A 72,089-nucleotide genomic window follows, 5' to 3' on the forward strand; every position below is an offset into this window, starting at 1 on the left:
CCAGACTGATTCCCGGGATGGCTGGACTGACATATGAGGAGAGACTGGATCGACTGGGCCTGTATTCACTGGAGTTTAGAAGGGCGAGTGGATCGCATTGAAACATATAAAATTCTGACGGGACTGGACAGGTTAGATGCAGGAAGAATGTTCCCGATGTTGGGGAAGTCCATAACTAGGAGACACAGTCTAAGGATAAGGGGTAAGCCATTTATAAGAACATAAGAATTAGGAACAGGAGTAGGCCATCTAGCCCCTCGAGCCGGCTCCGCCATCCAAAAAGATCATGGCTGATCTGGCCGTGGACTCAGCTCCACTTACCCGCCCGCTCCCCATAACCCTTAATTCCCTTATTGATTAAAAATCTATCTGTGATTTGAATACATTCAATGAGCTAGCCTCAACTGCTTCCTTGGGCAGAAAATGCCACAGATTCACAACCCTCTGGGAGAAGAAATTCCTTCTCAACTCTTTTTAAATTGGCTCCCCCGTATTTTGAGGCTGTGCCCCCTAGTTCTAGTCTCCCCAACCAGTGGAAACAACCTCTCTGCCTCTATCTTGTCTATCCCTTTCATTATTTTAAATGTTTCTAAAAGATCACCCCTCATCCTTCTGAACTCCAACGAGTAAAGACCAAGTCTACTCAATCTATCATCATAAGGTAACCCCCTCATCTCCGGAATCAGCCTAGTGAATCGTCTCTGTACCCCCTCCAAGGCTAGTATATCCTTCCTTAAGTAAAGTGACCAAAACTGCATGCAGTACTCCAGGTGTGGCCTCACCAATACCCTGTACAGTTGCAGCAGGACCTCCCTGCTTTTGTACTCCATCCCTCTCGCAATGAAGGCTAACATTCCATTCGCCTTCCTGATTACCTGCTGCACTTGCAAACTAACTTTTTGGGATTCATGCACAAGGACCCCCAGGTCCCTCTGCACCGCAACATGTTGTAATTTCTCCCCATTCAAATAATATTCCCTTTTACTGTTTGTTTTTTCCCCAAGGTGGATGACCTCACATTTTCCGACATTATATTCCATCTGCCAAACCTTAGCCCATTCGATTAACCTATCTAAATCTCTGCAGCCTCTCTGTGTCCTCTACGCAACCCGCTTTCCCACTAATCTTTGTGTCATCTGCAAATTTTGTTACACTACACTCTGTCCCCTCTTCCAGGTCATCTATGTATATTGTAAACAGTTGTGGTCCCAGCACCGATCCCTGTGGCACACCACTAACCACCGATTTCCAACCCGAAAAGGACCCATTTATCCCGACTCTCTGCTTTCTGTTCGCCAGCCAATTCTCTATCCATGCCAATACATTTCCACTGACTCCGTATACCTTTAACTTCTGCAGTAACCTTTTGTGTAGCACCTTATCGAGTGCCTTTTGGAAATCTAAATACACCACATCCATCGGTACACCTCTATCCACCATGCTCGTTATATCCTCAAAGAATTCCAGTAAATTAGTTAAACATGATTTCCCCTTCATGAATCCATGTTGCGTCTGCTTGATTGCACTATTCCTATCTAGATGTCCCGCTATTTCTTCCTTAATGATAGCTTCAAGCATTTTCCCCACTACAGATGTTAAACTAACAGGCCTATCGTTAACTGCCTTTTGTCTGCCCCCTTTTTTTAAACAGAGGCGTTACATTAGCTGCTTTCCAATCCGCTGGTACCTCCCCAGAGTCCAGAGAATTTTGGTAGATTATAACGAATGCATCTGCTATAACTTCCGCCATCTCTTTTAATACCCTGGGATGCATTTCATCAGGGCCAGGGGACTTGTCTACCTTGAGTCCCATTAGCCTGTCCAGCACTACACCCCTAGTGATAGTGATTGTCTCAAGGTCCTCCCTTCCCACATTCCCGTGACCAGCAATTTTTGGCATGGTTTTTGTGTCTTCCACTGTGAAGACCGAAGCAAAATAATTGTTTCAGGTCTCAGCCATTTCCACATTTCCCATTATTAAATCCCCCTTCTCATCTTCTAAGGGACCAACATTTACTTTAGTCACTCTTTTCCGTTTTATATATCGGTAAAAGCTTTTACTATCTCTTTTTATGTTTTGCGCAAGTTTACTTTCGTAATCTATCTTTCCTTTCTTTGTTGCTTTCTTAGTCATTCTTTGCTGTCATTTAAAATGTTCCCAATCTTCTAGTTTCCCACTAACTTTGGCCACCTTATATGCATTGGTTTTTAATTTGATACTCTCCTTTATTTCCTTGGTTATCCATGGTTGGTTATCCCTTCTCTTTCCGCCCTTCTTTTTCATTGGAATATATTTTTGTTGAGCACTATGAAAGAGCTCCTTAAAAGTCCTCCACTGTTCCTCAATTGTGCCACCGTTTAGTCTGTGTTCCCAGTCTACTTTAGCCAACTCTGCCCTCATCCCACTGTAGTCCCCTTTGTTTAAGCATAGTATGCTCGTTTGAGACACTACTTCCTCACCCTCAATCTGTTTACAATTCAACCATACTGTGATCACTCATTCCGAGAGGATCTTTTACTAGGAGATCGTTTATTATTCCTGTCTCATTACACAGGACCAGATCTAAGATAGCTTGCTCCCTTGTAGGTTCTGTAACATACTGTTCTAAGAAACAATCCCGTATGCATTCTATGAATTCCTTCTCCAGGCTACTCCATGCGATTTGATCCATCGATATGGAGGTTAAAATCCCCCATGATTACTGCATTCCTTTTTCACATGCCTCCATTATTCCCTTGATTATTGTCCGCCCCACCGTGAAGTTATTATTTGGGGGCCTATAAACTAATGAGATGAGGAGAAACTTCTTCAGTCAGAGAGTTGTTAACCTGTGGAATTCCCTACTGCAGAGAGTTGTTGATGCCAGTTCATTGGATATATTCAAGAGGGAGTTAGATATGGCTCATAAGGCTAAAGGGATCAAGTGGTATGGAAAGAAAGCAGGAAAGGGGTACTGAGGTGGATGATCAGCCATGATCTTATTGAATGGTGGTGCAGGCTCTAAGGGCCGAATGGCCTACTCCTGCACCTATTTTCTATGTTTCTATGTTACTGTAAACATTCTGGCAAAACTTGAAGGTTAGGTGAAGTTTGTGAAGGGATCTGTGATCAAATCCCACTGAATACCATTCTGAAAACTGGTTTGAAACAGGTTGCCAAATCAGGAATAAATATTTAATAAAAGTAATGTTCTGCAATTAACAACTTGTAAGTGTTAACATAAAAGGCATAACTATTGCTTTAAACTATAGCAAAAAATGAACTAATTACTAAATACACCCTAAGTGCCATATGCAATGCTGAACTTCAGGATGAAAAAAAATCGTAACTGAACTACAAAATGGTGCCTAAAAATAAACATAATCTGGGGAATTTTAACCCCCAAAAATGTTTTAAATCTCAAACCCAAACCTAACCTGTCTTGAACCCGCCCACTTTGTTTTAACTGAGCAGGATGGGGGGGGGGACAGGGGGCGGCAGGCGGGCAACCACCCCGCGGGTTGGTCATTTAAATATTTTAATGACTTGATCTCTCTTTCAGGTTTAACCCTGGCCAGCCGGTAAACCCTGCAGCTAAAAGGGAGGAGGACTGCTGCGTGGAAGATGCAAGTACCTTTTCCAGCACGCCATCCCCACACCCCACCCCAACGACTGCACGAGCGAGCGATTGGACCATCTCCTCTCCTCCCCGCCCCCACAATCACTGAACCCCTCCTCATGATCACCGACAACCCCCGCCGCCCTTCCATCTCTACCAGCGATCCACCCCCCCCCCCCCCGCACTGCCTGACGGGGAGACAAGCCTGTCAATCAGGCTGGCATGCAGGCAAGGAGCCTGCTGAAAATAAACCACGCACAAAACTCCACAGCGTTCAGGGAAATCCAGGTTTCCTGGCCAGACCTCTTCCACTCCCCGCATCCTCTTGGAAATCCCATCCAGTAAATATCATATCTCAAATTAATTTGGAAAGTGTGAACCGTAAAATAACTCCTCGTCTACATGCTAAAAATTATGGCCCAGAAATTTCTATGGAGGACTTCCCGCAGGCAAAGCACTGTAGAATAGAAATAAAATGCGCACTTATCTTAAGCTGCCTTCCCGGGTCCGTAAAAACTTCGTATGGGCCCGGGATGTCGGAATTTCTGCCACAATTTCAGGACACATCAAAACCAGCATATGAAGTAGACAATTAGCAAGATTTATATAAAACACTTGCTTAGTATTATGACAAAGCTTTCCTACCAGAACTCGCAAGAAACTACCTAAATTGTTTAAAAAACCTTAAAAGTTAATTAAAACTAGATTTAAAATATAACCAGAAGGAACGAGAGAGCATATCAATTCCACTTGATGGCATTATGAGTATTATTTTGTGGAGAATCACTGATCTAGAATTTTTTGCTACCATGTTATCTGAACTCTTCAGAAAAAAAGAAATGACACAAATTCATAAATAATCTACTTAAAACACAAGAGTTCAGTAAACATACAGCTAAGTATATTTTATTGTCTCCAACTTTGGAAGTAAATTATCCTTGCTCATTTAATCATCTTTTGAAGCAGTATTAATTATATATAAAAACATTGTCATTTCATTTGCACACATGACAACAAAATTTAAAATGCACATCCTCTCAAGGGTAGAATAAAGCACTATTACGGGTTAGAACAGAGGTGGCCAAAATCCAGCCCGCCAAGTAATTCTATCCAGCCCACTGGATGGGACAGAAATAGAACTCGAGCCGGAGATCGAGCCGCACATTAGTGTATCCACTTTCACTTCTCGTGGGTCAGAGACGGACCCAAACTGCAGCCAGGGAACATACAGTAATATTTAATTTCATTTATCAATTCGCAAAAGCGAATCTCCTTGGTCCAATCTTGAAAGCATCTATGCTAATGATATCATGGGCACAAAGGTATTTCTGGTGACATCATTGCCCGATAGGGGCAGCATCTCTTGTTTTTTGCCTCTTGATGGAAGTGTGCAATTCTGAAAGTCAGTCATACGAGAAATGAAATCCACTTTTATCCCCACTGCTTATTTAACCGCAACCAATTCCGACCATCCCTTCGGAACAAATCGAGTGCATTCCCAGGCCGAGTAAGAGCTGAGGCATCAGCTCACAGGCATAAAAAAATATTTTTCTTGTCAGTGGTGGTTGAAATTTATTTGATATGTATAAAAAGTATCAGAAGATGAAACAATTGCAACAACAGCAACTTGTATTTGTATAGCGCCTTTAATATAGTAAAATGTCCCACGGCGCTTCACAGGAGTGTTATGACAAAAAAAATTACACCGAGCTACATAAGGAGAAATTAGGGCAGGTGTCCAAAAGCTTGGTCAAAGAGATAGATTTTAAGGAGCGTCTTAAAGTAGGAGAGAGAGGTAGGGAGGCGGAGAGGATTAGGGAATTCCAGACCTCAGGGCCTAGGCAACAAAAGGCATGGCCATCAATGGTTGAGCAATTATAATCAGGGATGCTCAAGAGATCCATCCCTCTATTTTTTTCCATTTAAAAAAAAAGAAAAGGTAATTTCTCCCCTTCCACTTTTGGTCTTTTCAGTCTATACTATTTGTTCAAGTTAAAAAGCAAAGTATTCACAAATAACCCACCCACGCATCAGAAAGAGCAATAATTCCTCATCAAACTTTGTGGATATGGTGACTTGGTCAAAAAGAGCGCAGATTGTCATTTGCAGTCAAATTAAGCACCTGTTGACACAATAAATAAACCCATCCCTTTAAGCTAACACTGCTCCACAGTTAAACTGAGTCCAGTTTGAACCTTTTATGCACCCCGCTTCCCAAAAACAAATATGTACACTCATTCTCTCCCTACCACACAAAGAGATGCCCAACTTCTTCACACTTAGGATTCTGGTGTTTTTTTAAAAAATAGATGAGTGAGGAGCCCTTGATACTGAGAAAAATTGCAAAAAAGGAGATTTTTTTTTTTTTTAAATCGACATGCTCTAAGAAAATATACACCAAAATATTACATACTTTGCAATGATAACAGGAAAAAAGGTGAACAATTAAAGTTTTAAATGGGATAATGTATTCCAGACAAATGTAGTTGTGCTATTCAGTAACTGGTCGGTATTGCTGCTAGACTTCAAAAATGAGAGTCGTGAGCTCTCTGCAAATAATTTGGGAAAGCAAAAATCTCTTCCAGTGGCAGGAGCTGGCGAATGGCCTGCACGGGACCTCGCGGTTGGTGCGCGACCATGCACCTTAGGGGGAACATTGGTGTGCAGCCCTCAACAGCTCACCAAAACTGGTTAAGTGGCCCTCCAGCCCAAATAATTGCCCACCCCATACAGAAGTGAGGTATACTTTGGCATATTAAAATTATAAGGCAGCAAGTCAGTTCTTCTGATTACACTCATATGTCACAATAAGTGATAATTATGCATAAACTCAGCAGGAAACTATTAACAAAAACTGCAACTTTATATTGGTGAACGTAATTAAGAAACGGCAAGATTTATTTACTTTCGAAGTAGGCAAAAGGGCCTGCACTGGCCTTCTCTTGGACTAAAAATTATTCTGTTGTTAGGAGAGAGAAAAATCATAGCAGGACATCTATATTATGGGACAATATTTGAGAAATTACTTATTTTATAAGATGATGAAACTGTATAATTGATTTTTCTTGTTCACTGGTTTCTATAGAACCATGACGAACTCTTCGTATTTCTTCAATTGCATCAACTCCTGTTATTTTCTTACTTTTTACAAGATAACAGGCAAGCATTGTTCCAGTTCTCCCAAAACCGTGGAGACAGTGGACTCCAACTCCCTAGAAACAGATGGAAAAAAAGTCAGTTAGCACTGCATTCCCTTTTGACTAGTTCACTACTTTGTTGCTAAATTACTATCCTTTGTAACCGTCAGTATACATTTCACTACTTTAAAAAAATAACAAGTGTGTACAAACCTCTTTGAAAACTTGAGGTTCATTGCCGATGTTATACACACTCCAACTTACTCTGAACCATCTTTACAGGCTCAAGCAAGTAAATGTTAATTCATTCAAGGACTCTCTCACAGTACATGGTCAACATTATAATTTTCATAATTAGTAGAATATGATGAAACTCAAAAAACCCCAAACAAAATTCTTAAAAGTGATTTATGGGGCACTGGCACCAGTACTGGGATAAGAGGGAGCTGTTCCGTCAGGATGGGCTTCATTTGAACCAGGCTGGGACCAGTGTCCTGGCCAATCAAATAACTAGGGCTGTAGATAGGGCTTTAAAGGAAATAGTGGGGGGGGGAGGGATCAGGTGAACGGAAATTTAAAAAGTCAAACAGAAAGGAGAAAGCAATAGTGCAGGGTAGCGATAGGGGTAATGATAACCAGAGTGTGACAGTAAGGGACTGAGCATATAAACATAAAAGAGTACATCAGAAAGTGGGGTCAGAGTAGGGGAAAAATGGTAAAAAGACAAAATTAAAAGTTCTTTATCTAAATACACACAGCATTTATAACAAGATAGATGAGTTGGCGGCACAAATAGAAATAAATGGGTATGATCTGACAGCCATTATAGTGACGTGGTTGCAAGGTGACCAAGGCTGAAATATTCAGGGGTATGCGCCATTTCGAAAGGAAAGGCAGAAAGGAAAAGAAGGTGGGGTAAGCTCTGTTAATAAAGGAGGAGATCAGTGCAGTAGAGAAACATGTTATTGGCTCAGAAGATCAAGACGTAAAATCAGTTTGGGTGGAGATAAGAAATAATAAGGGAAAGAAGTCATTGGTGGGACTAGTCCATAGGCCCCCTAACAGTAGCTACACTGTAGGACAGAGTATAACTCAAGAAATAATGGAGGCTTGTAAGAAAGGTAAGGCAATAATCATGGGCGATTTGGCAAAGGTAGCTGTTATGTATGCAAACCTGTAATTACCATGTCTAACCATCAGAGGGCTTATCCTCTGGAGTCCCAAGGGATCCCACAATCCCTTGGGAGCACCTGTACATAAGGAGGCCTCACAGGCTGGAGAGGCATTCTGAGATCTGTAATAAAGGAATACGGTTTACTTTGAGCTTGCAGTATCTAGTCTGACTCTTTATTCAAGACATAATAACTGGCGACGAGATACAGATGACGAACCCCAACGCAACAATGCAGAGAACTGTGGGCATCCTGGAGAAATTTTCAGAGGGAGATGATTGGGAAACCTTCGTGGAGCGACTTGACCAATACTTCGTGGCCAACAAGCTTGAAGGAGAAGTGAATGCTGCCAAATGAAGGGCGATCCTCTTCACCGTTTGCAGGGCATCAACGTATGGCCTCATTAAAAAACCTGCTCGTTCCAGTGAAACCCACTGACAAGTCATACGATGAATTGTGCACACTGGTCCGGGAGCATCTAAACACGAAGGAAAGCGTTCTAATGGCGAGGTATCGGTTCTACACGTACAAGAGGTCTGAAGGCCAGGAAGTGGCGAGCTACGTCGCCGAGCTAAGACATCTTGCAGGATATTGCAAATTTGAAGGACATTTGGAGCATATGCTCAGGGACTTCTTTGTACTTGGCAATGACCATGAAGTAATACTTCGCAAACTTCTGACTGTAGAGACCCCAACCTTGAGTAAAGCCATAGCGATAGCCCAGATGTTTATCTCCACCAGTGACAATACCAAACAAATTTCCCAGCACACTAGTGCTGCTGTAAGTACTGTGAACAAAGTAACATTGTTTTTGAATCAAAATGTACATGGCAGGACTTACACGCCTGTAGCTGCACGTCCGCAGGTGACTCAGAGTCCACCATCAAGGGTGGTGAGTACAAGGTCATTAACACCTTGTTGGCGCTGCGGAGGTGATCATCGATTCCATTCATGCCACTTCAAAGGATACGTTTGCAAGGGCTGTGAAACAATGGGACAGCTCCAACGCATGGGCAGGCGAGCTGCAAACCCTGCTAATCCTGCAAACCATGTTGCAGTGGAGGACAGATCCATGGTGGATCATGACGAACCACAGCCTCAGACCGAGGAGGCAGAGGTATATGGAGTGCACAAAGTGTCCCCCGATAATGCTGAAGGTTGAATTAAATGGACTCCCAGTGTCCATGGAGCTGGATATGGGTGCAAGCCAGTCCATAATGAGCAAAAAGACTTTCGATAAGTTGTGGTTCAACAAGGCTTCAAGACCAGTCCTGACTCCCATTCGTACCAAACTTAGAACGTACACAAAGGAACTGATTCCCGTAATTGTCAGTGCTACCGTAAAGATCTCCTACGATGGAGCGCTACACGATTTAACACTCTGGGTGGTACCGGGCGATGGCACCATGCTGTTCGGCAGGAGCTAGCTGGGAAAGATACGCTGGAACTGGGACGACGTCCGAGCGTTTTTGTCCGTCGATGACACCTCATGTGCTCAGGTCCTAAGCAAGTTCCCCTCGCTGTTCGAACCAGGCATCGAGAAGTTCCAAGGAGCAAAATTGCAGATCCATTTGATTCCGGGGGTGCGACCCATCCATCACAAGGCGAGAGCGGTACCTTACATGATGAGACAGAGGGTGGAGATCGATCTGGACAGGCTGCAAAGAGAGGGCATAATTTCGCCGATCGAATTCAATGAGTGGGCCAGTTCGATTGTTCCAGTCCTCAAGGGAGAAGGCACCATCAGAATCTGTGGTGATTACAAAGTAACTATCAATCATTTCCCACTACAGAATCAATACCCGCTACCAAAGGCAGACAACTTATTTGCAATGCCGGCGGGAGGGAAAACATTCACGAAGCTGGTCTTGACCTCGGCCTACATGATGCAGGAGCTGGAGGAATCTTCGAAGGGTCTCACCTGCATCAACACGCACAAAGGTATCTTCGTTTACAACAGATGCCCGTTTGGGATTCGATCGGCCGCAGCGATATTCCAGAGTAACATGGAAAGCTTGCTGAAGTCAGTCTCGCGCACCGTGGTCTTCCAGGATGACATCTTGGTTACAGGTCGGGACACCGTCGAGAACCTGCAGAACCTAGAGGAGGTTCTTAATCGGCTTAATCTGTGAGGCTTAGGCTAAAACGCTTGAAGTGCGTTTTCCTGGCACCTGAAGTGAAGTTCCTGGGGAGAAGAATCGCGGCGGACGACATCAGGCCCACCGATTCGAAGCCAGAGGCAATCAAGAACGCACCGAGACCACAGAACGTGATGGAGCTGTGGTCATTTCTAGGACTCCTGAACTATTTTGGTAACTTCTTACCAGGTCTTAGCACATTGTTAGAACCCCTGCATTCTTTATTGTGTAAAGGAGATGAACGGGTATGGGGTAAAAGCCAAGAAAATGCCTTTGAGAAAGCTAGGAAGCTGTTATGTTCAAACAAATTGCTTGTGTTGTACGATCCATGTAAACGTTTGGTACTAGCATGTGATGTGTCGTCGAACGGGGTCGGGTGTGTATGACAACAAGCTAATGAATTTGGGAAATTGCAACCGGTTGCTTATGCATCCAGAAGTCTATCTAAGGCCGAGCGGGCCTACAGTATGATCGAAAAAGAAGCGTTAGCTTGTGTTTACGGGGTAAAGTAAATGCATCAATATCTGTTCAGGCTCAAATTTGAATTGGAAACCGACCATAAGCCATTTATATTCCTCTTTTCTGAAAATAAGGGGATAGATACGAATGCATTGGCCCTCATCCAGAGATGGGCGCTCACATTGTCTGCATACAACTACGCCATCCGCCACAGAAAACTGTGCCGATGCTCTCAGTAGGCTACCATTGCTCACCACCGGGGTGGAGATGGCACAGCCTGCCGATTTAGTTATGGTAATGGAAGCATTCGAGAGTGAGCAATCACCTGTTACCGTCTGACAGATTTGAACCTGGACGAGCCAGGACCTCTTACTGTCCTTAGTAAAAAAACTGTGCGCTCCACGGGAGTTGGTCTAGTGTCCCGTTAGAGATGCAGGAAGAAATAAAGCCGTTCCAGCGGCGCAAAGATGAAATGTCTTTACAGGCAGACTGCCTCCTATGGCTTATCGGGTAGTTGTGCCAAAAAAGGACAGGGACATTTTCATTAGTGATCTCCACAGTACCCTCCCAGACATTGCAATAATGAAAGCGATAGCCAGATCCCACGTGTGGTGGCCCGGTATCGATGCAGGCTTAGAGTCCTGTGTGCACAAATGCAACACATGTTCTCAATTAAGCAATGCACCCAGGGAGGCGCCACTAAGTTTATGGTCCTGGCCCTCCAAACCATGGTCTAGGGTTCATGTCGACTATGCAGGCCCATTCTTGGGAAAAATGTTTTTAGTAGTTGTAGATGCGTACTCCAAATGGATTGAATGTGTGATAATGTCGGCAAGCATGTCCGCTGCCACCACTGAAAGCCTACGGGCCACGTTTGCCACGCATGGCCTGCCTGATGTCCTTGTAAGTGACAATGGGCCGTGCTTTACCAGTGCCAAATTCAAGGCGTTCATGACCCGCAAGGGGGCAAACATGTCACGTCTGCCCCATTTAAGCCAGCGTCCAACGGTCAGGCAGAACGAGCAGTTGAAACAATCAAGCAGAGCTTGAAAAGGGTAACTGAAGGCTCACTGCAGACTCGCTTATCCCGAGTCCTGCTTAGTTACCGCACAAGACCCCATTCGCTCACCGGGGTCCCTCCCGCTGAACTGCTCAAGAAAAGGGCACTTAAGGCAAGGCTTTTGTTAGTCCACCCTGATCTACACGAACAGGTAGAGAGCAGGTGGCTTCAACAGAATACATATCATGATCGCGCAAATGTGTCACGCGAAATTGAAGTAAATGATTCTGTATTTGTGTTGAACTATGGACAAGGTCCCAAGTGGATTGCTGGAACTGTTTTGGCCAAAGAGGGGAGTAAGGTGTTTGTGGTCAAACTCGCAAATGGACTCACCTGCAGAAAACACTTGGACCAAACCAAACTCAGATTTACGGACTATCTAGAACAACCCAAAATATACTCTACCTTTTTTGATCCTCCAACACACACACACAAGTGGCAACCGACCCAGTGGTTGACCACGAAGCAGAACCCATCACCCGCAGCAACCCAGCAAGACTCACCACCCGCAGCAGTCAAGCAAGGCCAGCTGCACAGCAGCCCAGCGAAGGCCCAACAAACGACTCAGCAACACCAGCATTTGCACCGAGATGATCAACCAGGGAAAGGAAAGCCCCAGATCGACTCACATTGTAAATAGTTACACTACTGACTTTGGGGGGGGCGGGGGAGTGTTGTTATGTGTGTAAACCTGTAATTACCATGGCTAACCACCAGAGAGCTTATCCCCTGGAGTCCCAAGGGATCGTGGGCACCTGTATATAAGGAGGCCTCACAGGCTGGAGAGGCACTCTGAGATCTGTAATAAAAGGACTACGGTCACACTTACTTTGAGCTTGCAGTATCTAGTCTAACTCTTTATTCAAGACATAACAGTAGCCTTGAGGAAGAGTTCATAGAGTGTATTCGGGATTGTTTCTCAGAACAATACGTTGTGGAACCAACCAGGGAGCAGGCTATTTTAGATCTGGTAATGTGTAATGAGACTGGATTAATTAATGATCTCATAGTAAAGGATCCTCTTGGGAAGAGGGAAGAGGGATCACAGCATGGTAAAATTTCAAATTCAGTTTGAGGCTGAGAAAATTAGGCCTCAAGCTAGTGCTCTGAACTTAAATAAAGGCAATTACAAAGGTATGAAATCCGAGTTGGCTAAAGTGGATTGGGAAAATTTAAAGGGTAAGACGATAGAAAAGCAGTGGTAAACATTTAAGGAGATATTTCATAATTCTCAGAAAAGATATATTCCAGTGAGGAAAAAAAGACTGAGAAGGATGAATCATCTGTGGCTAACTAAGGAAGTAAAGGATAGTATCAAATTGAAAACAAAGACATACAATGCTGCAAAGAATAGTGGAAGGCAAGAGCATTGGGAAGTTTTTAGAAACCAACAAAGGATGACTAAAAGAGAGAAGATAGTTTGAGTAAACTAGCAAGTAAAATAAAAACAGGCAGTAAGAGTTTCTACAGGTAAATAAAAATGGAAAAAAAGTGGCTAAAGTAAATGTTGGTCCTTTAGAGGATGAGACTAGGGAATTAATCATGGGAAACAGGGAAATGGCAGAGATTGAGAGCAAATATTTTGTATCGGTCTTCATTGTAGAAGACACTAAAAGCATCCCAATAATAATAGATAATCAAGGGGCTATTAGGAGGGGGGAACGTAAAACAATGATAAAAGTACTAGGCAAACTAATGGGACTAAAGTTGGACAAGTCCACTGGATCTGATTTCTTTTAAGACCTTAGGACGCAGGCAATGACTGCAGAGATAATGGATGCATTGGTTGTAATCTATCAAAATTCCCAGGATTCTGAAAAGGAAAACCACAAATGTAACACCCCTATTTAAGAAAGGAGGGAGTCAGAAAGCAGGAAACTATAGACCAGTTAGCCTAACATCTGTCATTTGGAAAATGCTGGAGTCCATTATTAAGGAAGTAGTACCAGGACATTTAGAAAATCATAATGCAGTCAAGCAGAGTCAACATGATTTTATGAAAGGGAAATCATGTTTGACAAAATTGCTGGAGTTCTTTGAGGATTTAATGAGCAGAGTGGATAAGGGGAACCAGTGGATGTAGTGTTTTTGGATTTCCAGAAGTCATTCGATAAGGTGCCTCATAAAAAGGTTACTGCACAAGTGTAAGGGGATAAAATACGGTCACTAGAGTGGAGACAGACCGATGGTCACGAAAGTGGATACTGAAGGTAGTGAATTGATCTGACACGTAAAATGGTCCAGATTAAAAGGGATTATCAGTATTAGGAGGTTCTAAGCAATCAGGAGTTCCTCTGTATTCCGGTAGAGATTGTGATTGACCGATTATATGTAAAACTCGCTTATGTGTGTAAAGCATGCTTATACACTCGCTTGCATTGGGTTAAGAAGGAGGAAGCAGCAAATCCTGATGGTTAATGAACCATCCGTTGTATTAACCTTAGTACAGACTCATGGGGCTAGAACCTCCACTTTTGAGCTTAGCGCCCAAAAATGGGCATTATTTCCGGTGTGGGTGTTAAAAAAAGGGTTTTCAGATCTTTGGCTTCTCTCCCATTCTCAAAACACCTAGTTTACATTTTTGAAATGAGCATTACCGCGAGCGATATCAAATGGGCGGCAGTGTTAAATTTTTCTGATCTTCTGCCGTAAAGCATGGCTGTCCTTAGCAACGGCATGGCAATGCTCGATTCCGGCGATTCTGGAGGTCAAGGGTCACCATGATATGCGCAGAAGAGGAGAAAGAGAGAGGGAGGGAGCTCAGAGGCACTGAAAGCGTGTGTGGGTGTGCTATGTGCTCGTTTGGCTGTTGTGGGAGGTTCGAGGAAGATTCATCAGCAGCATAAAGCCCACTAAGCACCAAGAACATAGTTGGCAATGAGTTTTTGTCCAACAAATAACATAAAATGGAAGGGATGGAGGAAGCCCTGGAGCTGGTAGCCAGGAACATTGGTGGCAGAGGGCTCCCAGTGATCCCGGATCGCCACACTGCACCCCAAGGGTGACGCACCCCCATTGCCAACCACACACGAGAGCCAGCAGCAACATCTTGCTTCTGGCTTGGAGCACGTTCCTACCTCGGGACCATCCTCTCCCGTATCTATCCAAGCAGCGCTTCGGCCGTCCCCCCGATCCCCCAATGAAACATCGGGGACGTCCTCGGCCAGGCGGCTTGGAATCAGGAGGATAAGGGGAAGGGGTAGAGGTGAGGAGGACAACTTAAACTTTAAAGGTCACCAAGGTGATGCCCACCATTGATGAAAACAGTGTGTCAGCCATGGAAATAACGCCAACGTTCTTTCAGGCAAAGCGATCATTGATGAGCTCCTGACATAAGGCTCTTGCAGCTATCATGCCACCATGAGCCCTTTCATGCAGTGGCATGGCTTCAGCGTCAGCCTGATTGTCTAGCCCGATGTCAGCATCCAACTCCAGGTTCTCCTCTACCTCTCTCTGGTGAGGTGGACTGTCAGACTCTTCAGGCAATTCTTGTCCCCACCTGATAGCCAAGTTGTGTAGCCTGGAGCAGACCACCATGAATTGAGCTATCTGCTCAGGATGGTATTGGAGCTCGCCTCCTGAGTGGTCCAGGCATCTGAAGCCTCAGCACTCCAATGGTTTTCTCCACAATATTGCGAGTTGCTCTGTGGCTCTCGTTGTATCACCTCTCAGTCTCGTGTGAGCGTCACGCAGGGGGGGGGGGGGGGTCATCAGCCAGGTGGTGAGGCCATATCCTTTGTCCCCAAGCATCCAGCATTGACCTAGTGGCTCATTGTTAAACAAGGCAGATACAGTGCTCTCACGCAGGATGTACACATCATGGACGCTGCCCGGAAATTGAGCATTCACTGCCACTATAATTTGCTGGTGGTCGATAACCAGCTGGACATTCAGGGAGTGGAATCCCTTGCAGTTCTTGAAAACCTCAGCATCCTGAAAAGGTGCCCACATTGCGATGTGCGTACAGTCTATTGCTCCCTGCACCTTAGGGAAGTTTGCAATTCTGGAGAAACCTAGAGCCCTCTCACTCTGTGCCTCCCTGATCATAGGGAAGCTGATCAAGTCCCTCCTGCACGTGACCTATCTAATGCAGCAATGTGTGGCATGCTGAGAAAGTCCGCAAATGTCACCAGCTGTGGCCTGAAAAGAACCCGAGGCATAGAACGACAGTGCCTTTGACCTCGACGGACAGTGCAGTTCTGATAGTGCTGGCAGGCTGCAGGTCTGCCCTTATCAGTTGGCATACCTCAGTGATAACCTCTTTGTGGAAGGCAGGTGGTGTCGGGCAAGTCGAGGTAAGAATGCTTCTCCTTGTACTTGCAGGGGGTGTAACGTCTAGTCCTCCTCATCTGTCTGTCACTTCGTACATTGGGCACATAATGCAATGCAGCATTCCTTCGGCGATGTAGAGTCCGTTGCATGTATTTGGTCACCAAGAGAGGGCAAGAAAGGACAGGCCCTATTGCAGTAGCTCTGTCTGTGACCGATTGCACACAAACAAGGAATGTCCCGACGAGCATACCTCTTCAATTCCAATCTGTCACAGTGTGGTCAAGATGTTTTCAGAGATGTTCACATCAAAACCAACGACCTGCAGAGTACATCCGAACCCCGCCAAAGTTGAAGCACAGCAGCCTTTTAAAGGACGCGACATGTGATCTACAACATGACATCCATAACGCTGTGATTTGTTCCAGTTAGTTCCACTTTTTGTGGCCGTTTTTTTTAGCGAACGATATTGTGGGCGACGTGTTCGAGGTGGTGAAATTGACGGTGGGCGATCTCCATGGCCGCTAATTTGGGTAAATATGCTCTTTACGACAAAAAACAGTCGCCGAGCGTTAATAATGAATCTCGGCGTTAATTCCATGAGGAAAGTAATGCTGGACAATAATATGGGCATTGAATTCACCCATTCTGCTGATACCGTCCAAAAAGTGGGCGGGCGGGAATATTTTTTCTCGGTGTTAAGCCCATTGGGGAAATAACGCTTGGCGATAATCTAAAAAAGCCCATCAGTTTCCATTTTGTGCCAAAATGGGCGAAATCTGGTCATTATACGTCATTTCAGCGGTAAAATGAGCGTTAAGTGAGCGTTAGGCATGCAAAAAAAGAGGAGGTTTTAGCCCTTGGAAGCTTATATATTCAGTACAGAACAAGGACAGTAAAATGTTTGGGAACATAGATTATAGCAGTATGGGAACAGGATGGTATTGACTGGTAGTTTTGACTAGAGTTCTTGGGAGAGGGAGCAGGAGGCACCATCTTGGAAAACAAAGTTAATCAACACGTCATGAGGAACTGAGGCAAAGTTGACACCATTGAATAATACATTCCAGAAGGGTGACATGTGATGGGAGATGGACAGGTGGGGAAGAACCACTCAGAGCCAGTCTGATAAGAGTCAACTTTGCTGATAGCAGTAGGCCAATCGGTGGTTTTGTAGGAGGTTGGGGTTAATATATTGGCATGCATAGAGGATTGGCTAACTAACAGAAAACAGAGTCAGGATAAATGGGTTATTTTCCAGTTGGCAAACAGTGACTAGTGGGGTGCCGCAGGGATCAGTGTTGGGTCCTCAACTATTTACAATCTATATTAATGACTTGGATGAAGGGACCGAGTGTAATGTAGCCAAGTTTACTGATGATACAAAGATGGTTGAGAAAGCAAAATGTGAGGACACTAAAAATTTGCAAAGGGAGTATAATGTGGGAAAATGTGAGGTTATGCACTTTGGCAGAAAAAAAAGTAGAAAAGCAAATTATAATTTAAATAGAGAAAAATTGCAAAGTGCTCCAGTACAGCGGGACCTGGGTGTCCTTGTGCATAAAACACAAAAAGTTAGTATGCAGGTACAGGAAATAATCAGGAAGGCTGGCCTTTATTGCAAGGGAGATACAGTATAAAAGCAGAGAAGACCTGCTACAACTGCACAGGGTATTGGTGAGGCCACACCTAGATTAATGTGTACAGTTTTGGTCTCCGTATTTAAGGAAGGATAAGCATTGGAGGCTGTTCAGAGAAGGTTCACTAGGTTAATTCTGGAAATGAGGGGGTTGACTTATGAAGATAGGTTGAGTAGGTTGGGCCTATACTCCTTGGAGTTCAGAAGAATGAGAGGTGATTTTATCGAAACATACAAGATAATGAAGGGGCTCAACAAGGTGAACGCAGAGAGGATATTTCCAGTCATAGGGGAAACTAAAACTAGGGGACATAGTCTCAGAATAAGGGGCTGACCAGTTAAAACTGAGATAAGGAGGAATTTCTTCTCTGAGGGTTGTAAATCTATGGAATTCTATGCCCCAGAGAGCTGTGGAGGCTGGGTCACTGAATATATTTAAGGCAGAGATAGACAGACTTTTGAGCGATAAGGGAATAAAGGGTTATGGGGAATGGGCAGGGAAGTGGCACTGAGTTCATGATTATACTTTTCCAAATGTTCCGCTACTGCTTACTTAATAATGGACTCCTGCCTTTTCCCAATGACAGATGTTAGGTTAACTGGTCTATAGTTTCCTGCTTTTTGTCTGCCTCCTTTTTTAAATAGGAGCGTTACATTTGCAGTTGTGAAAAAGAATGTTGTAGTGGTAGGGGATAGTATAGTCAGGGGGTTATATGCTGTTCTCTGCAGCCACGATCGGCAGTTCCGAAGACTGTTTTGCCTTAACGGCATCATGGTTAAGGATATCTCCTCGCGGCTGGTAAAGAATTTGGAGTGGGAGGGGAAGGATCCTGTTGTCGTGGTCCATGTAGAAACCAATGCCATAGGCAGAACTAGGAATGAGATTCTACTGAGAGAGTTTGAGGGGCTAGGGTCCAAATTAAAATGCAGAACCTCAAAAGTAATAATCTCTGGATTGTTACCTGAGCCACACAGAAATTGGCATAGGGACAAGCAGATGAGAGAGTTAAATGCTTGGCTGAAAGAGTGGTGTGTGAGGAAAGGGTGTCGATTCATGGGGCATTGACGCCGGTACTGGGGAAAGAGGGAGCTGATCCGTTGGGACTGGCTCAGACCAGTGTCCTGGTGAATCGAATCATGTTTTTTTGAGGATGTGGCTAGCAGGGTAGATAAAGGAGAACCAGTGGATGTAGTATATTGGGGTTTCAAAAAAGGTATTCGATAAGATGCCTCATAAAAGTTTGTTATGCAAGATAAGGGCTCATGTGGTTGGGGGCAATGTTTCCTGTAACTATTTTTTGGTGCATGGACACTTTAACTGTATGACCCATTCAATTTTCCACACATTCACAGCTATTTCCATGGAAAAGTCAGTGAGCAGCCTGTGCGTGATCTTCAGACTGCTGAGCAGCTTAACGGGAACATTGGCTGGGGGTAATATATTAGCATTGACAGAAGATTGGTTAACGGACAAAAAAGAGTGTACAGATAAACGGGTCATTTTCAGGTTTGCAAGCTGTAACTAGTGGGATGCTGCCAGGATTAATGCTTGGGCCTCAGCTATTTATAGAACCATAGAATGGTTACAGCATAGAAGGAGACCATTCGCTCCGTCGAGCCCGTGGCAGCTCTCTGCAAGAGCACTTCACATCATCCCACTCCCCTGAATATTTTGTTCCTTCAGCTACTTATCCAATTCCCTTTTGTAAGCCATGATTGAATCTGCCTCCAGCACCCTTTCAGGCAGTGCATTCCAGATCCTAACCACTCACTGCGTAAAAAAGATTTTCCTCATGTTGCCTTTGGTTCTGTTGCCAATCACCTTAAATCTGTGTCCTCTGGTTCTCGACCCTTCCACCAATGGGAACAGTTTCTCTCTATCTACTTTATCATGACCCCTGGGGAATACCTTCCTCCAAATCAAAACCAACCGTGCACCACTAATCTGTTTCCTGTCACTCAGCCAATTTCATATTCATTCATGATGCCGTTGACCCTTGCATTCCATGAGCTTCAACTTTGCTGGCAAGCCTATTATGTTGCACGTTATCAAATGCCTTTTGAAGTCCGTGTACACTACATCAACTGCATTGCCCTCATTAACCTTGTTACCTCATCAAAAAACTCAATTGTCAGTTAAACATGATTTGCCTTTAACAAATCCTTGCTGGTTTTCCTTAATTAATCTATACTTGTCCAAGTGACAGTATCGTTTCTAAAAGCTTCCCCACTACCAAGGTTAAACTGACTGGCCTGTAATTGTTGGGTTTATCCTTACACCCTTTTTGTGTAACATTTGCAATTCTCCAGTCCTCTGGCACCGCCCCTGTATCTATGGAGATTATGGCCAGTACTTCCACAATTTCCATCCTTACTTCCCTCAACATCCTAGGATGCATCCCATCCGGTCCGGTCCTGGTGACTTATCTACTTTAAGTACAGCCAGCCTTTCTAGTACCTCCTCATCAATTTTTATCCCATCCAGTATCGCAACCACCTCTTCTTTCACTATGACTTTGGCAGCATCTTCTTCCTTGATAAAGACAGATGCAAAGTATTCATTTAGTACCTCAGCCATGTCCTCTGCCTCCATGTGGAGATCTCCATTTTGGTCCCTAATCGGCCCCACCCTTCATTTTACTACCCATTTACTATTTATATGCTTCTAGCAGATTTGGGGATTTTCTTTTATGTTAGCTGCCAATCTATTCCCATACTCTCTTTGCCCCTCTTATTTCCTTTTTCACTTCCCCTCTGAACTTTCTATATCTGTAACATTGCCTGCGTCCACTCCTGCCTCAGCTCTTCTGCTGCTGAAACCCTCATTCATGCCTTTGTTACCTCTAGATTGGACTACTCCAACTCACTCCTGGCTGGCCTTCTACGTAAACTTGAGGTCATCCAAAACTCAGCAGCCCGTATCCTTACTCGCACCAAGTCACGATCACCCATCACCCCTGTGCTTTCTGACCTATATTGGCTCCCAGTTAAACAATGCCTTGGTTTCAAAATTCTCATCCTTGTTCACAAATCAGTCCATGGCCTTGCCCCTCCCTATCTCTGTAATCTTTTTCAGCCTCACAACCCCACAAGATGTCTGCACTCCTCAAATTCTGGCCTCTTGAGCATCCCTGATTATAACTGCTCAACCATCGGTGGCCGTGCCTTCAGCTGTTTGGGCCCTAATGTCTGGAACTCCCTAAACCTCTCTGCCTCTCTTTCCTCCTTTAAGACACTCCTTAAAACTTACATCTTTAAACTGATCTTATCAAAACGTATAAGATTATGAGGGGGCTTGACAAGGTGGATGCAGAGAGGCTGTTTCCGCTGATAGGGGAGACTAGAACTAGAGGGCATAATCTTAGAATAAGGGGCCGCCCATTTAAAACTGAGATGAGGAGAAATTTCTTCTCTCAAGAGGGTTGTGGATCTGTAGAATTCTCTGCCTCAGAGAGCTGTGGAAGCTGGCACATTGAATAAATTTAAGACAGAAATACACAGTTTCTTAAATGATAAGGTGATAAAGGGTAATGGAGAGCGGGCTGGGAAGTGGACCTGAGTCCATGATCGGATCAACCATGATCGTATTAAATGGCAGAGCAGGCTTGAGGGGCCGTATGGCCTTCTCCCGCTCCTATTTCTTATGTTCTTATATAAACAAGCTTTTGGTCATCTGCCTTAATTTCTTCTTTTGTGGCTCGTTGTCAAATGTATCTGTTTTGTCTTGTAACACTTATGAAACGCGTTGGGATATTTTACTACGTTAAAGGCACTGTATAAATAAAAGTTATAATTTCATCATCATCATCATCATCATCATAGGCGGCCCCTCGAACGAGGATGACTTGCTTCCACAAGAGTTCACAGATGTTTCAATGAAAGAGCCGAACTCCAATTGAGGGGGTGGAAGATGCCTGGGTGTGGATTTTTTTTAACGTGTGGTGACCGCTGCACATCAGCCACCACACGGGCTCGCCAGAGCTAGGCCTTTCTCCAATGGCAAGGGTTGAACCAGGATGACTGGAGACCTGCTCTGCTGCACGGACCTTGTGCGCACACATATCGCAATGTGGGCTGGCCGGCGCTGCCCCTGGTCCCTCCGAACCTCTGGGCCCCGTATTCTAATTCGCCGCACCTTCGCCCACAATGTTCCAGGGCCCGGCGCTCCAGCTCTATTTATAGCCCCGACCTGCGGTGGTGTTCTCACAGGAGCTCCCGTAACAAATCCATGCTGACTGTCCCAGATTTAATCTGTGTCTTTCTAAATGAAGATCATCTAACTCTATCAGCATAACCATCTATTCCCTTCTCCCTTGTATGCTTATCTAGCCTCTCCTTAATTGCGTCTATCTTACTCGCCTCAACCACTCCCTGCGGTAGTGAGTTCCACATTCTCTCCACTCTCTGTGTAAAGAAAACTTTATATAGCTATCATCATTTAGCCTGGTTCTCACTTGTATACTCAACCTGACATCAGCATCAACTTACTCTCTATCTTACTTTCGGCATCCAGGGAACTCTGGCTTTAGTTGTTCTACCTTTCCTCCTCGTGAGAATGTACCCGAACCATAAAGGCAACCCATTGTTCCATTACAGTTTTGCCTGCCAATCTTTGATTCTAATTTAACCGGGCCAGATCCATTCTGAACCCACTGAAATTGGCCTTCCTCATATGAAGTATTTTTACTCTAGACTGCTCCCTGTTCTTTTCCATAGCTAATCTAAACCTTGTGATACTGTGATCACAGTTCCCTAAATGTTCCCCTACTGACACTTGCTCTATTTGACCCACCTCATTCCCCAGAAACAGATACAGCAATGTCTCCTTCCTTGTTGGGCCGGAAATGTACTGATCAAGAAAGTTCTCCTAAACACACTTCAGAAATTCTTTCCTCCCTCTGTCCTTTACACTATCCCAGTCTATATTAGGATAGTTGAAGTCCCCCATTATCACTACTCTATAGTTCTTGCATCTCTCTAAGTTCCCTGCAAATTTGCTCCTCTATATCCTGCCCACTAGTTCGCAACCGAAAGAATACATCGAGTAGTGTAATGACACCTCCATTGTTTCTCAACTCTAACCAAATAGATTCTGTTCTTGGCCCCTCCAGGACATCCTCTCTCTCCAGCATTGTAATATTCTCCTTAATCAATACTATCACCCCACATTTTTTTCCTTCCCTATCTTTCCTGAACACCTTATATCCAGGAATATTTAGTACATAATCCTGCCCTTTTTTGAGCCAGTTATCACCATGACATCATATTCTCATTTGAGCCTGCAGCTCACCAACCTTATTTACCACACATGCACTGTAAACCTATCTTGGACCTTTTTGTATTCTCTCTTAGTCTGACCCCACCTAATACCGTACTATTTCTTACTCTATTGCTATGTCTCTCCCAATCCTTTGTACAGCATATTCTTCCTTTCTACAGCATATTCTTCCTTTCTAATGCTATATCTATAATCTACATTAATGACTTAGAGTGTAATGTATCCAAATTTGCTGATGATACAAAACTAGGTGGGAAAGTAAGCTGTGAGGAGGACATAAAGAGCCTGCAAAGGGATATAGACAGGTTCAGTGAGTGGACAATAAGGTGGCAGATGGAGTATAATGTGGGTAATTGAGAGGTTATTGGCTTTGGTCTAGAACTAGGGGGCACTGTCCCAAGAGAAGGGTTTGGTCATTTACTGAGATGAGGAGGAATTTCTTCACTCAGGGCTGTGAATCTTTGGAATTCTCTACCCAAAGGGCTGTGGGTGCTGAATTGTTGAGTATATTCAAGTCTGAGAAAGCTATATTTTTGAACTCTAGGGAATATTAAGGGATATGGGGATCGGGCAGGAAAGTAGAGTTGAGGTCGAAGATCTGCCATGATCTTATTAAATGGCAGGGCGGGCTCAAGGGGCCTGCTCCTGCTCCTGCTCCTAATTCTTACGTTCTTTTGCAACTCAGAAATGTAGTAAACAATGAGGAGGGTAGTAAAAGACTTCAGGAGGACATACAGACTGGTAAAATGGGCAGATACATTACAAATGAAATTTAACACACAGAAGTGTGAAATGATACATTTTGGTAGGGCGAATGAGAGGCAATATAAACAATATGGTATCATTTTTAAGGAGGTGCAGGAAGAGAGAGATCTTGGGGTGTATGTACACAAATCTTTGAAGGTGACAGGACAGGTTGAGAAGGCTATTTAAAAAGCATATATGGTCCATGGCTTTATTAACAGAGGTTTAGAGTACAAAAGCAAGGAAGTTATGCTAAACCTTTATAAATACTGGTCAGGCCCTATCCAGATTAGTGTGTTCAATTCTGGGCACCACAATTTAGGAAAGATGTCAAGGCCTTGGAAAGGGTGCAGAAGAGATTTACTAGAATGGTACCAGGGATGAGGGACTTCAGTTGCAAGGAGAGACATGAGAAACTGGGGTTGTTCTCCTTGGAGCAGAGAAGGTTAATAGAAGATTTGATAGGTGTTTAAAATCATGAAGGGTTTTGACAGAGAAAACAAGGAGAAACTGTTTCCAGGAGCAGAAGGGTCAGTAACCAAAGGACACAAATTTAAGTTGATTGGCAAAAGAACCAGAGGCGATACGAGGAGAAAAATTATTACACAGCGTGTTTCTGCGATCTGGAATACAGTGCCTGAAAGGGTAGAAGAAGCACATTCAATAATAACTTTCTAAAGGGAATTGGATATATACTTGAAGGGAATTTATTTTTTAAAACAGGGCTATGGAGAAAGAGCAGGGGAGAGATATTAATTAGATCACTCTACCAAAGAACCGGCATAGGCATGATGGGCTGTATCATTCTATGATATCTCAGCAAGAATAGCATTAGGTTAGGGGTTCAAAGAGTTTTAAAAAAAAAAGAATATATGGCTACCAATTAATCAAAAATATGTATTTAAAATTTAAAATAGTTCAGCTTACATTGTGATCACCTTTGAATAAGGTTGCTAATTTAGTGCAAATCGATAGTTTTGTGGTGTTGAAGTATTCCATTTTGGGCAAAAGAATTATTAAAGATACTGCGCCCTGTACAGCATTTGAAGGCAGTAATACAGAAGTCTCCATTTCTGACCATCTTAATTCAAAGATGATAGGATGAAGGAAAGCAGCAAAAAAAGAGAAAAGGTTGCAACCACATGATTGCAGTAGCCTCTCTGTGGCTTTGTGGATTCTTAAGTCACAACCGTTATAGTCAGGATAGAAATGCCAAGCTATTTGAGGGAGACTATTACAGCTGGCAGAGATATTTTCTTCCCATTAGTCAAGGCTAAATTTAAATCCAAGTCCCAGAGTTAAAAATACTGTGTATTATCCAATCCCTCAGTGTACTGCATTTAAAGGTTCTGCTGAATCAACAGAATGGGAGTAAGTTTATTCAACACAATATGAGGGAATGGAATATTGTTTGTTACCCAATTTCATCTCAATTGTCTGCAATGGGAAAATTTCACCAATTTTTCAGCAGGCAATTATTTCCTGACAATGGATTCTTTACCTTGTATGCAAAGGAATAGTCGCACCAAAATCTCTCATTTGCAAACTGATCCAAAATTGATATTGATAGTAGATGTAGAGAACATGTCAACTATACTGTCCCATCTTCCAGATTCAGTAGGAAGTTGACGGCTGCTGACAATAGTGAAAAAGTAAAATCAAGAGAAAAAAAGTGCACCACATTTATAAAGCCATGGTCATGAGTTTGAGATCAGGGTTACAAGAACTTGATGCGTTAACAGCAATGGTATTGAAAAAAATGACGTAAGGGGGAAGACCTACGGTACACAGAATTAGCTGAGTTGAACAAAGCAACATGTACAGTAAGTTATGAAGAGGCTCCTTGCTTTCCCCCCAACCTTATGTCAAAGCAAATATGAACCCATAAAGCAGTAGACAGCTTTGGCAGTTACAGAAATGAGTCTTTGTATTATTCCTCTCCCATTTCAGCTTCTTCTGTCCATGCCATCCTCCCAGTCGAGCGAGATGGTCAGAGATGAAATCTTTTCCACGAGTACCTTCAACCATAATAGGAAGTGATTTTCCTGGCCCAACTATACCATGGTACTGGACAGTTGAAGCATACCTAAATTGCACTGTCCAAGGTTCACCCGACTTTGCTGTACCGGGCCGTTAACATAGCCCAGCCTCATCTGCCACAGTCCCGATTCCAGGGAGCGCTTTGTGCTGGCAAATGGGAGTGGGAAGAGGAGTGTAGCAGCAAGCCCGAGACATACAATTGCAGTCTTGACTGCCAGCCTCAGAGCCTCAGGGTGCTGTTGAGTCATGGCTGCGAGGCAGCCTGGGGGGGCCAAAAAGTGCTGTAATGTAGAGCAAAAATAAATTTCCCAGTTACCTGCTATACCTGTTCCACTTGTGCTAGGCCCCCTCAGACTCTCTGGTGCAAGGCCCGCTTACTAGTTTCGTGGGAAACCTTGCGCTGAAATCCAAGGAAATAGAGCTTGGAGGTCGAAGACATCTGTGATCCCCCCCCACACCTCATTTGGTAAGCTAGGCCTACATCTACTGCTGGCAAAGGCCTTATTCTACTCTTTGGCAGAAGCCCCAGAAATCTCAGCAACATAAAAGGGAGTGGAACCCAAAAACTGGCCGATATTCTTCAGGTGCAACATTTTTTTTCCCTCTAACTGGAACACCTCATGACTGCATGCACTTCACGAAGGTAGCTGGCTGAAAGCAAGAATACCCCTGCAATCTGAACTGGTTTACTAGAGGAGAGATTGGTGCTTAGATCCTGCAAAGTGCCATTGTAATTTATATTCGGATTCTTAGAATGTCAATAATTTCAAAACTGCACCAATTCAAAGAACAACAACTTTGGCTGAGAGTTTCCAGGGGTTCAGCGGGCGCGATCGGTGGCAGGTCGGGTGGGAAAGCGTTGTTTCCCTAGTAACTTGGGACCCCGCCACCACGCACTTTCCCCGATGTCGGGTCTGTTAGCACTGAGCAGGCCTGACACGCAACGGCAGGGAACCCAATTCAGGTACTTTTGAACTTGTTTAGAGATTATTAAGAATATATTTGACCATTTGATTTTACGTTCTCGGGGTCCATGCTGCTTGGGGCTCATGTCTGTTAAGCTGAGACGGGAGTTCAGTGGCCATTGAATCAGCTGTTGAGTTGACAGCTTCAAATGTAAAGTAAAAGCTCCCACCTTACTGAGATATCTTCCCTCAACAATAAACTCTTCCTCACTGTATTTTCACAACAGATTCACCATGCTACAATCTTTACACGTCTCCATCCAGTCCGATCTTATTACCTCACTCATCATTGACAGATTACTTGTGTCATCTCTGCTTCACCTGCCATCTATTCTTTCAGCATTGGTGCCTTTATACTCTCTCACCTTGATCAGCCATAACACCAGCAGCATTAACAACGCCAACCTTCTCTGCAATCACCTGATGCTGCACAGGACACAGGGCATCAGCACCTGACCACATTGCTGCCCGGGAGGCCAGGGATGTCCTTGCCATGGCCAGATTTACTTCACTTGACACTGGACACCCTGGCTGCCACATGAAGGGCCAGTTTGGCATCACCAAACACCATAATGCATCCCTACAATGCCCAAGCCATTCCTTTCCCACTCATCACCATTGCGGGGGATACCTTATGTCTCACCATTTACTGCACTCATTAAGCCACTTCCAAAGATGCACACAAATCTGCCCAAGAACAGAGTCTTGAAAATAAAAGGTTTCCATGTTTGACACCACATTAACATAAATGTTACATGAACATTGGATAAAATACCCAAATGTGTTGTTAGTTGGTATGACTGCAGTATGATGAGGGTGTGAGGAATGGCGAATAAGATGGGAATTTGATAATATAGATAGGAGAGGGATGAGCCGAAGCTAAGTTGGTGTCAGTAAGGATGTGCAGGAGTAGGGTAGGGAAGGCAGGACGATGGGAATGTGATGAAAGGGACAGCAGGATGAGGTCGAGTGTGGCTTTGTACTAACATTTTGTGATTTATTGAGATCATTGAAACCTAGCTCTGCACCTAGGTCCTCCCTGCTTATGCCCTCCTCTGCATTGTGCAACCAAGCTGTAATGATTACCTGGGGAGGTCTCTCCCACCCACTGGAAGGGAAGAGGGCTTCCCTGTGTGCTGTTACTCCCTCCATAAGCATACAGAGGGAGCCATGGGAGAGTCTGAGTGCAGCCCTGTGCTTCTGTGCAGTGATTGTCAGTGTTTGCAGCTCTCAATACAGTAGAGCACTGAAAGCACAAATGTCAAAATACATTTGGACTTGGTCCCTTTAAGGAAACCAGCCAATGACACTTCATTAAATGAAGTCACCAGACCCACTTCCTATAATTGGACTGGAAACGCGGTGGGCGGACTTAACTAGTCCCATCAAGGTAAATTTATTTCAGATAGTGGGATGGAGCCAGCAGCGGGATCGGGTCACGCCACCGACGTCGCCTGCCGCAGACCCGCTGTGGTCAGCAAAATCATGGATTTTGTTTCAGGTTGTTAAAATTTTATAAATTTACTCTTACAAATTTTGGTCTTGATCTTGGCTGTGATAGAGCACTGTAAAGGTGCTTAATGGAACCAGGGAAGCTATAATCAACACATTTTAATACAGGGCTGAGCTAATTTAATTGTGATGGTTTTGAATTAGAATGTATTATACTTGGATACTTTTAAAACAACATTCAATGAAAAAAAAATCACACGCTTAATCAATTTAGAAAGGCAATCGATGCCTATACCTACTTCACCCTTTGCATTGGCTTCCTCAACAATAGCAAGAAATCTCTTGATTTGTTCAGTAGAGGGCGGGCAAAAATCTGAGATCTTTATGTGGTGAATCTTCACTCCTGGACAAGTATCATGGTATGGCGGCTTTTTCTCACAAAGCGTGACTAGATGTTGGATGCCATTATCGTACAAATACTGATAGTGTGCAGGTAATCGTGGCAAGGCCATACCAGCAAGTTTATTTGGTTCAATCCAGGAAAAGTTGTGTGGAGCAGATGCCATTTTTCATTCACCTGTTTAAAAAACAATGTTCAATATCATATAAATTGCTATCATGGAATCGGTTAAGAAGGTAGCTACTAAATACATACTTTTTAATGTCAAGTGGGTTTGTTTCACCATGTTGGAATGTTCCCCCAAGGGTTTCATAATATCGACTGAAGGCTATAAAGGCAAGATAAAGTCTCCAAAATATGATCCAAAAATCCACTCCCATTTTTGTCTCATTGTACCTTTAGTTACAAATACTTAATTACCAGCAGTTCTCCTTGCTGGTTTGCTACCAATGATGAGTAGTATTCCACAGCAGTTAGGATTTCTGCAATAAAGATGCAAGTCCAACAAGAAGAAGATACTGCCATCTGATACAGGTGCAGTGTCAAGAATCCGAACCCTTGGGACCAAGGCCATTCCAGATTCCAGACTTTTGTCTTTGATGTCATGAATCTGGAAACACCCGAGCCCAGGTTCGAGCATTTCCGGATTTCGAAACGTCAGAAAGGGGGGGTCTCACCGAGGAGCTGTTCAGGCTGTCGGCCCTGTCAATGAGATTGGCGGGCGGGGCCCCACCCCCAAGATGGTGTTTGAGCGGGCCCCACCGTGGAGCTATTCAGGCGGGCCCTGTCGCGGAGGTGGTGTTCGGGCAGGACCCTGCTGTGCAGGAGGTGTTAGGGCGGGCTAGCGAGGAGGCCCCGAGGTAAGGGCAGCGGCGGCGAGCAGGGAGAGGCCCGAGATCGGGCAGTGGCGGCCCCCAAGATCGGCAGGTCCGGATTATCTTACGGATTCCAGATGACCCTGCCACCGATCGCTCTGGATTCCAGAACATTCCAGATTTTCAATGCTGCACCTGTAGTTAGAAACAGAGCACAGAAGGGACCATTTGGCCCATCGTGCCAGTGCCAACTCTCTGAAGGAGCCAACAGTTAATACCACTCCCCTGCTCTTTCCCCCATAGCCCTGCACATTTTCCATTTTAAGTATATTTCCAATTCCCTTTTGAATGTTTATGTTGAAGCTGTTTCCACCGTGTGCATTCCAGATCATAATTCATTGTGTAAAATAATTTCTCCTCATTTCCCCTTGGCTTTTTTGCAATTATCTTAAATTGGAGTCCAGTGGTTACTGACCCTTATGCCAGTGGAAAGTTTCTCTTATTTACTTTATCAAAACTTGATATAATTTTGAACACCTCTATTAAACCTTTCCAGTCTTTCCACATAACTGAAATTCCTCTACCATTCTAGTAAATCTCCTCTGCACCCTCTCCAAGGCCTTGGTGTCCTTTCTAAAATGTGGTGCCCAGAATTTGACACAATACTCAAGCTGAGATCTAACCAGTGGTTTATATCGGTTTAGTTTTAAGGGGCTTAGTAGCTTTGAAAGTGGTTAAATCCCCAGGCCCAGATGAAATGTATCCCAGGCTGTTAAGAGAAGCAAAAGAAGAAACAGCAGAGGCTCTGACCATCATTTTCCAATCCTCTCTGGCTATAAGTGTGGTGCCAGAGGACTGGAGGACTGCTAATGTTGTACCTTTGTTTAAAAAAGGAGAAAGGGATAGACTGAGTGGTGGGAAAATTAGTGGAAAAAATCCTGAGGGACAGGATAAATCTTCATTTGGAAAGACATGGATTCATTAAGGACAGTCAGCATGGATTTGTTAAGGGAAGGTCATGTCTGACAAACTTGATTGAATTTTTCGAGGAGGTAACCAGGAGGGTCGATGAGGGCAGTGCATATGATGTCGTGTATGTGGATTTTAGCAAAGCTTTTGATTAGGTGCCACATGGCAGATTGGTCACGAATTAAAAACCCATGGGATCCAGGGCAAAGTGGTAAGTTGGATCCAAAATTGGCTCAGAGGCAAGAAGCAAAGTGTAATGGTTGATGGGTGTTTTTGTGACTGGAAGGCTGTTTCCAGTGGGGTTCCGTAGGGCTCAGTACTGGGTCCCTTACTTTTTGCGGTATATATCAATGACTTGGACTTGAATGTTGGGGGTATGATTTAAGAAGTTTGCAGATGACACTAAAATAGGTTGTGTGGTTGATAATGAAAAATAAAGCTGCAAATTGCAGGAAGGTATCAATGTACTGGTCAGGTGGGCAGAACAGTGGCAAATGGAATTCAATCCGAATAAGTGAGAAATAATGCATTTGGGGACGTCTAACACTGCAAGGGAATATGCATTAAATGGTACAACACTGAAAAGTGTAGAGGAACAAGGGGACCTTGGAGTACAGGTCCACAGATTCCTGAACGTAGCAGACCAGGTAGATAATGTGGTGAAGGTGATAAATGGAATATTTGCCTTTATTACTCGAGGCATGGAATACAAGAGCAAGGACATTATGCTTGAACTGTATAAATGGTTAGGCTGCAGCTGGAGTACTGTGTGCAATTCTGGTCACTACATGACAGGAAAGATGTGATTGCACTGGAAAGGGTGCAGTGGAGATTTTCAAGAATATTGCCTGGACTAGAGAATTTTGGCTATGAGGAAATATTGGAGATGCTGGATCTGTTTTCTTTGGAACAGAGGAGACTGAGGGGGGACCTGATTGAGATGTATAAAATTATGAGGGGCCTGGATAGAGTGGATAGAAAGGCCCCGTTTCCCTTGGCAGAGGGGTCAACAACCAGGGGGCATAGATTTAAAGTAATTGGGGTGAAGTTTAGAGGAGATACGAGGGGAAATTTCTTCACACAGAGGGTGGTGGGGGTCTGGAACTCACTGCCTGAAAGATAGAGGGGGCCTGAGGCAGAAACCCTCACCACATTTAAAAGATACTTGGATGTGCATGTAAAGTGGCGTAACCTACAGGGCTACGGACCAAGAGCTGGAAGGTGGGATTAAGCTGGATAGCTCTTGGTTGGCCGGCACGGACACGATGGGCTGAAATGGCCTCCTTCCATGCTGTATGATTCAAATTTCTATGATTCTATGAGTATAATTCCTTGCTTTTTGTACCCTATGCCTCTATGTATAAAAGCCAATGATCCCATCTGCATTTAAAATAAAACAGCTTTATCAACTTCTCCTGCCACCTTCAAAGATTTGTGTACATACACCCCTTGGTCGCTTTGCTCGTGCATCCAATGTTCCCTTTAATTTTTATTTCCCATTCAAAATACCGCACAAGTGGGATTTTCCTATTTAAAAGCTCAGTGAACCGGCTCCAGAGATGCTGCAAGCGCTGAGTGGGAGCTGCAGACGCTGAGTGGCCACACTGCTTAAAGGGAACATTATCTGCATCCCTTTTAAAATTGTATCATTTAGATTATGCTGCCTCTCGTAATTTTTCCTACCAAAATGCATTACCTATTACTGATCTATTAGTAGAATAGCAGGAAAATACTCGTGGGCTTTATATCATTTTATCTTCAAGGAGAGACTCCTATCTATAAGCCAAGGGTGCTGATAACCAGAACAAATAGTTCAGTTACTGAATGTAAAAATATTTGATTTCCTTTGACTTTAACCACTAGAATGTGTCCTATAACTGAAAGCATTATCAATGCCAAATGTGGCACTTTCTTATTTTATGAATTTCCATTATGTTCAATAGGGACTGAATGGTGTACTCTGTGGGTAAATAAAGTTTGTGTTGTGTGTGTAGAGCACGTGCATATAAAAAAGAGGAATAAACAGGACAAATTGGTAGTGTGACCCAAAGATACAACTGTCTTGCAAAGCCAGAGTCCCTCTGTGGAAAGATATTGGCCCAAATCTTTTGGTGGTAATGATGGCAAAGCTGTCAGGGTTTGCAATCATTACTCTTCTAAAAGTGACAGTAGTTTCTGGAGTCAGTGCACGCGCAGATAAACATGAAGTGTCAGTGGTTCTTCGTTTCTCCATAGGTTGCGCTGTGGACCTCCCCGGAGCCCACAATCAATTCAAATCACACTGAAATGTCGTTCAAGATGAAAACGACCCCTACTGCATTGGAATATCGCTCTAAAAAACCCTAAAATGTTAACCTTGTTGAATGAGGTGTAACTGGGTTTTTAACGGTGCATTGACTGTTGAACAACTGTTCTGGTGCTGAAAAACTAATCTGACATTTGTGGAATATCAAATTTTTCTATTTTGCATTACATAATTTTTATTAATTTTTTTTAAGTTTTTGATATTTCATCTTCTACCTTAATCCAATGTGTATGCCACAATCTATATTTTCCTTGTTGTAAAATTAATAAAAAAGTAAATTATAATCTGTGCATTTTACTTCCTGGCTTGCTGTCCATGAGAATTCTTCAATGTGATTGGCTGCTCAGCCTGCTTGATGACATCACTGTTGAGAACACTGAAGATTCAAACTAACGATGGAAGAGCTGAAATTCACACCACAGAGATCGCTAGATCTTTGTGGCCAGCTTTCTTCGAGTTCAGCAGCGAGCGCTGCCACTTTGACGCTGACAGCTAATTCCGTCCAGGCCACTGTCTGTCAAACACTTCCATTGTAGAATGCCCTTCTTATTCAATACTTAGTGGTACTTTCATCCCGACTATGGGAAATGGACATAAAAATGTCTATAGCAATGCTATGCCTCATTTTGCATTGAATCACAGCTGCAGTCATAGTTTAAGATCCAGCACCAAATATGGATAAAATGTCCAAGAAACTATTTCTTGGGAAAAGATTTAAAATATCTGAGCAGATAAAGTGATCATCACTATGAACTATATACGAGATACTGATAACTAATATATGTAAACTCAAATCACACTTTTTTTTTCCAGTCGTTCCTGGGATGTTGGCATTGCTGGCAAGGCCAACATTTATCACCCATCCCTAATTTCCCTTCACAAGATGATGGTGAGCCGCCTTCTTGAACCTCTGCAGTCCTTGAAGTGAAGGTTCTCCCACAGTGCCGTTAGCGAGGGAGTTCCAGGATTTTGACCCAGTGATGATGAAGGAACAGCGATATATTTCCAAGTCAGAATGGAGTGTGACTTGGAGGGGAACTTGGAGGTGATGGTGCTCCCATGCACCTGCTGCCTTTGTCATTTTAGGTGGTTGAGGTCGTGGGTTTGGGAGGTGCTGTCAAAGAAGCCTTGGTGAGCTGCTGCAGTGCATCATGTAGATGGTACACACTGCAGCCACGGTGCGCCGCTGGTGGAGGGAGTGAATGTACCCAAAGTATTTATGTAGCTGGTCCAGTTAAGTTTCTGGTCAATGGTGACCCCCAGCATGTTGATATGGGGGATTTGGTGATGGTAATGCGATTGAATGTCAAGGTGGTTAGACTCTCTCTTGTAGGAGATAATCATTGCCAGGCACTTCTGTGGTGCAAATAATATTACTTGCCACTTATCAGCTCAAACCTGAATGTTGCCCAGGTTTTGCTGCATGCGGGCATGGACTGCTTCTTTTACTGAGGAGTTGCAAATGGAACGGAACACTGCAATCATCAGCAAAAATTCTCTCATCTGAACTTATGATGGAGAGAAGGTCATTGATGAAGCAGTTGAAGATGGTTGGGCCTTGGACACTGCCCTGAGGAATTCCTGCAACAATGTCCTGGGGCTGTGATGATTGACCTCCAGCCACCATAACAATCTTCCTTTGTGCTAGGTATGACTCCAGCCAGGAGAGTTTTCCCCCCGATTCCCATTGACTTCAATTTTACGAGGGCTCCTTGTCGCAACACTTGGTCAAATGCTGCCTTGATGTCAAGCGCATCAACTCTCACCTCACCTCTGGAATTCAGCTCTTTCGTCCATGTTTGGACCAAGGCTGTAATGAGGCCTGGAGCCAAGTGGTTCTGGTGGACCCCAAACTGAGCATCGGCGAACAAGTTATTGGTAAGTAAGTGGCACTTGACAGCACTGTCAATGACACCTTCCATCACTTGCTGATGATTGAGTGTAAACTGATTGGGTCACTGTCCGATTAGAATATGGCCTGAGATGTTATGATTAACTTTAATGGGCCACCTGACACAGCAAAATCTAACCCGAGACATATGTAATACAGTTTTTTGTAAGAGCTATGACTTGTTGGAGATTAAATATAGCCACTAATAACATTTATAAACAAGCAACTGATTTTATGATTAAGAGTTGGTCTGATTGTCTCATGATTTGAAACAGTAGGTTGGCAATATAGCATTACAATATGCTTTTAATTGGTTGCTGTTGTTGTACAATTTGTTGTTGTAAAATTGGCACATGAACAAAAAAGGTTGTGCTCAAATGAATTCCTGGCCTGCATTTGTCCTGCTTTTTGTGGACAGGACACACCTGGGCGGTTTTTCCACGTTGCTTTCTACTATAATAACCAGCATAGTAAATCAACAGCAAAAGTGATTTCCTGACCAATGTTCCCTCTAATTTCTTTTTTGTACTGAGTGGGCCACGAATTGTGTTAGGGGATTGAAGGCGATAAATCCCCAGGGCCTGATAGTCTGCATCCCAGAGTACTTAAGGAAGTCGCCCTAGAAATAGTGGATGCATTGGTGATCATTTTTCAACAGTCTATCGATTCTGGATCAGTTCCTATGGACTGGAGGGTAGTTAATGTAACACCACTTTTAAAAAAAAGGAAGGAAAGAGAAAACAGGTAATTATAGATCGGTTAGCCTGACATCGGTAGTGGGGAAAATGCGGGAATCAATTATTAAAGATGAAATAGCAGCGCATTTGGAAAGCAGTGACAGGATCGGTCCAAGTCAGCATGGATTTATGAAAGGGAACTCATGCTTGACAAATCTAGAATTTTTTCAGGATGTTACTAGTAGAGTGGTCAAGGGAGAACCAGTGGATGTGGTGTATTTGGACTTTCAAAAGGTTTTTGACAAGGTCCCACACAAGAGATTAGTGTGCAAAATTAAAGCACATGGTATTGCGGGTAATGTATTGACGTGGATAGAGAACTGGTTGGCAGACAGGAAGCAGAGAGTCAGGATAAACGGGTCCTTCTCAGAATGGCAGACAGTGACTAGTGGGGTGCCGCAGGGCTCAGTGCTAGGACCCCAGCTATTTGCAATATACATTATTGATTTAGATGAAGGAATTGAGTGTAAGATCTCCAAGTTTGCAGATGACATTAAGCTGGGTGGCAGTGTGAGCCTTGAGGAGGATGCTAAGAGGCTGCAGGGTGACTTGGACAGGTTAGGAGAGTAGGCAAATGCATGGCAGATGCAGTATAATGTGGATAAATGTAAGGTTATCCACTTGGGGGACAGAAACACAAAGGCAGAATATTATCTGAATGGCGGCAGATTAGGAAAAGGGGAGGTGCAACGAGACCTGGGTGTCAAGGTACATCAGTCATTGAAAGTTGGCATGCAGGTACAGCAGGCGGTGAAGGCGGCAAATGGCATGTTGGCCTTCATAGCTAGGGGATTTGAGTATCGGAGCAGGGAGGTCTTAATGCAGTTGTACAGGGCCTTGGTGAGGCCACAGCTGGAATATTGTGTTCAGTTTTTGTCTCCTAATCTGAGGAAGGACATTCTTGCTATTGAGGGAGTGCAGCGAAGGTTCACCAGATTGATTCCTGGGATGGCAGGACTGACATATGAGGAGAGACTGGATCGACTGAGCTTGTATCCACTGGAGTTTAGATGAATGAGAGGAGATCTCACAGAAACATGTAAAATTCTGACAGATTGAACAGGTTAGAGGCAGGAAGAATGTTCCTGTTGCTGGGGAGTTCCAGAACCAGGGGTCACAATCTAAGAGTAAGGGGTAAGCCATTTAGGACCGCGATGAGGAGAAACTTCTTCACTCAGAGAGTGGTTAACCTGTGGAATTCTCTACCGCAGAAAGTTGTTATTCAAAAGGGAGTTAGATATGGCCCTGACGGCTAAAGGGATCAAGGGGTATGGAAAGTAGGAAAGGGGTACTGAGGTGAATGATCAGCCATGATCTTACTGAATGGTGGTGTAGGCTCGAAGGGCCGAATGGCCTACTCCTGCACCTATTTTTTATGTTTTTATGTTACCTCAATCAGACAGAATTTGTCTTTAACAAATCCTTGCTGTCGGTCCCTTATTAAGCCATCTGAAGCACAGATGCCATCCCAAAAACAAATAGACTGGATATTGTTGGTGGGAGGAAAACACTGGATGAACTAAATGACTTGTTCGGCTTAAGTTTTTCTTTTATTACACCACACATTCACAATAACTTTGTTTCCAACATTTTTTGGGAAATGATGAAAAACTAAAGCTGGAGTTAACATACACTCAGCATAAACCTGTACAGGACTTATGCCTCACACCTCTAATACCCTCAATTACCTCTTGGGTTATACCACCACTTTTTCATTGAAGTGCACCCAAAACCACTTTCCATGGAACCAAAACCACCTGTAGAACTGCGGCCTAATTTAAGATTAAAAAGTGCTTCCCTTTCCCTCCTGCCTTGGTACTGTTCAGCTTTAATCAGATACTCAGTCACATTAACATTTCCAGTTCAGGACCGTCTTCTTGGGTTACACATCCATGGGTCTCATTTGTCTGCATTACACCAATTGAATTGAAATATTTTTTTAAAATTGCCTAAGGTTCACCAAGACACGTTCGCTGTCTAGCAATCAGGATCATTTTTTTTTTGAGAAGTTGACCTGAAAATATATTCCAAATACAAGAATAAAAATATAACTTCACTTTCTGCCTTCACTTCACAGAGTGGTCTTCTGTCTGAGGACTTGTGTCCTTTGGAAACTACACGGAGTCAAATCTAAACCTTTAGCAATGTTTTTTTGCGCGAGAGTCCAAAATTCAGAATCTCTATCATTACTTCTAAAGCTAGTGGTCACCCTTCATTGTGCAAAAGGTTTACTTTCCTAAAATATCAGCCTTCAGTATGATTCCATAACTCATGTAAAGTTATGTGATTCAGTAATACTGCCCTGGCCTTTCAAAACAGAAGACTAGGGATTTTCCTTTCATCTCTCCACAATGGATTCAAACCCAACTCCCATAGGTGGAAAGGAAATGCTGTAACACGAGTGTGACACAAGAGACCCTCATCAGCAACCTGAATACAATTTTCAACATCAGTTTGATAAGTCTACAAAAAGAGCATTCATCAAAATAATTCAGCTCACAGCTTGCAAGCCCAAAGAACTGGTGACTTTTGTTGTTGTTCTTGTTGTCATCAGTCAGGCCCCCACGGTATGCTGATCCAAAATGCGGCCGGATACTGCCTCCCTGTGGGGAGCAGGTCCAGGAAACTGAACTGGGTGAGCGCAGGCCTCAGCAACAAGTCACCAAGTGCATGTCTCAGGCCCAGAACCAGAGCCACCGGGGCCCAGCACCATTTAATCGCAGCTCCAGCGCCTCCGGGTTTCTTCACTCATCTTCATGGAGTCCAACTATTTCTCTTTCTGAATGAAACGTGGCCTAGGGGAGCATGCACACTCTCAGCGGGACAATCAGCGGGGTATATGGAATGCAGAGAATTGTGGGTCCTAAGGCAGCCATTAGTCAACGGCCGCCTGAGACAACGCTTGCCAGGTTCCAGAGCTCTTACCAAATGCTGTTCCAATTCGAAATGACTCAAAGGTTCCCGGGTCATTCTCTCAGCGCTATTACTTGTTCTCACTAGATTAGTGCCTCTTATCAACAAGGGCAGACATTGATGACAAGATTCAACACTGCTTCCAGTGCAGCCTTCGGTCGCCTGAGGAAAAGAGTATTCGAAGATCACGTCCTCAAATCTGCCACCAAGCCCATGGTCTACAGGGCTGTAGTGATACCCGCCCTCCTGTATGGCTTAGAGACATGGACCATATACAGTAGACACCTCAAATCACCGGTGAAATACCACCGACGATGTCTCCGCAAGATCCTGCAAATCCCCTGGGAGGACAGATGTACCAATGTTAGCGTCCTCAATCAGGCCAACATCCCCAGCATTGAAGCAGTGACCACACTCGATCAGCTCCGCTGGGCGGGCCACATTGTTCGCATGCCTGACACAAGACTCCCAAAGCAAGCACTCTACTCGGAACTCCTTCACGGCAAACGAGCCCAAGGTGGGCAGAGGAAACGTTTCTAGGACACCCTCAAAGCCTCCTTGATAAAAAGTAACATCCCCACCGACACCTGGGAATCCCTGACCAGAGACCGCCCTAAATGGAGGAAGTGCATCCGGGAGGCCGCTGAGCACCTCGAGTCTCATCGCCGAGAGCATGCAGAAATCAAGTGCAGGCAGTAGAAAGAGCGTGTGGCGAACCAGTCCCACCTGCCACTTCCCTCAACGACTATCTGCCCCACTTGCGACAGTCTGTGGTTCTCGTATTGGACTGTTCAGCTACCTAAGAACTCATGTTAAGAGTGGAAGCAAGTCCTCCTCGATTCCGAGGGACTGCCTATGATGATAATTAGCATGGATATAGGATTGGCTAACTAACAGAAAACAGAGAGTCGGGTTTGGCAATCAGTAACTAGTGGGGTGCCGCAGGGATCAGTGCTGGGACCCCAACTATTTACAATCTACATTAACGACTTGGATGACGGGACCGAGTGCAACGTAGCCAAGTTGGGAGGAAAAGCAATGTGTGAGGAGGACACAAAAAATCTGCAAAAGGACATAGACAGGCTAAGTGAGTGGGCAAAAATTTGACAGATGGGAGTATAATGTTGGAAAGTGTCAGGTTATGCACTTTTGTAGGAAAAAAAAAATCAAAGAGCAAGTTATTATTTAAATGGAGAAAAATTGCAAAGTGCTGCAGTACAGCAGGACCTGGGGTCCTGGTGCTTTAAACACAAAAGATTAGTATGCAAGTACAGTAAGTGATCAGGAAGGCCAATGGAATCTTGGCCTTTATTGCAAAAGAGATGGAGTATAAAAGCAGGGAAGTCTTTCTACAGTTATACTGGGTTTTGTTGAGGCCACACCTGGAATACTGCGTGCAGTTTTGGTTTCCATATTTAAGAAAGAATATACTTGCTTTGGAGGTAGTTCAGAGAAGATTCACTCAGTTGATTCCGGAGATGAGGGGGTTGACTTATGAGGAAAAGTTGAGTAGGTTGGGCGTCTACTCATTGGAATTCAGAAGAATGGGAGGTGATCTTATCGAAATGTATATTTTAAGGGGCTTGACAAGGTGGATGCAGAGAGGATATTTCCATTGGAACTAAGGGGCATAATCTTAGAATAAGGGGCCACCCTTTTAAAACTGAGATGAGGAGGAATTTCTTCTTGCAGAGGGTTGTAAATCTGTGGTATTCGCTGCCTCAGAGAGCTGTGAAAGCTGGGTAATTGAATAAATTTAAGACCGAGATAGACAGTTTCTTAACCGATAAGGCATTATGGGGAGTGGGCAGGGAAGTGGACCAGAGTCTATTAGCGGGTCAGCCATGATCGTATTAAATGGCGGAGCAGGCTCGAGGGGCCGTATGGCCTACTCCTGCTCCTATTTTGTATGTTCTTATGTTTATGTAATATTTTCTACTTTGAATTGTTTCTATGTTGAGGAAAGCATCAGCTTCCCAATGTAAAAAAATAAGTTAAACAAGTATATTTCCAACATTAATATGTGGTGAATAAACTCTTATTTATAATTATATTTAGTGCATTTCTGCACTGGACTATACTGTAAGACTCACCTGCTGTTTCTCTGTCTCTGCTGATAAAGTTTCTTTTTCCTTTTAACTGCATTTGAGTCTCGACTGAACTGTTTCTACTGGTTTTTCAGCTCTGTTAGCTTCCAGCTAGCAGCTGTTCCTTCACTCGTTTTACCTACTTTCAACTTTGCTGGTCGCTGGCTGTGGTTTTATTTTATCTCTGCTGCTTTGATCTACAGTGACTTACAAACTTGAGTCAACTTCGTCATCATCTTTCAGCAACACTACCAACGCTCCTTCCTACGACACAACCTTGAACTCGCTACACATCAAATAGCTTCTGGACTTCACTCGCCTGCTTTGGACAGCGGTTTGTCAATGCACCGTGCTGGCCCCATCTTGCTATGTCAGCTTTGTCCTTCCATGGGACCTCTGACTTTGAACCTGGTCTCCCTACTATTGTATCCCATTAACTATTACATTTAAACAAGCCTATGTAACCTGAGCTTTTCCTGCATCCATTCGCTTGTGCACGTTGGCTGCTGCTCCGGACCCAAGCCATTCAATACTTTACCACTTTCCCCCCCCTCTTGGCTTTTCTGTTTCTCTCTCCCTGACCGCTCACTGCTATTGCCATGCATCCTTTCAGCTCTCCTCTCTCGGATACTCTGCCCTCCCAAATCCCTACTCCAATCCTTCATTACCCTTCGATTTTCCTACTCTCCTGCCATCGTCCTAGGCTTGACTTCCTCCTAGATAAGCCTATAGCTTCACTCTGTGCCTCTCTTGGCATCGTACAAAGGGTCCATCGAGGCACTAGTCACTGCCTCCTTACGGGCAGCAACCCCAACTGTCCCAGCCTACTCCCTCGCCGACCTTCCCGCCAGGGCACCCACTGGAGGCTAAACTTGCCAATCTCCTCCCCATCCAACTCATCCCGTCCAGCGCTGACCCTGTGGACGCTGGCAGTGGGGCAGCCATCACCGACCCTCTCCGTATCTCCCTCCAGAATGTCCATTCACTTGCGAACAAGGCCCTTGCCATCCATGAGCTTATCGTGGATGATGACATCGACATCATGGTCCAGACAGGTTGAGGGGCAATAACACCTTACCCTTAAATGAAGCCTCCCTACCTGGCTATATCTTTCACCACTTGTTCCGTTCAGACTGCCGTGGCAGTGGTGTGGCTCTCATCAGCTAATCACAGCTTGGTCTGTCCCCCGACTCCTCCGGCACTTTCCCCTCCTTAGAGCATCTCCCCCTCTCATTTAAAATTCTCCTTCTCTACCGTCCACCCAAGTACCATAAAAATTATATTACCGATATTTCTTCACTACTTTCCTCCCTCAGCCTCTGCACCGAACGACTTCTCATCCTCGGTGATTTCCAACTCCATCTCAATTCATTATGCTCTCTCCTGTGAGTTCACTAGCCTCCTATCCTCCCTCCCCCATGTAAACTCCCCAACTCATATTCACAGCCACCCACTTGACCTTGCCATCACTCATGGCTTCGCTACTTCCATCATGTCAACTGCAAAGAAGACCATCTCCGACCACTTCCACATATCGTTCTCCACCCACATCCCCCTTCCACACCCCCCAACCCTACCTCTTTGAGTCCGCCCCTGGAAAAAACACTCTCCTGACTCTCTTACAATTGTACTTGTGAACTCCCAACTGTCCAGCCTATGGCCCTCCATTCACCATAACATTTCTGCTCATCGCACCCTCACCACCACCTTTGATGCCCTCGTCCCTATTAAAACAATTACTCCCCGGCCATTCCCCTGGTACAGCCCTCATTTTCGCTCCCTTAAGTCCAAGGGACACAGACTTGAATAGATAAGGCCATTAACCGGTCCATGCAGCGAGCGGTCAAGGGGGTCATTCAGACCGACTGCCTGCCTCTCTTCTGTTGTTACATTCACGTCAGGGTGTCCCTGGAGATGGAGCACGCAGTGTCCACCGGTATGCTCGCAGCCTGCCGCGAGAGGTGGCCACCGGAGGGACTGAAGTGCATTATCACTCCCGGCAACCAAATTTTAATTTGATTGGTTTTTTGTTCCAGAGTTTAATTTGTCGGTTCTAATGCCCCTTTACTAAGGGGGCAATTGATTTATAGTTTTTCACTAAAATAGTTGTAGAGCTGTTGAGTTGCGAGTGGCTTACCCAGTCACGTGATGTTCACAAGACTCAATAAAACCCCAGCCAATTAGGTTCGGGGGATCCACATTGAGGCAGGTGATTGTGAACTGGTAATGTGTCGTGTGATTGTTAAGCCTTTGCTAATAAACCAACTAGTTCTTAACAGAAATGTGTTGTTATGAATTCTTAAGCAAAGAACCCATGAGGCAATACATTACATTGGTCTTCATTAGCAGAAGACACAAAAAGCATACCAAAAATAGTGGGGAATCAAGGGGCTAATGAGAGTGAGGAAAGAAAGACTTAAAAGACTTCGATTTATATAGATCCTTTCATGACCACCAAACATCTCAAAGTGCTTTACAGTCAATGAAGTACTTTTTGGAGCGCAGTCACTGTTGTAATGTCGAAAACACAGCAGCCAATTTGCGCACAAGCAAGCTCCCACAAACAGCAATGTGATAATGACCAGATAATCTGTTTTTTATGTTATGTTGATTGAGGGATAAATATTGGCCAGGACACCGGGGATAACTCCCCTGCTCTTCTTTGAAATAGTGCCATGGGATCTTTTACATCCACCCGAGAGCAGACGGGGTCTCGGTTTAACATCCCATCTGAAAGACGGCATCTCCGACAGTGCACCATTCCCTCAGTACGGCACTGGAGTGTCAGCCTAGATTTTTTGTGTGCTCAAGTCTATAAGAATATACCATTTTCTGCTTTTAAGATGGCCGAATTTACAAACTGACCAAATTCTGTAACCAGCAAACTTTGCAAAACCAAGAAGCTACTGTGGGATCTGTTAATTAAACAAAAGCTGTACTTTCTCAGATAGAAGGAATGACTGACCTTGGACAGACAGTGGAGATATCCCGAGAAATTGATAAGGCAATGATGTCTTTAAGGAACATTTTTAATGAATGGATTATTGATAAGAGCATTGAAAAAAAAAACACACATTTAATTGTCTGCTGAAGAGGAAAATTAAATAACTCTGGCCTTAAGAAATTGGCTACCGGCCCACTGCGCAAGTATAATTACAGTGCAAGAGCACAGTACCTGCTGCAGCCAGAGAGAAGGCAGTTGCCAACCACAGAGCCACAGACTAATTACTAGACGCTGTACCACCGGTAGTATTAGTTGCGTGTGAGTTTTTGCTTAGAATTGCTTAAATATAAAGTAAATGGGCTCAATTTTCCCCAAAGCCGTTTTTTGGCGTACTTGGAGTTATGCCTGTTTTTTTCGGGCCCAACTACACCAAAAAAAATCATCCAGCTTTCCCCGTTTGAATTGTTGATTTTCACGGCGCGTAGCCCGCCCTTTAGCTTTGAGGGTAGAGCTTAAGGTCTGCGCCAAAAAGATTGGGTTGCCAGGGTAACAAGGGACACACAGTGGGCTGAGGCTCGAAATGAAACATACAACACATTTTGGCCAGCTCACAGCAACCTGTACAAGCACACTACACATTGCAGCAGCTTACCAGTATTAAGTTATTAAAGAGTTTATGCCAAAAGTCGATCTCTTCCCCGCCACCCCCCCGCCCGGTGCCTTTACTAACCCTGGCCGAAAAGCCTCCTTCCTTCCGGTGCCGCAGCTAACCCTGACCAAGGGTTAGGAGCAGGAATAGAACAGGGGCCAGAGAATGGCCCACCAGAGGAAGCCTGGCCACCACCTATGGCTCCGGTGCTTCAAAGACAGTATGTGCCACCAACCGTTGATGCGGAGGCAGGAACCCTGGGGCCACTACATTGGGAATTCGAGATTCTGCACAGAACGGAAGAGTTGAGAAAGTTGTCTAGTAACATAAAGAGATTAGAAATGGGAGGGGACCCCCAGGGGAATTTCCTAGAGGTAGAACAGATCGCCATTTTCAGCATCGTGGATGATGAAGAAAATAAGCATTTATTGCTCTACACCCCAAGTCCTGGTATTTTTGCAGGTCTTCCTCCAAAATTAAAAGAGCGGGAGGCAAGTATGATGGTTTAAAGGCACCAGTCATGGGGGCTGGTAAAGGGAATTTGTTTAAAGCCATGGCGGAAGCAGAGCAGGCCCCCAATGAACCCCCAATCACTTTTGCCAACAGCTGTGGCCAACTTACAAGGACGTCGTAAGAATATAAGAAATAGAAGCAGGAGATATGGCTCCTCAAGCCTACTCTGCCATTTAATACGATCATGGCTGATCCAATCATAGACTCAAGTCCACTTCCCTGCCCGCTCCCCATAACCCCTTATTCCCTTATCAGTTAAGAAACTGACGATATCTGCCTTAAATCCATTCAATGTCCCAGTTTCAACAGCTCTCTGAGGCAGCAAATTCCAGATTTACAAACCTGAGAGAAGAAATTCCTACTCATCTCAGTTTTAAATAGGTGGCCCCTTATTCTAAGATTATGCCCCCTAGTTCTAGTCTCCCCTATCAGTGGAAACATCCTCTCTGCATCCACCTTGTCAAAGCCCCTCATAATCTTATAAGTTTCGATAAGAATCTTCTGAATTCCAATGAGTAGAGGCCCAACCTACTCAACCTTTCCTCATAAGTCAACCCCCTTATCTCTGGAATCAACCTAGTGAACCTTCGCTGAACTGCCTCCAAAGCAAGTATATCCTTTCTTAAATATGGAAACCAAAACTGTACGCAGTATTCCAGGTGTGGCCTCACCAATACCCTGTATAACTGTAGCAAGACTTCCTTGCTTTTATACTCCATCGCCTTTGCAAAAAAGGCCAGGATTCCATCGGCCTTCCTGATCATTTGCTGTACCTGCATACTAACCTTTTGTGCTTCATGCACAAGTACCCCCAGGTCCCACTGTACTGCAGCACTTTGCAATTTTTCTCCATTTAAATAATAACTTGCTCTTTGATTTTTTTCTGCCAAAGTGCATAACCTCAGTGCGCCAGTGCAGCCTTTGGCCGCCTGAGGAAAAGAGTTTTTGAAGACCAGGCCCTCAAAACTGCCACCAAACTCATGGTCTACAGGGCTGTAGTAATACTTGCCCTCCTGTATGACTCAGACACATAGACCATGTACAGTAGACACCTCAAGTTGCTGGAGAAATATCACCAATGATGTCTCAGCAAGATCCTACAAATCCCCTGGGAGGACAGGCGCACCAACATCAGCGTCCTCATTCAGACTAACATCCCCAGCATTGAAGCACTGACCATACTCGATCAGCCTCGCTGGGCAGGCCACGTAGTCCGCATGCCAGACACGAGACTCCAACAGCAAGTGCTCTACTCGGAGCTCCTTCATGGCAAACGAGCCAAAGGTGGGCAGCGAAAACACTACAAGGACACTCTCAAAGCCTCCTTGATAAAGTGTAACATCCTCACTGAAATCTGGGAGTTCTTGGCCCTAGACCACCCTAAGTGTAGGAAGTGCATCCGAGAGGGCGCTGAGCACCGAGTCTCAATGCCGAGAGCATGCAGAAATCAAATGCAGACAACGGAACGAGCGTGCGGCAAACCATTCCCACCCACCCCTTCTCTCAATGACTATCTGTCCCACCTGTGACTCTCGTATTGGACTGTTCAGCCACCAAAGAACTCACTTCAGGAGTGGAAGCAAGTCTTCCTCGATTCCGAGGGACTGCCTATGATGAAACATTTGGGGTCCCAGCACTGATCCCTGTGGCACCCCACTAGTTACTGATTGCCAACCCGAGAATGAACCATTTATCCCGACTCTCTGTTTTCTGTTAGTTAGCCAATTCTGTATCCATGCTAATATATTACCCCCAACACCATGAGCTTTTATCTTGTGCAGTAACCTTTTATGTGGCACCTTGTCAAATGCCTTCTGGAAGTCCAAATACACCACATACACTGGTTCCCCTTTATCCACCCTGTTTGTTACATCCTCAAAGAATTCCAGCAAATTTGTCAAACATGACTTCCCCTTCATAAATCCATTCTGACTCTGCCTGCCTGCCATGGGTGGGGTAGTAAGGCAAGCGGATCTGAATGGGCAGGCACGTAACCATTGGCTGTGTGCCCGGATAGCAGCTTGTAAATACCGCAGACTGCTGGCTATGTCGGACTTTGATCTGGAACATGTGGGTGATGGTAATACAGAGGTGAGGGTTTTGAGGAAAATGACCCTGCGTTTTGAGGTGCATCAGGTGAACAAAAAGAACACTGGAATAATGGATAAGCCTAAGGGCAAGGTATGTGAGATGACTGGGGTGCCTCAAGGAAGTGGCAGCAGGAAGGAGCAAACCACGGGAAATGGGAAGGTGGATGGGCCTGCTAAGTACTGATCAATTGCTAATAAAGTTAAAGTTGGGTCAGAATTGATTTTGTCAGCGTATTCTTCAGTAAATTTCAGGGTCTAAACGCCTTTGTAAGAAGGCAAACTCTTACAAGGGAGAGAGGGGGGACTATTTGGTCGACACTGGAGCGGTCGTCCACTCTCCCTCCCCGATGAAGTCTCCCTGGTCAAGTGGGACTCCCTATGCTTTAGGCAGGTTCACGGGTGATTCAAAGGCTGGGGCAGTGTCAAAACCTTTAAGCTTCAAGGTGGGAAGCCAGGTAATGGTATGAAACTAGGAAAGGGTGTGAGTGTTTGAACCCCTGTACAAGGGACCGTATTGTATCATTGACAAAGCTAGTCCCATGGCGTACGCGGTTCAGTTACCTAAGAAAATTAAGTGGTTTCATATTAACCAGATGAAGCTTTTTCAGCCCACCAGCAGGTCAAGGAGACAACAGGAAATGATTATGAGCATGGTGAACCGGATTTCATCCTCTCGTGAGATGAAGCACGGGTGCCCGATGGGATAATCCCATCTAATCAGGTACAGTAAAATCCAAATGAAAGTGGACAGTATTTGGAAACCAGGAGAGGGCTCTGAGCTAGTTAAGAGTGGGTGAGAGCTCAGATGAACAGGACCCCAAGAAAGAATGCAAAAGGCAGGAGGCAACAGAGCAGAGTGGCACTGGGGTAAGTGTAAACCACAAGGTGATAGGAAGGGACAATATGTATGAATACAAAAGGGCTGCAGGAGGAGTCAAAACTAAAAATCATGGTTTAAAAATTAGTATTAAAACACTCTAGCTAAACGCACGCAGCATTCGAAATAAAGTAAATCAGTTGACGGCACAAATCATTACAAATGGGTATGATTTGATGGCCATTACAGAAACGTGGTTGCAAGGTGGCCAAGACTGGGAATTAAACATACAGGGGTATCTGACAATTTGGAAAGATAGACAAGAAGGGAAAGGAGGTGCGGTAGCTCTGTTAATAAAGGATGATATCAGGGCAGTTGTGAGAGATGATATTGGCTCTAATGAACAAAATGTTGAATCATTGTGGGTGGAGATTAGAGATAGTAAGGAGAAAAAGTCACTGGTGGGCGTAGTTTATAGGGCCCCAAATAATAACTTCACAGTGGGGCGGACAATAATCAAGGGAATAATGGAGGCATGTGAAAAAGGAACGGCAGTAATCATGGGGGATTTTAACCTACATATCGATTGGTCAAATCAAATCACACGGCGTAGCCTTGAGGAGGAATTCATAGCATGCATACAGGATTGTTAGAACAGTATGTTACAGAACCTACAAGGGAGCAAGCTATCTTAGATCTGGTCCTGTGCAATGAGACAGGAATAATAAACGATCTCCTAGTAAAAGATCCTCTCGGAATGAGTGATCACAGTGTGGTTGAATTTGTAATACAGATTGAGGGTGAGGTAGTGTCTCAAACGAGCGTACTATGCTTAAACAAAGGGGACTACAGTGGGATGAGGGCAGAGTTGGCTAAAATAGACTGGGAACACAGACTAAACGGTGGCACAATTGAGGAACAGTGGAGGACTTTTAAGGAGCTCTTTCATTGTGCTCAACAAAAATATATTCCAGTGAAAAAGGGCAGTAAGAGAAGGGATAGCGAGCTGCGGATAACCAAGGAAATAAACGAGAGTATCAAATTAAAAACCAATGCGTATAAGGTGGCCAAGGTTAGTGGGAAACTAGAAGATTGGGAACATTTTAAACAACAGCAAAGAATGACTAAGAAAGCAATAAAGATAGATTACGAAAGTAAACTTGCGCAAAACATGAAAACAGATAGTAAAAGCTTTTACCGATATATAAAACGGAAAAGAGTAACTAAAGTAAATGTTGGTCCCTTAGAAGATGAGAAGGGGGATTTAATAATGGGAAATGTGGAAATGGCTGAGACCTTAAACAATTATTTTGCTTCGGTCTTCACAGTGGAAGACACAAAAACCATGCCAAAAATTGCTGGTCACGGGAATGTGGGAAGGGAGGACCTTGAGATAATCACTATCACTAGGGGGGGGTAGTGCTGGACAGGCTAATGGGACTCGAGGTGGACAAGTCCCCTGGTCCTGATGAAATACATCCCAGGGTATTAAAAGAGATGGCAGAAGTTATAGCAGATGCATTCGTTATAATCTACCAAAATTCTCTGGACTCTGGGGAGGTACCAGCGGATTGGAAAGCAGTTAATGTAACGCCTCGGTTTACAAAAGGCAGGTAACTATAGGCGTGTTAGTTTAACATCTGTAGTGGGGAAAATGCTTGAAGCTATCATTAAGGAAGAAATAGCGGGACATCTAGATAGGAATAGTGCAATCAAGCAAACGCAACATGGATTCATGAAGGGGAAATCATGTTTAACTAATTTACTGGAATTCTTTGAGGATATACCGAGCATGGTGGATAGAGGTGTACTGATGGATGTGGTGTATTTAGATTTCCAAAAGGCATTCGATAAGGTGCCACACAAAAGGTTACTGCAGAAGATAAAGGTACACGGAGTCAGAGGAAATGTATTAGCATGGATAGAGAATTGGCTGGCTAACAGAAAGCAGAGAGTCGGGATAAATGGGTCCTTTTCGGGTTGGAAATCGGTGGTTAGTGGTGTGCCACAGGGATCGGCGCTGGGACCACAACTGTTTACAATATACATAGATTACCTGGAAGAGGGTATAGAGTGTAGTGTAACAAAATTTGCAGATGGCACAAAGATTCGTGGGAAAGCGGGTTGTGTAGAGGACACAGAGAGGCTGCGAAGAGATTTCGATAGGTTAAGTGAATGGGCTAAGGTTTGGCAGATGGAATACAATGTCTGAAAATGTGAGGTCATCCACCTTGGAAAAAAAAAATAGTAAAGGGAATATTATTTGAATGGGGAGAAATTACAACATCCTGGGGGTCCTTGTGCATGAAACTCTTTTAGAGTCTACCTGCAAAACATAAAACATTAAACCGTGCCACTCGATTTGGGTGACACACCAGACATTTACAAGGCCCTTTTTTTTCCTTTTTTTTGGTTTTTTTTTTGTGTTTTTCTTTTTTTTTTTTTGGTTTTTTTTTGGGCACTAAAATCACAATTTTTCCCCAGTGCCCCCTATAAAAGGGAAGGGGACACTAAAAGCACCGGCAATTAAAACAAATTAAACTTTAAAACGTAAAATCAAATTAAAATTTGGTTGCCGGGCGTGATGATGCACTCCAGTCCCTCCGGTGCCCACCTCTCGCGGAAGGCCGCGAGCGTACCGGTGGACACCGCGTGCTCCATCTCCAAGGACACCCTGGACCGGATGTAAGAGCGGAAGAGAATCCCAAAAAGTTAGTTTGCAGGTGCAGCAGGTAATCAGGAAGGTGAATGGAATGTTGGCCTTCACTGCGAGAGGGATGGAGTACAAAAGCAGGGAGGTCCTTCTGCAACTGTACCGGGTATTGGTGAGGCCGCACCTGGAGTACTGCGTGCAGTTTTGGTCACCTTACTTAAGGAAGGATACAGAGATGATTCACTAGGCTGATTCCGGAGATGAGGGGGTTACCTTATGATGATAGATTGAGTAGACTGGGTCTTTACTCGTTGGAGTTCAGAAGGATGAGGGGTGATCTTATAGAAACATTTAAAATAATAAAAGGAATAGACAAGATAGAGGCAGAGAGGTTGTTTCCACTGGTCGGGGAGACTAGAACTAGGGAGCACAGCCTCAAAATACAGGGGAGCCAATTTAAAACCGAGTTGAGAAAGAATTTCTTCTCCCAGAGGGTTGTGAATCTGTGGAATTCTCTGCCCAAGGAAGCAGTTGAGGCTGGCTCATTGAATGTTTTCAAGTCACAGATCGATAGATTTTTAACCAATAAGGGAATTAAGGGTTATGGGGAGCGGGCGGGTAAGTGGAGCTGAGTCCACGGCCAGATCAGCCATGATCTTTTTGAATGGCGGAGCCGGCTCGAGGGGCTAGATGGCCTACTCCTGTTCCTAATTCTTATGTTCTTATGTCATGGGAGCTGCAAGAAACTCCCCGACCCCAGATCCGGAACCACCTCCTGTCCATCTGTCTTCCTGAGATAAGCCCTACAAACTTCTCGGACATAGTATATTACAAAAAAGGAAACTCCTTAGATATCATGAATGGTACAAGTAGCGACGGCCGATGGTATATTGTGGGCGGACATAGGATGCAGAGCCAGGAATATCACTCCGTTTTTGTCCCTTGTCCCCCACAGGCAAGAAGATGTATAGCATGATGGAATCATTCCAGCTCAAATTATAAATTCTGTTGGGAAAGAAAAGATATATTAACCGATGATAAAGGAGAAAGGGAAAGTATCTGTCCTTTTTCTACTTTCAGAGTCGTGTCCCAGAGGGTGGTGGAAGCAGATTTAAAAAGAACATAAGAAATAGGAGAAGTAGGCCATCTGTCCCCTCGAGCCTGCTCCACTATTTAATAAGATCATGGTTGATCTGATCATGGACGCAGCTCCACTTCCCTGTCCGCTCCCCATAACCCTCTATTCCCTTATCGCTCAAAAATCTGTCGATCTCCACCTTAAATATACTCAATGACCCAGCCTCCACAGCTCTCTGGGGCAGAGAATTCCATAGATTTACAACCCTCAGAGAAGAAATTCCTCCTCATCTCAGTTTTAAATGGGTGACCCCTCATTCTGAGACTATCCCCTAGTTTTAGTTTCCCCTATGAGTGGAAATATCCTCTGCATCCACCTTGTCGAGCCCCCTCATTATCTTATATGTTTCAATAAGATCACCTCTCATTCTTCTGAACGCCAATGAGTATAAGCCCAACCTACTCAATTTATCTTCATAAGTCAACCCCCTCATCTCCACAGTCAACCTAGTGAAACATCTCTGAACAGCCTCCGATGCAAGTATATCCTTCCTTAAATACGGAGACCAAAACTGTATGCAGTACTCTAGGTGTGGCCTCACCAATACCCTGTACAGTTGTAGCAGGACTTCTCTGCTTTTATACTCTATCACCCTGGCAATAAAGGCCAACATTCCAGTTGCCTTCCTGATTACTTGTTGTACCTGCATACTCACTTTGTGTTTCATGCACAAGAACCCCAGGACCCTCTGTACTGCAGCACTTTGCAATTTGTCTCCATTTAAATTATAATTTGCTTTTCTATTTTTCTGCCAAAGTGGATAACCTCATATTTTCCCACATTATACTCATCTGCCAAATTTGTGCCCATTCATTTAGCTTGTCTATATCCCTTTGCAGATTTTGTGTGTCCTCCTCACAATTTGCTCTCCCAACCATCTTTGTATCATCAGCAAACTTGGATACATTGCACTCAGTCCCTTCTTCCAAGTCATTAATATAGATTGTAAATAGTTGAGGCCCCAGCACTGACCCCCTACAACACCCCACTAATTACTGTTTGCCAACCAGAAAATGACCCATTTATCCTGATTCTCTGTTTCCTGTTAACTAGCATATCCTTTATCCATGCTAATAAATTACCCCCAACGCCGTGAATTTTTATCTTGTGCAGTAACATCTTATGTGGCACCTTATCGAATGCCTTCTGGAAATCCAACTACACCACATCCATGGTTCCCCCTTATCCACCCTGCTCAAAGCATTCTCAAAGAACTCCAGCAAATTTGTCAAACATGATTTCCCTTTCATAAAACCATGCTGACTCTGCTTAATTTAATTATGCTTTTCCAAAAGCCCTGCTATTGCTTCCTTAATAATGGATTCCAGCCTTTTCCCAACGACAAATGTTAGGCTAACTGGTCTATAGTTTCCTGCTTTTTGTCTGCCTCCTTTTTAAATAGGGGCATTACATTTGCGGTTTTCCAATCCACTGGGACCGCCCCAGAATGCAAAGAATTTTGGTAGATCACAACCAATGCATCCACTATCTCTGCAGTCACTTCTTTTAAGACTCTAGGATGTAAGCCATCAGGTCCAGGGGACTTGTCCGCCTTTAGTCCCATTATTTTGCTGAGTACTACTTCTTTAGGTGATAGTGATTGTATTAAGTTCCTCCCTCCCAATAACCCCTTGATTATCCACTATTGGGATGTTTTTAGTGTATTCTACCGTGAGGACCGATACAAAATATATTTGTTTAACGTCTCTGCCATTTCCCTATTCTCCATTATTAATGCCCCAGTCTCATCCTCTAGGGGACCAACATTTATTTTAGCCACTCTTTTCCTTTTCATGTACTTGTAGAAACTCTTACTATCTGTTTTTATATTTTGGCTAGTTTACTTTCATAATTTTTCTTCCCTCTATCATTTTTTTTTTTAAGTCATTCTTTGTTGGCTTTTAAAAGTTTCCCAATCCTCTGGTCTCCCACTAATCTTGGCCACATTGTATGCCCTTGCTTTCAATTTGATGCCCTCCCTTATTTCCTTAGTTTGCCACGGATGGTTATCCCTTCGCTTACAGTTTTTCCTTCTCATTGGGATATATATTTTTGTTGCAAGTTATGAAATATCTCCTTAAAATGTCTCCCACTGCTGAACTGTCCTACACTTTAATCTGTTTTCCCAGTCCACTTTCGCCAACTCTGCCTTCATACCTTTGTAGAGTCCTTTAGTTAAACTTAGGACACTGGTTTGAGATCCAACTTTCTCACCCTCCAACTGAATTTGAAATTCAACCATGTCATGGTCACTCATTCCTAGAGGATCTTTTACTAGGAGATCATTTATTAATCCTGTCTCATTACACAGTACCAGATCTAAGCTAGCCTGCTCCCTGGTTGGTTCCGCAATGTACTGTTCAAGGAAACTATCCCAGATATACTAAATGATCTCTTCCTCAAGACTACCCTGGCCAATTTGCTTTGTCCAATCAATATGAAGGTTAAAATCACTCATGATTATTGCCGTTCCTTTTTTACAAGCCTCTATTATTTCTTGATTTATACTCCGTCCAACAATGTAGCTAGTTAAGGAGCCTATAGACTACACTCACCAGCAACTTTTTCCCCTATTATTCCTTATCTCCACCCAAACCGATTCAACGTCTTGATCTTCTGAGCCAATTATCATCTCACTAACGCACTGATCTCATCCTTTATTAACAGAGCTACCCCACCTCCTTTTCCTTTCTGACTGTCCTTCCGAATTGTCAAATACCCCAGAATATTTAGTTCCTCGTCCAGGTCACCTGGCAATGGCCACCAGATCATACCCATTTGTATCTATTTGTGCCGTCAACTCATCCATTTTGTTACGAATGCTACGTGCATTCAGATAAAGAGCTTTTAAAAGTTTTTTTTTTTAAACATTTTTCCCTGCTTTGACCCCATTTTCTGATTCACCATTATGTTTATACATTCTGTTCCTTCCTGGCATGCTGTGGTTTTCATTTCCTCCAGTGCTACCCTGCTCTATTGCTTTCTTATTCTTTGACTTTTTAAATTTTCACTCACTTGAATCCCCAGCCTCACCCCACTAATTAGTTTAAAGCCCTCTCTACAGCCCTAGTTATTTGATTCGCCAGGACCCTAATCCCAGCACGGTCTTGGATATACCTGTATACTTAAAAAGGAGACATTTGCAGGGCTGTGGGGAAAAGAGGAGTACAGAAACAGGAATAATTGAATAACTCTTTCAAAGAGCCGACACGGACATGATGGGTTTAATGGTCTACTTCTTTATTGTATGATTCTACAATTTAAAAAAAAATCATTTCAAAATAAATTAAAAAAGGTGTGGTAAGAATATATTTTGAATCTATCAATAAAATAAATCTTACTATTTGAACCATGTACTCTTATATAGCTTTTATATGGCAACTGTAAATTGTTTTATTATTACAAAGAATGAACAGATAACATGTTCCAACATTTAAAAAGATTAAATTAGGGAGCGAAATTCACAATTTAAGTGAGATTTACCAATCCATTAGGGAGATTATGCCATCTGGCACCCATTTCCTTCTGTCCAATACTACCATACTATAACCTTGTACATTATGCAATCCAAATGTATGAATTTTTGAAGTACTCCAAAATATTGTCTTATTCATGTTATGTATCATGTTCCAAAGGCAAAAATGATTATTTTAATAAACTCTCTTTAAATAATCTGACGTCCAAGCTACCACTTCAGGTTTGTTCACCATTCAAATCCTTAAACTTCATTAGGCAAGACTTACAATACACACCACGCCTTGACCCACCCCATCAAATTATGTGCCAATGTTCGTCAGAGAAGGCTCAGCCCTTTTGGAAGGATTTATCGCTTAACATGCTACAGCAAGACTATCCAAAAAAAAATCTTGAATAAATCAAACGCGGTCCATAACTATAATGGCCCATGTGACAAATACTAAACTTCAATCCTTGTTCCTATTGATCTGGAGCTCGTGATACTAACACATCTTCGTGTTCAATTTACAATGTATCCACCAATAAGGAAACACTAAAACAGCCCCTTCTAAATCTTTTAGGCCCACAAAATCGAACAGGACAAGGCAAATAAAATAACATATCTAGCCCGGGGCTCTTGCAGAACACACTCACTTTCGCCCGCTCCAAAGCAGACAGCAGCCCTTTAGATCTGCATTGCTATAATGCCGCGAGACGCCTGCTCGCGTCACTACAATTTGTCACCAGTCAACCACTCCGATCAAACAAGCGCCGAAACCTTTAAAGGAAACAAGGAACATTTATCCGTTTACATTTTGACAGCGTATCTATCTCACTTACCGCAACGATTAAACATGCGCCTCTTAAAACACTTTGCAGAATGTAAATACGAAGAAACTAAAAGCAGATAACAACGCCACGACCTTTCCGCTTTCTGCCAAGTTCACGTCTCCAACGTGATTCACTCGCCACAGATATAAATAGCACGTTAAAGTGACACATCCTACAATTATTTCTGCATACTCCGCTGCCAGAAGTCAGAATGCAGGAACTATTTTGTTTGTTAATCCGAATTAGAACAGTTCACTTAAATTAACTACGTTTTAAATGAGTCCAAAATAACAATAATAATAATGATTTTAATGTTTGACAGCACTGTATCTGGACTTGTATATACTCTGTACAGCCACCAGAGGGCTCATTCCCTGGATTCCCAAGGGATCCCATAATTCCTTGGGAGCACAGGTATTTAAGGAGGCTTCACAGGTTGGAGAGCACTCTGGAGATGTGCAATAAAAGACTACGGTCACATTTTGAGCTCACAGTGTTCAGTCTGACTGTCTCCATACAGTACAACTGGCGACGAGACACAGATAGCAAACCCAAAGATGCAAAGAACATGGGCATCCTGGAGATATTCTCAGAGGGCGATGATTGGGAAACTTTGGTGGAACGACTTGACCAATACTTCGTGGCCAACCAGCTAGATGTGGAAGAGAGCGCTGCCAAACGTAGAGCGATCCTCCTCACCATCTGTGGGGCACCAACGTATGGCCTCATGAAGAACCTACTCACTCCAGCGAAATCCACGGAGAAATCGTACGACGATTTGTGCACACTGGTCCGAAAGCATTTCAACCCGAAGGAAAATGTTCTGATGGCGAGGTACCAGTCCTACACCTTCAAAAGATCTGAAGGCCAGGAAGTGGTGAGTTATGTCATAGAAACATAGAAACATAGAAAATAGGTGCAGGAGTAGGCCATTCGGCCCTTCTAGCCTGCACCGCCATTCAATGAGTTCATGGCTGAACATTCAACTTCAGTACCCCATTCCTGCTTTCTCACCATACCCCTTGATCCCCCTAGCAGTAAGGACTTCATCTAACTCCTTTTTGAATATATTTAGTGAATTGGCCTCAACAACTTTCTGTGGTAGAGAATTCCACAGGTTCACCACTCTCTGGGTGAAGAAGTTCCTCCGCATCTCGGTCCTAAATGGCTTACCCCTTATCCTTAGACTGTGACCCCTGGTTCTGGACTTCCCCAACATTGGGAACATTCTTCCTGCATCTAACCTGTCTAACCCCGTCAGAATTTTATATGTTTCTATGAGGTCCCCTCTCATTCTTCTGAACTCCAGTGAATACAAGCCCAGTTGATCCAGTCTTTCTTGATAGGTCAGTCCCGCCATCCCGGGAATCAGTCTGGTGAACCTTCGCTGCACTCCCTCAATAGCAAGAATGTCCTTCCTCAGGTTAGGAGACCAAAACTGTACACAATACTCCAGGTGTGGCCTCACCAATGCCCTGTACAACTGTAGCAACACCTCCCTGCCCCTGTACTCAAATCCCCTTGCTATGAAGGCCAACATGCCATTTGCTTTCTTAACCGCCTGCTGCACCTGCATGCCAACCTTCAATGACTGATGTACCATGACACCCAGGTCTCTTTGCACCTCCCCTCCCGCTACCTCTCACCAAGCTAAGATGCCTTGCAGGACATTGCGAATTTGAAGGACATTTGGAGCACATGCTCAGAGACTTTTTCGTACTTGGCATTGGCCACGAAACCATACTTCGCAAACTTTTGACTGTGGAGACCCCAACCTTGAGTAAGGCCATAGCGATATCCCAGGCGTTCATTGCCACCAGTGACAATACAAAGCAAATCTCTCAGCACACAAGTGCTGCTACAAGTACTGTGAACAAAGTGATGTTTTTTTCAAATCATAACGTACAGGGCAGGTCACACATACCTGCAGCTACACGTCTGCAGATGAATCAGAGTCCACCATCAAGGGTGATGAATGCAAGACCATTAACACCTTGTTGGCGCTGCAGGGGTGATCATCGTTTCCATTCATGCCAATTCAAAGGATACATTTGCAAAGGCTGTGGAACAATGGGACACCTCCAATGAGTGTGTAGGCAAGCTGCTAGGCCTGCTAAACCTGCAAACAACCACGTTGCAGAGGAGGACAGATCCACGGAGGATCACGACGAAACAGAACCTCTGATAGAGGAGGCAGAGGTACATGGGGTGCACACATTCACCACGGATTGTCCCCTGATAATGCTGAACGTTGAACTAAATGGACTTCCAGTGTCAATGGAGCTGGACACGGGCATGAGCCAGTCCATCATGGGCAAAATGACTTTCGAAAGGTTGTGGTGCAACAAGGCCTCAAGGCCAGTCTTAACTCCAATTCACACAAAACTAAGAACTTACACGAAAGAACTGATTACTGTAATCGGCAGTGCTACCGTAAAGGTCTCCTATGATGGAGCGGTGCACAAGCTACCACTCTGGCTGGTACCGGGCGATGGTCCCACGCTGATCGGGAGGAGCTGGCGAGGAAAGATACGCTGGAACTGGGACGACATCCGAGCGCTATCGCCCGCTGACGACACTTCGTGTGCCCAGGTCTTAAACAAATTTCCTTCGCTGTTCGAACCAGTCATCGGGAAATTCCAAGGAGCAAAAGTGCAGATCCACCTAATTCCGGGGCGTGACCTATCCATCACAAGGCGAGAGCAGTACCGTACATGATGAGAGAAAGGGTAGAAATCAAGCTCGACTGGCTTTAGTAGGATCTCAAAAGTAGTAATCTCGGGATTGCTACCAGTGCCACGTGCTAGTCAGAGTAGGAATCGCAGGATAGCGCCGATGAATACGTGGCTTGAGCAGTGGTGCAGCAGGGAGGGATTCAAATTCCTGAGGCATTGGAACCGGTTCTGGGGGAGGTGGGACCAGTACAAACCAGACGGTCTGCACGTGAGCAGGACCGGAACCAATGTCCTAGGGGGAGTGTTTGCTAGTGCTGTTGGGGAGGAGTTAAACTAATATGGCAGGGGGATGGGAACCAATGCAGGGAGACAGAGGGAAACAAAAAGGAGACAAAAGCAAAAGATAGAAAGGAGATGAGGAAAAGTGAAGGGCAGAGAAACCCAAGGCAAAGAACAAAAAGGACCACTGTATACAGCAAAATTCTAAAAGGACGAAGGGTTTTAAAAAAACAAGCCTGAAGGCTTTGTGTCTTAATGCAAGGAGTATCCGTAATAAGGTGGATGAATTAACTGTGCAAATAGATGTTAACAAATATGATGTGATCGGGATTACATAGACGTGGCTCCAGGATGATCAGGGTTGGGAACTCAACATCCAGGGGTATTCAACATTCAGGAAGGATAGAATAAAAGGAAAAGGAGGTGGGGTAGCATTGCTGGTAAAAGAGGAGATTAATGCAATAGTTAGGAAGGACATTAGCTTGGATGATGTGGAATCTATATGGGAAGAGCTGCAGAACACCAAAGGGCAAAAAATGTTAGTGGGAGTTGTGTACAGACCTCCAAACAGTAGTAGTGATGTTGGGGAGGACATCAAACAGGAAATTAGGGGTGCATGCAATAAAGGTGCAGCAGTTATAATGGTTGACTTTAATATGCACATAGATTGGGCTAGCCAAACTGGAAGCAATACGGTAGAGGAGGATTTCCTGGAGTGCATAAGGGATGGTTTTCTAGACCAATATGTCGAGGAACCAACTAGGGGGGAGGCCATCTTAGACTGGGTGTTGTATAATGAGAGAGGATTAATTAGCAATCTCGTTGTGCGAGGCCCCTTGGGGAAGAGTGACCATAATATGGTGGAATTCTGCATTAGGATGGAGAATGAAACAGTTAATTCAGAGACCATGGTCCAGAACTTAAAGAAGGCTAACTTTGAAGGTATGAGGTGTGAATTGGCTAGGATAGATTGGCGAATGATACTTAAGGGGTTGACTGTGGATGGGCAATGGCAGACATTTAGAGACCGCATGGATGAACTACAACAATTGTACATTCCTGTCTGGCGTAAAAATAAAAAAGGGAAGGTGGCTCAACTGTGGCTATCAAGGGAAATCAGGGATAGTATTAAAGCCAAGGAAGTGGCATACAAATTGGCCAGAAATAGCAGCGAACCCGGGGACTGGGAGAAATTTAGAACTCAGCAGAGGAGGACAAAGGGTTTGATTAGGGCAGGGAAAATGGAGTATGAGAAGAAGCTTGCAGAGAACATTAAGACGGATTGCAAAAGTTTCTATAGATATGTAAAGAGAAAAAGGTTAGTAAAGACAAACGTAGGTCCCCTGCAGTCAGAATCAGGGGAAGTCATAACGGGGAACAAAGAAATGGCAGACCAATTGAACAAGTACTTTGGTTCGGTATTCACTAAGGAGGACACAAACAACATTCCGGATATAAAAGGGGTCAGAGGGTTTAGTAAGGAGGAGGAACTGAGGGAAATCCTTATTAGTTGGGAAATTGTGTTGGGGAAATTGATGGGATTGAAGGCCGATAAATCCCCAGGGCCTGATGGACTGCATCCCAGAGTATTTAAGGAGGTGGCTTTGGAAATAGCGGATGCATTGACAGTCATTTTCCAACATTCCATTGACTCTGGATCAGTTCCTATGGAGTGGATGGCAGCCATTGTAACCCCACTTTTTAAAAAAGGATGGAGAGAGAAAACAATGAATTATAGACCGATCAGCCTGACCTCAGTCGTGGGTAAAATGATGGAATCAATTATTAAGGATGTCACAGCAGCGCATTTGGAAAGGGCTGACATGATAGATCCAAGTCAGCATGGATTTGTGAAAGGGAAATCATGCTTGACAAATCTTTTGGAATTTTTTGAGGATGTTTCCAGTAGAGTGGACAAGGGAGAACCAGTTGATGCAGTATATTTGGACTTTCAGAAGGCTTTCGTCAAGGTCCCACACAAGAGATTAATGTGCAAAGTTAAAGCACATGGGATTGGGGGTAGTGTGCTGACATGGATTGAGAACTGGTTGTCAGACAGGAAGCAAAGAGTAGGAGTAAATGGGGACTTTTCAGAATGGCAGGCAGTGACTAGTGGGGTACCACAAGGTTCTGTGCTGGGGCCTCAGCTGTTTACACTGTACATTAATGATTTAGACGAGGGGATTAAATGTAGTATCTCCAAATTTGCGGATGACACTAAGTTTGGTGGCAGTGTGAGCTGCGAGGAGGATGCTATGAGGCTGCAGAGTGACTTGGATAGGTTAGGTGAGTGGGCAAATGCATGGCAGATGAAGGATAATGTGGATAAATGTGAGGTTATCCACTTTGGTGGTAAAAACAGAGAGACAGACTATTATCTGAATGGTGACAGATTAGGAAAAGGAGAGGTGCAACGAGACCTGGGTGTCATGGTACATCAGTCATTGAAGGTTGGCATGCAGGTACAGCAGGCGGTTAAGAAAGCAAATGGCATGTTGGCCTTCATAGCAAAGGAATTTGAGTACAGGGACAGGGAGGTGTTGCTACAGTTGTACAGGGCATTGGTGAGGCCACACCTGGAGTATTGTGTACAGTTTTGGTCTCCTAACTTGAGGAAGGACATTCTTGCTATTGAGGGAGTGCAGCGAAGGTTCACCAGACTGATTCCCGGGATGGCGGGACTGACCTATCAAGAAAGACTGGATCAACTGGGCTTGTATTCACTGGAGTTCAGAAGAATGAGAGGGGACCTCATAGAAACGTTTAAAATTCTGACGGATTTAGACAGGTTGGATGCAGGAAGAATGTTCCCAATGTTGGGGAAGTCCAGAACCAGGGGTCACAGTCTAAGGATAAGGGGTGTCCATTTAGGACCGAGATGAGGAGAAACCTCTTCACCCAGAGAGTGGTGAACCTGTGGAATTCTCTACCACAGAAAGTAGTTGAGGCCAATTCACTAAATATATTCAAAAGGGAGTTAGATGAGGTCCTTATTACTAGGGGGATCAAGGGGTATGGCGAGAAAGCAGGAAGGGGGTACTGAGTTTGCATGTTCAGCCATGAACTCATTGAATGGCGGTGCAGGCTACAAGGGCCGAATGGCCTACTCCTGCACCAATTTTCTATGTTTCTATGCCTGATGCCGAAGCACGAGGTCGGAGGAGGGCCATCCATCGTGCCCCTTTCCTGATTGCTCGAGACTTGCGCCAGCAGCTCATCCGTGAACGCTTCAATTACTGATGCCTGAGGGCTCTGCGACCACTTTTGCAAATGGACATGTTTATTCTTTGCAGTTGTTCCTACGTTGTGTTGTGTTAATGGAACATGAAACAGTTTTAATGAAAAATTATTTTATTGAAACGTTAACGTCACTCTAATAAAATATTTGTTGTATCAAACTATACTTTTTAATATGACTCTTGAAGATCACTTAAAAACTTTAAGATCACTTATAAACTTGTAAAGTTACAAAAGTTACAAAACACTTTCTATGTGAAAAATTTTACACTCTAAGATCACTTCGACTTCAAAATCACTTTTTAGATACAAAATTAAATAATTTACAGAATGTGAGAGCATTTACACTATAAGATCACTTGAAAATCCTGAGATCACTTATATGTTGTAAAGTTACAAAATAGTTTCATTGTGAAAAATCTTACACTCTGAAGAACACTTAAACTTCAGGATCACTATTTAGCTGCAAAATTAAATAAGATACAAAAAAATGTGAGAGCATTTACACTATAAGATCACTTAAAAACCATAAGATCCCTTATAAGTTGTAAAGTTACAAAACTTACAAAACAATTTCAATTTGAAAAACGCTACTACAGCTACATCAAGAACAAGAACAAAAGCAGCAAAGAAAGGCTGCAACCATCTCTCATCCACATCTCAGTGAATGTTCACTTCTTCATGAGGGTGTCATTTAATTGGCTGGGCTGTGTGCCCTTATTGCAGCAGCTATCTCAACCAGGCCCTCCCTGACGGCCTGTGCCGACACTTGCATGCCCTCCCTGACAGCCTGTACCGTCGATTGCACTCCCTCAGACATTCCCTCCCTAAGTTCCCGTGTCATTACTGCTATTTCTCCCGTCAGGACCGTCAACTCTTCACCTACTGCACTGACGCCACCGATGAGTGATCGGGTAAGCTCATTGATCTCCATACCCAATGCCACAACCTGAGTCGCATCTGTTGCACGCTGCATCTCAGGAGAGCGTGTCTCCAATCTCCTTCTCCTCTGCCTGGGTCTGCCTTGTGGCACCGCTACACTGGGAGGCGCGGGCACGGACGGTGGGATGCTCGGTGTTCCAGACAGCTGAACTGGAGGGAAAGGCTCGGGCTGGAATGGTGGGATGCTCTGTGTTGCAGACGGCTGAACTGGAGGGAGATGCTCGGGCTGGAACGGTAGGACGCTCGGTGTTCCAGACGACATCACTCGAATGCGAGCCATGAGCTGGGATGTTGGAAGAATGGGTGTAAACTGCTCCATGATATCAGCAGCAACACTGGGACCCGAACCGTCGGAATCAAAACCATAGTAGAACATAAGAACATAAGAATTAGGAACAGGAGTAGGCCATCTAGCCCCTCGAGCCTGCTCCGCAATTCAATAAGATCATGGCTGATCTGGTCGTGGACTCAGCTCCACTTACCCGCCCTCTCTCCGTAACCCTTAATTCCCTTATTGGTTAAAAATCTATCTATCTTTGACTTGAAAACATTCAATGAGCTAGCCTCAACTGCTTCCTTGGGCAGAGAATTCCACAGATTCACAACCCTCTGGGAGAAGAAATTCTTTCTCAACTCGGTTTTAAATTGGCTCCTCCGTATTTTGAGGCTGTGCCCCCTAGTTCTAGTCTACCCCACCAATGGAAACAACCTCTCTGCCTCTATCTTGTCTATCCCTTTCATGATTTTAAATGTTTCTATAAGATCACCCCTCATCCTTCTGAACTCCAAGGAGTAAAGACCCAGTCTACTCAATCTATCATCATAAGGTAACCCCCTCATTTCTGAGCCAATTTTGGATCCAACTTGCCACTTTGCCCTGGATCCCATGGGCTTTTACTTTCTTGACCAGTCTTCCATGCTTTGCTAAAATCCATATACACTACATTGTTATGTCCTTGGATGCTCTAATAATGACTCCACGAGTTGTGCTTGAACTGTAGTGACCTTAGTCATTTAGTTGTTAACTCCAGAGTGAAGATCACACCTGGTGGCCTGCCTGTTATACTAGACCAGGCACACCTGTACAGGTAACCTACAAGTCTCCCACTGCTGTGCTCTCTGGTGGTACATCTTGTGATAGTACAAACAGTAGCCATGTAGGATACATGACATCACTCTCTCCTGCGCCTTTAGTTCAAATTGCCTCTGCATTGACTGTGCTCTGGGCTTAGCTCTATCTGAGCTCTACCTGGTTGACCCTTGGCAGGTCGTTTCAATCTTGGGTGAGTGGTTGGTGCAATAGAGTGCCGGTGGTTGCTGTTTGTGTGTATGTCCCTGACCACTCCATTCTCTCCTCCTCCCCCACAGCCCCCCCACCCCCACCCCCACCTATAGATTATGCCGGAGGCTCATTGCATTCATAGTTCAGAAAAACAAGTTTGTATTATATTTGTGGTTTCGTTGTGAGACAAGCACGTTAGACTCGTGAGATACATTATCGATGCGGTGACCAGTGCATAAGGACAAACTAGTTCCAGAACTGCTGGATGGTGTCCCTGCGCAGTGCCCAGTGTTGGCAGTGGGAACCCAGTTGGCTCAAGTTGCCTGCTCTTGGGCTGTTGCCGTGGTTCCTAGCATCGGGCAGGTTCACAGATACCTGTGACCTCCCTGTCCTTTCTTTGCGCCCTGGGTTGCTGCTGCTCCCTGAGGAGCTGTTATCTAGCAGTGCACAGGGAACTGCTGACTCGCTAGCCTGGGCGCTGTTTGGTTTGAGATCCTGGCTGGTCCCAGTCCCCTTTGGGGGGACTGTAGCGGGTGACCCTTCATTTCCGGGTATGGCCTTGGTGGCGATGGGGTCTGGGGACTGCGCCTTGGCACGGTTTGCTCTTTCAGGCTCATGGTGATTGGTGCCATCGGGTGCCTGACAGGTGGAGCCGATCAGAGGCAGAGTATCGATACCGGTGCCGTTGACCTCCTGAAATCGCTTGCTCTGCAGATCGTGTGTATTGGCTGCTTGTGGCCACACTCCATGGTGCATCACCCTGGTTGTAGGGACACAGGCTACAGCATTGGGTAGCTCGCTGGACCTGTGTGCTCCCCATGGGTGTCTGCCCGCTACATTAGCTGCGTGCAGTTGAAATCCTACATAGAAACATAGAAACATAGAAAATAGGTGCAGGAGTAGGCCATTCGGCCCTTCTAGCCTGCACCGCCATTCAATGAGTTCATGGCTGAACATTCAACTTCAGTACCCCATTCCTGCTTTCTCGCCATACCCCTTGATCCCCCTAGCAGTAAGGACCTCATCTAACTCCTTTTTGAATATATTTAGTGAATTGGCCTCAACAACTTTCTGTGGTAGAGAATTCCACAGGTTCACCACTCTCTGGGTGAAGAAGTTCCTCCGCATCTCGGTCCTAAATGGCTTACCCCTTATCCTTAGACTGTGACCCCTGGTTCTGGACTTCCCCAACATTGGGAACATTCTTCCTGCATCTAACCTGTCTAACCCCGTCAGAATTTTATATGTTTCTATGAGGTCCCCTCTCATTCTTCTGAACTCCAGTGAATACAAGCCCAGTTGATCCAGTCTTTCTTGATAGGTCAGTCCCGCCATCCCGGGAATCAGTCTGGTGAACCTTCGCTGCACTCCCTCAATAGCAAGAATGTCCTTCCTCAGGTTAGGAGACCAAAACTGTACACAATACTCCAGGTGTGGCCTCACCAATGCCCTGTACAACTGTAGCAACACCTCCCTGCCCCTGTACTCAAATCCCCTTGCTATGAAGGCCAACATGCCATTTGCTTTCTTAACCGCCTGCTGCACCTGCATGCCAACCTTCAATGACTGATGTACCATGACACCCAGGTCTCTTTGCACCTCCCCTTTTCCTAATCTGTCACCATTCAGATAATAGTCTGTCTCTCTGTTTTTACCACATCGCACAACTTTTCATTACTTATTGTGGATACTCTGTAGCTCCGATCGCGATCGCACGACTTTTCCTCGCTGATTGCATGTACACAATTCTGATCATCAATTACACATTTTACATGATCGCGCGACTTTTCCTTGCTTATTGCATGTACACAACTCTGATCATCAGTTACACATTTTATCTCTAACTTACAGTTGCTATTACATTGCTTGAGTGTGGAACTGTCCCTTTAATTGCAGTGGGTTGCAGGCCTCCTTTAAGAGAGCCTTGCTTTCTTTACCCCAATCCTCTTCTCAGTTTGGTGCCACATGTTGCTCCATCAGCGCTGCACCTCGTGGTCCGGCCGAGGCCATCTTTTTCTTCAGCCCATCACCTCGTGGTTTGGGTGTCATCTTTCCTCCATCCACGATGTCGACTGCGGTGATCCTTTTCTCCCCGGGTTCTGCCACCGAAGCTGGGAAGTTGCCTTTGGATCCAATTTTCTTCCTCCAGAGTCCTGCCACTGGAGCCTAGAAGGTGCGTCGGGTCGTCTAAGCTGGATCATCTCCACGCGGTCATGCTGAGCGATCTGTGCCTCAGGTGCTATGCTGGTCTGCTCTCTGGTGCCAGGTCCACCCTCAAGTGAGGGCTTGCTGTGCCTCCGAATGCGGAGGACATCGATCGCTGGAGGGGTGAAGTCTTCCCACTTCCAATGGATCTTCTCCATCCACCTTCTTTTGAGTGGCATTGGTCCATCACCTGCAACAATCCACAGAGGTAACACGCACCAGGCCATCATGGAGTACCTTTACATTCGCACTACCAACGACTGGGATAGGTTGATTGGTGTAAGTGCGCAGCTTTACCTGAACCGGGACCAACTTGGGTCATTCAGCTTGATTGCCCCATATCCTCTCAAAGGCTTCTTGATTCATTACTGGCTGGCTCACCCCCATGTCCACTTCCATGAAGACTGGAATGCCATCTATCTCGACTTCCATCCTCAATGGGGAACACTCGGTGGTGCAGGTAAACATGTTAAATACCTCATCGTGGGGTGGGGCTGAGCTGCCTCTTTTCCTATCGTTTCATCATCCGCCCTGGATTCATGGCCATCTGCAGACTCTTCATCGACACAGTGAGTCATAGTTCTCTTACACATTCGCTGGAGGTGGCCCTTTGTGCTGCAGCCCTTGCATACATAGTCTTTAAAGCGGCACTGGTGAGCCCTGTGATTCCCTCCACAACGCCAGCATGGAGCTACTCGATTAGCCCCCCTCGGTGGACTCTGAGTTAAGGGACTCGGGAGCCTGTTCTCTCTCCCCTGAGAGGGTTCGCGTTCTACAGTCCAGCCTCTAAAAGGAACCGCAGGTCTCGGTCATGAATGCCTGGCTCACAATGTGACTGTGCTATCCGCCGACAGTAGCTTATGAAGAAGGCCCTCATGGCCGATTCCAATGACAACAATGTCCCGCAGTGCTTCGTTGAGGTGGTTGCCGAAATCACACAGTGCCGCCAGCTTCCTGATGTCTGCGGCGTATTTCGCGATTTCTTGGACTTCGGGCCGTCAGTGGGTGTAGAACCGGTGTCTGGCTATGAAGATGCTCTCCTTGGGCTTGAGTTGCTCATGGATCAGGGTTACGAGCTCCTCGTATGTCTTGGTCATTGTCTTCGCTGGTGCCAGCAAGTCCCTGACGAGACCATAGACGGTGGGCCCACAACTGGTTAGCAGGATAGCTCTGCGCTTATCAGCCAGGTCGTCTCCTGCCAGATCGTTTGCTGTGAAGAAATGGTCAAGCCTCTCCACAAAGGCATCCCAATCATCGCCATCAGCGAACTACTGCAACTTACCAAGGGTAGCCATTTTCGCGTGAAAGTCCATAGTCTCATCGCCAATTGTTATGTCCTTGGATGCTCCAATAATGACTCCACGAGCCAATGTGTTGTACTTGAACCGTAGTGACCTTAGTCCTTTAGTTGTTAACTCCAGAGTGAGGGTCACAACTGGTGGCCTGCCTTTTATACCTGTACAGGTAACCTACAGTCTCCCACTGCTGTGCCCTCTGGTGGCACATCTTGTGATAGTACCAACAGTAGCCATGTAGGGTACACGACATACATCATACGCACTGCCCTCATCGACCCTCCTGGTTGCCACCTTGAAAAATTCAATCAAGTTAGTCAGACACGACCTTCCCTTAACAAATCCATGCTGACTGTCCTTGATTAATCCATGTTTTTCGAAATGAAGATTTATCCTGTCCCTCAGGATTTTTTCCAATAATTTTTCCACCACTGAGGTTAGGCTGACTGGCCTGTAATTACTCGGTCTATCTCTTTCTCACTTTTTAAACAAAAGTACAACATTAGCAGTCATCCAGTCCTCTGGCACTACATCTGTAGCCAGAGAGGATTGGAAAATGATGGTCAGAGCCTCTGCTGTTTCCTCTTTTGCTTCTCTTAACAGCCTGGGATACATTTCATCCGGGCCTGGGGATTTATCCACTTTCAAACACCCTTAATACTTCCTCTCTCACTATGTTTATTTCATCTAATATTTCACACTCCTCCTCCCTCATTGCAAAGTCTGCATTATCCTTCTCTTTTGTGAAAACAGATGAAAATTATTCATTAAGAATCATACCCACATCTTCTGCCTCCACACACAGATTTCCTTTGTGGTCTCCAATAGGCCCCCACTCTTTCTCTAGTTATCGTCTTGCTCGTAATGTTTTTATAAAACACCTTTGGGTTTTCCCTGATTTTACTTACCAACATTTTTTCATGCTCTCTCTTTGCTTTCCTGATAACTTTTTTAATTGCACCCCTGCACTTCTTATACTTCTCTTGAGTTTCTGCAGTATTGAGTTCTCGGAATCTGTCACATATATACCTTTTTTTCTTTATCCGTTGACATTCAGGGGGCTCTAGATATGTTAGTCCCACCCTTTTTTTAAGGGAATCATAGCCATCCATCCTCCATTGATAATCATCTATTCTGCATAGATAGCCTTCTATCATATAAGAACATAAGAAATAGGAGCAGGAGTATGCCATTTGACCTCTCGAGCCTGCTCCGCCATTCAGTTAGATCATGGCTGATCTGATCTTGGCCTCAACTCAAAGCCTTGACTCCTTTATCATTCAAAAATCTGCCTATCCCCACCTTAAATATATTCAATGACCCAGCTTCTACAGCTCCCTGGGGTCGAGAATTCCAAAGATTCACGGTCCTCTGAGAAAATAAATTCATCATCATTTCCGTTTTAAATGGGTGACCCCTTATTCCGAAACTATGCCCCCTAGTTCTAAATTCCCCCACAAGGGGAAGCATCCTCTCTGCATCTACCTTGTCAAGCCCCCTCAGAATCTTATACGTTTCAGTAAGATCACCTCTCATTCTTCTAAATGCCAATGAGTATAGGCCCAACCTGCTCAACCTTTCTTCATAAGACAACCCCTTCTTCTCAGGAATCAACCTCATGAACCTTCTCTGAACTGCCTCCAATGCAAGTTTATCTTTCCTTAAATAAGACGACCAAAATTGTACGCAGTACTCCAGGTGTGGTCTCACCAATACCCTATACAGTTGTAGCAGGACTTCCCTACTTTTATACACCATCCCTCTTGCAATAAAGGCCAACATTTCATTTGCCTTCCGAATTACTTGCTGTACCTGCATACTAACTTTCTATGTTTCATGTACAAGGACTCCCAGATCTCTTTGTTCCTCAACATTTTGTAATCGCTCCCCATTTAAATAATAATTTGTTTTATTTTTCCTACCAAAGTGGATAACCTCACATTTTCCCACATTATACTCCATCTGCCAAATTTTTGCCCACTCACTTAGTCTAACTATCTCCCTTGTGGATTCTTTGTGCCCTCCTCACAACTTGCTTTCCCACCTATCTTTGTATCATCAGCAAATTTGACTACATTACACTCGGTCCCTTCATCCAAGTCATTAATATAGATTGTAAATAGTTGAGGCCTCATCACAGATCCCTGTGGCACCCCACTGGTTACAGTTTGCCAACCTGAAAATGAGCCATTTATCCCAACTCTCTGTTTTCTCTTAGTTAGCCAATCCTCTATCCATGCTAATATATTACCCCCAACCCCGTGAACTCTTATCTTGTGCAATAACCTTTTATGTGGCACCTTATCGAATGTCTTCCAGATCCAAATACATGAGATCTACTGGTTCTGTTTTATCCACCTTACTTGTTACATCCTCAAAGAACTACAGCAAATTTGTCAAACATGATTTCCCTTTCATAAAACCATGCTGACTCTGCTTGACTGTATTATGATTTTCTAAATGTTCTGCTACTACTTCCTACTTCCTTAATAATAGACTCCAGCATTTTCCCAATGACAGATTTAGCCTAACTGATCTATAGTTTCCTGCTTTTTGTCTTAAAGGGGCGTTACATTTGTGATGTTCCAACCCGTTGGGACCTCTCCAGAATCCAGGGAATTTTGGTAGATTACAAGCAATGCACCAACTATCTCTGCAGCCACTTCTTTTAAGACCATAGAATGCAGGCCATCAGCTGCAGAGGACTTGTCCACTTTTAGTCCCATTAGTTTGCCTAATACTTTTTCTCCTGTAATAGTGATTGTTTTAAGTTCCTCCCTCCCAATAGCCCGTTGATTATCAATTATTCGGATGTACTCAACGTCCCATCGCCCCCCGCCCCCCCACCCCTTCTCTGGGGCAGACGTTTGTTTATTCAGCAGTCAGAATCAGGGGAAGTCATAACGGGAAACAAAGAAATGGCGGACCAATTGAACAAGTACTTTGGTTCGGTATTCACGAAGGAGGACACGAACAACCTTCCGGTTATAAAAGGGGTCGGGGGGTCGAGTAAGGAGGAGGAACTGAGGGAAATCCTTATTAGCCGGGAAATTGTGTTGGGGAAATTGATGGGATTGAAGGCCGATAAATCCCCAGGGCCTGATGGACTGCATCCCAGAGTACTTAAGGAGGTGGCCTTGGAAATAGTGGATGCGTTGACAGTCATTTTCCAACATTCCATTGACTCTGGATCAGTTCCTATGGAGTGGAGGGTAGCCAATGTAACCCCACTTTTTAAAAAAGGAGGGAGAGAGAAAACAGGGAATTATAGACCGGTCAGCCTGACATCGGTAGTGGGTAAAATGATGGAATCAATTATTAAGGATGTCATAGCAGTGCATTTGGAAAGAGGTGACATGATAGGTCCAAGTCAGCATGGATTTGTGAAAGGGAAATCATGCTTGACAAATCTTCTGGAATTTTTTGAGGATGTTTCCAGTAGAGTGGATAAGGGAGAACCAGTTGATGTGGTATATTTGGACTTTCAGAAGGCGTTCGACAAGGTCCCACACAAGAGATTGATGTGCAAAGTTAGAGCACATGGGATTGGGGGTAGTGTACTGACATGGATTGAGAACTGGTTGTCAGACAGGAAGCAAAGAGTAGGAGTAAATGGGTACTTTTCAGAATGGCAGGCAGTGACTAGTGGGGTACCGCAAGGTTCTGTGCTGGGGCCCCAGCTGTTTACACTGTACATTAATGATTTAGATGAGGGGATTAAATGTAGTATCTCCAAATTTGCGGATGACACTAAGTTGGGTGGCAGTGTGAGCTGCGAGGAGGATGCTGTGAGGCTGCAGAGCGACTTGGATAGGTTAGGTGAGTGGGCAAATGCATGGCAGATGAAGTATAATGTGGATAAATGTGAGGTTATCCACATTGGTGGTAAAAACAGAGAGACAGACTATTATCTGAATGGTGACAGATTAGGAAAAGGGGAGGTGCAAAGAGACCTGGGTGTCATGGTACATCAGTCATTGAAGGTTGGCATGCAGGTGCAGCAGGCGGTTAAGAAAGCAAATGGCATGTTGGCCTTCATAGCAAGGGGATTTGAGTACAGGGGCAGGGAGGTGTTGCTACAGTTGTACAGGGCATTGGTGAGGCCACACCTGGAGTATTGTGTACAGTTTTGGTCTCCTAACCTGAGGAAGGACATTCTTGCTATTGAGGGAGTGCAGCGAAGGTTCACCAGACTGATTCCCGGGATGGCGGGACTGACCTATCAAGAAAGACTGGATCAACTGGGCTTGTATTCACTGGAGTTCAGAAGAATGAGAGGGGACCTCATAGAAACATATAAAATTCTGACGGGGTTAGACAGGTTAGATGCAGGAAGAATGTTCCCAATGTTGGGGAAGTCCAGAACCAGGGGTCACAGTCTAAGGATAAGGGGTAAGCCATTTAGGACCGAGATGCGGAGGAACTTCTTCACCCAGAGAGTGGTGAACCTGTGGAATTCTCTACCACAGAAAGTTGTTGAGGCCAATTCACTAAATATATTCAAAAAGGAGTTAGATGAGGTCCTTACTGCTAGGGGGATCAAGGGGTATGGCGAGAAAGCAGGAATGTGGTACTGAAGTTGAATGTTCAGCCATGAACTCATTGAATGGCGGTGCAGGCATGAAGGGCCGAATGGCCTACTCCTGCACCTATTTTCTATGTTTCTATGTTTCTATGTTTCATGGGCCATCGCGCGCACACACACAGACACACACACACACATGCGTGATTGGACAGGTTTCTGAACGGCAGGGGACGTTCGAGGGCTGGAATGTTGGCCTTTATCGCAAAGGAGATGGAGTATAAAAGCAGGGAAGTCTTGCTACAGTGAGGCCACACCTGGAATACTGCGTACAGTTTTGGTTTCCATATTTACGAAAGGATATACTTGCTTTAGAGGCAGTTCAGAGAAGGTTCACTAGGTTGATTCCGGAGATGAGGGGGTTGACTTATGAGGAAAGGTTGAGCAGCTTGGGCCTCTACTCATTGGAATTCAGAAGTATGAGAGGTGATC

At 44.5% G+C, this 72,089-nt stretch overlaps 1 protein-coding gene across 2 annotated transcripts; it reads right to left on the reverse strand.

Annotated features, from left to right (window-relative positions):
* Positions 1-4,516: 4,516 nt before the first annotated feature.
* On the reverse strand, positions 4,517-55,289 carry dusp23b (dual specificity phosphatase 23b). Of its 2 annotated transcripts, none has more exons than XM_070884385.1 (3): positions 55,170-55,289; positions 28,252-28,529; positions 4,517-6,811 (listed from the first exon to the last, which is right to left on the reverse strand). In XM_070884385.1, exons 2-3 carry the CDS (start codon positions 28,516-28,518, stop codon positions 6,626-6,628), a joined length of 453 nt encoding a protein of 150 aa, XP_070740486.1. In that variant the 5' UTR covers positions 28,519-28,529; positions 55,170-55,289; the 3' UTR covers positions 4,517-6,625. The 2 variants fall into 2 exon arrangements, with proteins under 2 accessions (XP_070740486.1, XP_070740487.1); XM_070884386.1 differs by lacking the exon at positions 55,170-55,289 and adding an exon at positions 54,984-55,021.
* Positions 55,290-72,089: the final 16,800 nt, after the last annotated feature.

Source organism: Pristiophorus japonicus, chromosome 7 (genome assembly GCF_044704955.1).
Source record: "Pristiophorus japonicus isolate sPriJap1 chromosome 7, sPriJap1.hap1, whole genome shotgun sequence".
Classification (NCBI taxonomy): Eukaryota; Metazoa; Chordata; class Chondrichthyes; family Pristiophoridae; genus Pristiophorus; species Pristiophorus japonicus.

Coding starts and splice junctions, on each gene's coding strand:
- dusp23b (XM_070884385.1), bottom strand. CDS start 28,518: ATGGCATCTGCTCCACACAACTTTTCCTGGATTGAACCAAATAAACTT. Junction 6,812..28,251: donor AAGCCAATGCAAAGGGTGAA/GTAGGTATAGGC, acceptor ATCTGTTTCTAG/GGAGTTGGAGTCCACTGTCT.